Source organism: Narcine bancroftii, chromosome 4 (genome assembly GCF_036971445.1).
Source record: "Narcine bancroftii isolate sNarBan1 chromosome 4, sNarBan1.hap1, whole genome shotgun sequence".
Classification (NCBI taxonomy): Eukaryota; Metazoa; Chordata; class Chondrichthyes; order Torpediniformes; family Narcinidae; genus Narcine; species Narcine bancroftii.
The window spans coordinates 152,999,140-153,070,908 of record NC_091472.1 but is presented as its reverse complement, the minus strand read 5'-3'; positions in this window follow the sequence as shown (position 1 = coordinate 153,070,908).

Here is a 71,769-nt window from a genome sequence, read left to right as displayed (position 1 = left end):
AAGGCCGGAATCAGATGCTGGGAATCAGAGGCCTGGAATCAGAGGCGGGGAATCAGAGGCAGGGAATCAGATGCGGGGAATCAGAGGCGGGGAATCAGAGCTGGGGAATCAGAGGCGGGGATTCAGAGTTGGGGAATCAGAGGCGGGGAATCAGAGGCGGGGAAACAGAGGCGGGGAATCAGATATGGGGAATCAGAGGTGGGGAATCAGAGGTTGGGAATCAGAAGCAGGGAATCAGAGGCGGGGAATCAGAGGCGGGGAATCAGAGGCAGGGAATCCGATGTGCTGAATCAGAGATGGGGAATCAGAGGCAGGGAATCAGAGGCGGGGAATCAGAGGCGGAGAATCAGAGGCCGGGAATCAGATATGGGGAAACAGAGGCGGGGAATCAGAGGCGGGGAAACAGAGGCGGGGAATCAGATATGGGTAATCAGAGGTGGGGAATCAGAGGTTGGGAATCAGAGGCAGGGAATCAGAGGCTGGGAATCAGATGCAGGGAATCAGATGCGGGAAATCAGAGGCGGGGAATCAGAGCTGGGGAATCAGAGGTGGGGAATCAGAGTTGAGGAATCAGAGTCGGGGACTTAGATATGGGGAAACAGAGGCGGGTAATCAGAGGCGGGGAAACAGACGCGGGGAATCAGAGGCGGGGATTCAGAGCTGGGGAATCAGAGGCGGGGAATCAGAGTTGGGGAATCAGAGGCGGGGAATCAGATATGGGGAATCAGAGGCGGGGAATCAGAGGCGGGGAAACAGAGGCAGGGAATCAGATATGGGGAATCAGAGGTGGGGTATCAGGGGCAGGGAATCAGTGGCAGGGAATCAGAGGCGGGGAATCAGAGGCGGGGAATCAGAGGCAGGGAATCAGACACGGGGAATCAGATATGGGGAAACAGAGGCGGGGAATCAGAGGCGGGCAAACAGAGGCGGGGAATTAGATATGGGGAATCAGAGGTGGGGAATCAGAGGTGGTGAATCAGAGATGGGGAATCACAGGCGGGGAATCAGAGGCAGGGAATAGAACGCGGGGAATCAGAGCTGGGGAATCAGAGGCGGGGAATCATAGTTGGGAATCAGAGGCGGGGAATCAGATATGGGGAAACAGAGGCGGGGAATCAAAGGCGGGGAAACAGAGGCGGAGAATCAGATATGGGGAATCGGATGCGGGGAATCAGAGGCGGGGAATCAGAGCTGGGGAATCAGAGGCGGGGTATCAGAGTTGGGGCATCTGAGGTGGGGAATTAGATATGGGGAAACAGAGGCGGGGAATCAGAGACGGGGAAACAGAGGCGAGGAATCAGATATGGGGAATCAGAGGTGGGGAATCAGAGGCAGGGAATCAGATGTGCGGAATCAGAGATGGGGAATCAGAGGCAGGGAATCAGAATCTGAAGCGGGGAATCAGAGGCCGGGAATCAGAGGCCGGGATTCAGATGCCGGGAATAAGAGGCCGGGAATCAGAGGTGGGGAATCAGAGTCCGGGAATCAGAGATTGGGATTCAGAGGCGGGGAATGATATATGGGGAATCAGAGGCGGGGAATCAGAGGCGGGGTAACAGAGGTGGGGAATCAGATATGGGGAATCAGAGGTGGCGAATCAAAGGCGGTGAATCAGAGATGGGGAATCAGAGGCGGGGAATCAGAGGCAGGGAATCAAACACGGGGAATCAGAGGCGGGGAATCAGAGCTGGGGAATCAGAGGCGGGGAATCAGAGTTGGGGAATCAGAGGCGGGGAATCAGATATGGGGAAACAGGGGCGGGGAATCAGAGGCAGGGAAACAGAGGCGGGGAATCAGATATGGGGAATCAGGGGTGGGGAATCAGAGGTTGGGAATCAGAGGCAGGGAATCAGAGGCGTGGAAACAGAGGCGGGGATTCAGATATGGGGAATCAGAGGTGGGGAATCAGGGGCGTGGAATCAGAGGCAGGGAATTAGATGTGGTGAATCAGAGATGGGGAATCAGAGGCAGGGAATCAGAATCAGAAGCGGGGTATCAGTGGCCGGGAATCAGAGGAAGGTAATCAGAGGCAGGGGATCAAACACGGGGAATCAGAGGCTGGGAATCAGAGCTGGGGAATCAGAGGCGGGGAATCAGAGCTGGGGAATCACAGGCGGGGAATCAGAGATGGGGAATCAAGGGGGGAATCAGAGGCAGGGAATCAGATGCGGGGAATCAGAGGCGGGGAATCATAGCTGGCGAATCAGAGGCGGGGAATCAGAGGTGGGCAATCAGAGGATGGGAATCAGATATGGGGAATCAGAGGCAGGGAATCAGAGCTGGGGAATCACAGGCGGGGAATCAGAGTTGGGGAGTCAGAGGCGGGAAATCAGATATGGGGAAACAGAGGCGGGGAATCAGAGGCGGGGAAACATAGGCGGGGAATCAGATATGGGGAATCAGACGTGGGGAATCAGAGGTTGGGAATCAGAAGCAGGGAATCGGAGATGGGGAATCAGAGGCAGGGAATCAGAGGCGGGGAATCAGAGGCGGGGAATCAAAGGCCGGGAATCAGATATGGGGAAACTGAGGCGGGGAATCCGAGGCGGGGAAACAGAGGCGGGGAATCAGATATGGGGAATCAGAGGTGGGGAATCAGAGGTTGGGATTCAGAGGCAGGGAATCAGAGGCTTGGAATCAGATGCATGGAATCAGATGCGGGGAATCAGAGGCGGGGAATCAGAGCTGGGGAATCAGAGGTGGGGAATCAGATTTGGGGAATCAGAGGTGGGGACTTAGATATTGGGAAACAGAGGCGGGGAATCAGAGGCGGGGAATGAGATGTGCGGAATCAGAGATGGGGAATCAGATGCAGGGAATCAGAATCAGAAGCAGGGAATCAGAGGCCGGGAATCAGAGGCCGGATTCAGATGATGGGAATCAGAGGCCTGGAATCAGAGGCGGGGATTCAGAGCTGGGGAATCAGAAGCGGGGAATCAGAGTTGGGGAATCAGAGGCGGGGAATCAGATATGGGGAATCAGAGGCAGGGAATCAGAGGCGGGGAATCAGAGGCAGGGAATCAGACGCGGGGAATCTGAGGCGGGGAATCAGAGCTGGGGAGTCAGAGGTGGGGAATCAGAGTTGGGGAATCAGAGGCAGGGAATTGGATGTGCGGAATCAGAGATGGGGAATCAGAGGTGGGGAATCAGAGGCGGTGAATCAGAGATGGGGAATCAGAGGCGGGGAATCAGAGGCAGGAAATCAGACACGGGGATTCAGAGGCTGGGAATCAGACGGGGGGAATCAAAGGCGGGGAATCAGAGCTGGGGAATCTGAGGCAGGGAATCAGAGTTGGGGATTCAGAGGCGGGGAATCAGATATGGGGAAACAGAGGCGGGGAATCAGAGGCGGGCAAACAGAGGCGGGGAATTAGATATGGGGAATCAGAGGTAGGGAATCAGAGGTGGTGAATCAGTGATGGGGAATCACAGGCGGGGAATAAGAGGCAGGGAATAGAACGCGGGGAATCAGAGGCAGGGAATCAGAGCTGGGGAATCAGAGGCGGGGAATCATAGTTGGGAATCAGAGGCGGGAATCAGATATGGGGAAACAGAGGCGGGGAATCAGAGGCGGGGAAACAGAGGCGGGGAATCAGATATGGGGAATCGGATGCAGGGAATCAGAGGCGGGGAATCAGAGCTGGGGAATCAGAGGCGGGGAATCAGAGTTGGGGCATCAGAGGTGGGGAATTAGATATAGGGAAACAGAGGCGGGGAATCAGAGGCGGGGAAACAGAGGCGGGGAATCAGATATGGGGAATCAGAGGTGGGGAATCAGAGGCAGGGAATCAGAGATGGGGATTCAGAGGCGGGGAATGAGATATGGAGAATCAGAGGCGGGGAATCAGAGGTGGGGAAACAGAGGTGGGGAATCAGATATGGGGAATCAGAGGTGGCGAATCAAAGGCGGTGAATAAGAGATGGGGAATCAGAGGCGGGGAATCAGAGGCGGGGAATCAGAGTTGGGGAATCAGAGGCAGGGAATCAGATATGGGGAATCAGAGGCGGGGAATCAGAGCTGGGGAATCAGAGGTGGGGAATCAGAGTTGGGGAATCAGAGTCGGGGACTTAGATATGGGGAAACAGAGGCGGGTAATCAGAGGCGGGGAAACAGACGCGGGGAATCAGAGGCAGGGAATCAGATGTGCGGAATCAGAGATGGGGAATCAGAGGCAGGGAATCAGAATCTGAAGCGGGGAATCAGAGGCCGGGAATCAGAGGCCGGGATTCAGATGCCGGGAATAAGAGGCCGGGAATCAGAGGTGGGGAATCAGAGTCCGGGAATCAGATATTGGGATTCAGAGGTGGGGAATGATATATGGGGAATCAGAGGCGGGGAATCAGAGGCGGGGTAACAGAGGTGGGGAATCAGATATGGGGAATCAGAGGTGGCGAATCAAAGGCGGTGAATCAGAGATGGGGAATCAGAGGCGGGGAATCAGAGGCAGGGAATCAAACACGGGGAATCAGAGGCGGGGAATCAGAGCTGGGGAATCAGAGGCGGGGAATCAGAGTTGGGGAATCAGAGGCGGGGAATCAGATATGGGGAAACAGGGGCGGGGAATCAGAGGCAGGGAAACAGAGGCGGGGAATCAGATATGGGGAATCAGGGGTGGGGAATCAGAGGTTGGGAATCAGAGGCAGGGAATCAGAGGCGTGGAAACAGAGGCGGGGATTCAGATATGGGGAATCAGAGGTGGGGAATCAGGGGCGTGGAATCAGAGGCAGGGAATTAGATGTGGTGAATCAGAGATGGGGAATCAGAGGCAGGGAATCAGAATCAGAAGCGGGGTATCAGTGGCCGGGAATCAGAGGAAGGTAATCAGAGGCAGGGGATCAAACACGGGGAATCAGAGGCTGGGAATCAGAGCTGGGGAATCAGAGGCGGGGAATCAGAGCTGGGGAATCACAGGCGGGGAATCAGAGATGGGGAATCAAGGGGGGAATCAGAGGCAGGGAATCAGATGCGGGGAATCAGAGGCGGGGAATCATAGCTGGCGAATCAGAGGCGGGGAATCAGAGGTGGGCAATCAGAGGATGGGAATCAGATATGGGGAATCAGAGGCAGGGAATCAGAGCTGGGGAATCACAGGCGGGGAATCAGAGTTTGGGAGTCAGAGGCGGGGAATCAGATATGGGGAAACAGAGGCGGGGAATCAGAGGCGGGGAAACAGAGGCGGGGAATCAGATATGGGGAATCAGAGGTGGGGAATCAGAGGTTGGGAATCAGAGGCAGGGAATCGGAGATGGGGAATCAGAGGCAGGGAATCAGAGGCGGTGAATCAGAGGCGGGGAATCAGAGGCCGGGAATCAGATATGGGGAAACTGAGGCGGGGAATCCGAGGCGGGGAAACAGAGGCGGGGAATCAGATATGGGGAATCAGAGGTGGGGAATCAGAGGTTGGGATTCAGAGGCAGGGAATCAGAGGCTTGGAATCAGATGCATGGAATCAGATGCGGGGAATCAGAGGCGGGGAATCAGAGCTGGGGAATCAGAGGTGGGGAATCAGATTTGGGGAATCAGAGGTGGGGACTTAGATATTGGGAAACAGAGGCGGGGAATCAGAGGCGGGGAAACAGAGGCGGGGAATCAGATATGGGGATTCAGAGGTGGGGAATCAGAGGCAGGGAATCAGATGTGCGGAATCAGAGATGGGGAATCAGATGCAGGGAATCAGAATCAGAAGCAGGGAATCAGAGGCCGGGAATCAGAGGCCGGAATCAGATGATGGGAATCAGAGGCCTGGAATCAGAGGCGGGGATTCAGAGCTGGGGAATCAGAAGCGGGGAATCAGAGTTGGGGAATCAGAGGCGGGGAATCAGATATGGGGAATCAGAGGCAGGGAATCAGAGGCGGGGAATCAGAGGCAGGGAATCAGACGCGGGGAATCTGAGGCGGGGAATCAGAGCTGGGGAATCAGAGGTGGGGAATCAGAGTTGGGGAATCAGAGGCAGGGAATTGGATGTGCGGAATCAGAGATGGGGAATCAGAGGTGGGGAATCAGAGGCGGTGAATCAGAGATGGGGAATCAGAGGCGGGGAATCAGAGGCAGGAAATCAGACACGGGGATTCAGAGGCTGGGAATCAGACGGGGGGAATCAAAGGCGGGGAATCAGAGCTGGGGAATCTGAGGCAGGGAATCAGAGTTGGGGATTCAGAGGCGGGGAATCAGATATGGGGAAACAGAGGCGGGGAATCAGAGGCGGGCAAACAGAGGCGGGGAATTAGATATGGGGAATCAGAGGTAGGGAATCAGAGGTGGTGAATCAGTGATGGGGAATCACAGGCGGGGAATCAGAGGCAGGGAATAGAACGCGGGGAATCAGAGGCAGGGAATCAGAGCTGGGGAATCAGAGGCGGGGAATCATAGTTGGGAATCAGAGGCGGGAATCAGATATGGGGAAACAGAGGCGGGGAATCAGAGGCGGGGAATCAGAGGCGGGGAATCAGAGTTGGGGCATCAGAGGTGGGGAATTAGATATAGGGAAACAGAGGCGGGGAATCAGAGGTGGGGAAACAGAGGCGGGGAATCAGATATGGGGAATCAGAGGTGGGGAATCAGAGGCAGGGAATCAGATGTGCGGAATCAGAGATGGGGAATCAGAGGCAGGGAATCAGAAGCGGGGAATCAGAGGCCGGGAATCAGAGGCCGGGAATCAGATGCTGGGAATAAGAGGCCGGGAATCAGAGGAGGGGAATCAGAGTCCAGGAATCAGAGATGGGGATTCAGAGGCGGGGAATGAGATATGGAGAATCAGAGGCGGGGAATCAGAGGTGGGGAAACAGAGGTGGGGAATCAGATATGGGGAATCAGAGGTGGCGAATCAAAGGCGGTGAATAAGAGATGGGGAATCAGAGGCGGGGAATCAGAGGCGGGGAATCAGAGTTGGGGAATCAGAGGCAGGGAATCAGATATGGGGAATCAGAGGCGGGGAATCAGAGGCCGGGAATCAGATATGGGGAAACAGAGGCGGGGAGTCCGAGGCGGGGATACAGAGGCGGGGAATCAGATATGGGGAATCAGAGGTGGGGAATCAGAGGTTGGGAATCAGAGGCAGGGAATCAGATGTGCGGAATCAGAGATGGGGAATCAGAGGCAGGGAATCAGAATCAGAAGCAGGGAATCAGAGGCCGGGAATCAGAGGCCGGAATCAGATGCTGGGAATCAGAGGCCTGGAATCAGAGGCGGGGAATAAGAGGCATGGAACCAGATGCGGGGAATCAGAGGTGGGGAATCAGAGCTGGGGAATCAGAGGCGGGGTATTAGAGTTGGGGAATCAGAGGCGGGGAATCAGATATGGGGAAACAGAGGTGGGGAATCAGAGGCGGGGAAACAGAGGCTGGGAATCAGATATGGGGAATCAGAGGTGGGGCATCAGAGGTTGTGAATCACAGATGGGGAATCAGAGGCGGGGAATCAGAGGCAGGGAATCAGACGCGGGGAATCAGAGGCGGGGATTCAGAGCTGGGGAATCAGAAGCGGGGAATCAGAGTTGGGGAATCAGAGGCGGGGAATCAGATATGGGGAATCAGAGGCAGGGAATTGGATGTGCGGAATCAGAGAGGGGGAATCAGAGGTGGGGAATCAGAGGCGGTGAATCAGAGATGGGGAATCAGAGGCGGGGAATCAGAGGCAGGAAATCAGACACGGGGATTCAGAGGCTGGGAATCAGATGGGGGGAATCAAAGGTGGGGAATCAGAGCTGGGGAATCTGAGGCAGGGAATCAGAGTTGGGGATTCAGAGGCGGGGAATCAGATATGGGGAAACAGAGGCGGGGAATCAGAGGCGGGCAAACAGAGGCGGGGAATTAGATATGGGGAATCAGAGGTAGGGAATCAGAGGTGGTGAATCAGTGATGGGGAATCACAGGCGGGGAATCAGAGGCAGGGAATAGAACGCGGGGAATCAGAGGCAGGGAATCAGAGCTGGGGAATCAGAGGAGGGGATTCATAGTTGGGAATCAGAGGCGGGAATCAGATATGGGGAAACAGAGGCGGGGAATCAGAGGCGGTGAAACAGAGGCGGGGAATCAGATATGGGGAATCGGATGCAGGGAATCAGAGGCGGGGAATCAGAGCTGGGGAATGAGAGGCGGGGAATCAGAGTTGGGGCATCAGAGGTGGGGAATTAGATATAGGGAAACAGAGGCGGGGAATCAGAGGCGGGGAAACAGAGGCGGGGAATCAGATATGGGGAATCAGAGGTGGGGAATCAGAGGCAGGGAATCAGATGTGCGGAATCAGAGATGGGGAATAAGAGGCAGGGAATCAGAATCAGAAGCGGGGAATCAGAGGCCGGGAATCAGAGGCCGGGAATCAGATGCTGGGAATAAGAGGCCGGGAATCAGAGGTGGGGAATCAGATATGGGGAATCAGAGGTGGCGAATCAAAGGCGGTGAATCAGAGATGGGGAATCAGAGGCGGGGAATCAGAGGCGGGGAATCAGATATGGGGAATCAGAGGCGGGGAATCAGAGGTGGGGAAACAGAGGCGGGGAATCAAATATAGGGAATCAGAGGTGGGGAATCAGAGGTTGTGAATCAGAGATGGGGAATCAAGGCGGGGAATCAGAGGCAGGGAATCAGACGCGGGGAATCAGAGGCGGGGATTCAGAGCTGGGGAATCAGAGGCGGGGAATCAGAGTTGGGGAATCAGAGGCGGGGTATTAGAGTTGGGGAATCAGAGGCGGGGAATCAGATATGGGGAAACAGAGGTGGGGAATCAGAGGCGGGGAAACAGAGGCTGGGAATCAGATATGGGGAATCAGAGGTGGGGCATCAGAGGTTGTGAATCACAGATGGGGAATCAGAGGCGGGGAATCAGAGGCAGGGAATCAGACGCGGGGAATCAGAGGCGGGGATTCAGAGCTGGGGAATCAGAAGCGGGGAATCAGAGTTGGGGAATCAGAGGCGGGGAATCAGATATGGGGAATCAGAGGCAGGGAATTGGATGTGCGGAATCAGAGAGGGGGAATCAGAGGTGGGGAATCAGAGGCGGTGAATCAGAGATGGGGAATCAGAGGCGGGGAATCAGAGGCAGGAAATCAGACACGGGGATTCAGAGGCTGGGAATCAGACGGGGGGGAATCAAAGGCGGGGAATCAGAGCTGGGGAATCTGAGGCAGGGAATCAGAGTTGGGGATTCAGAGGCTGGGAATCAGATATGGGGAAACAGAGGCGGGGAATCAGAGGCGGGCAAACAGAGGCGGGGAATTAGATATGGGGAATCAGAGGTAGGGAATCAGAGGTGGTGAATCAGTGATGGGGAATCACAGGCGGGGAATCAGAGGCAGGGAATAGAACGCGGGGAATCAGAGGCAGGGAATCAGAGCTGGGGAATCAGAGGAGGGGATTCATAGTTGGGAATCAGAGGCGGGAATCAGATATGGGGAAACAGAGGCGGGGAATCAGAGGCGGTGAAACAGAGGCGGGGAATCAGATATGGGGAATCGGATGCAGGGAATCAGAGGCGGGGAATCAGAGCTGGGGAATGAGAGGCGGGGAATCAGAGTTGGGGCATCAGAGGTGGGGAATTAGATATAGGGAAACAGAGGCGGGGAATCAGAGGCGGGGAAACAGAGGCGGGGAATCAGATATGGGGAATCAGAGGTGGGGAATCAGAGGCAGGGAATCAGATGTGCGGAATCAGAGATGGGGAATAAGAGGCAGGGAATCAGAATCAGAAGCGGGGAATCAGAGGCCGGGAATCAGAGGCCGGGAATCAGATGCTGGGAATAAGAGGCCGGGAATCAGAGGTGGGGAATCAGATATGGGGAATCAGAGGTGGCGAATCAAAGGCGGTGAATCAGAGATGGGGAATCAGAGGCGGGGAATCAGAGGCAGGGAATCAGATGCGGGGAATCAGAGGCGGGGAATCAGAGCTGGCGAATCAGAGGCTGGGAATCAGAGGTGGGCAATCAGAGGCGGGGAATCAGATATGGGGAATCAGAGGCGGGGAATCAGAGGCGGGGAAACAGAGGCGGGGAATCAAATATAGGGAATCAGAGGTGGGGAATCAGAGGTTGTGAATCAGAGATGGGGAATCAAGGCGGGGAATCAGAGGCAGGGAATCAGACGCGGGGAATCAGAGGCGGGGATTCAGAGCTGGGGAATCAGAGGCGGGGAATCAGAGTTGGGGAATCAGAGGCAGGGAATCAGATATGGGGAATCAGAGGCGGGGAATCAGAGGCGGGGAAACAGAGGCCGGGAATCAGATGTGGGGAATCAGAGGTGGGGAATCAGGGGCAGGGAATCAGTGGCAGGGAATCAGAGGCGGGGAATCAGAGGCGGGGAATCAAAGGCAGGGAATCAGACACGGGGAATCAGAGGCGGGGAATCAGAGATGGGGAATCAGAGGCGGGGAATCAGAGGCAGGGAATCGGATGCCGGGAATCAGAGTCGGGGAATCAGAGCTGGGGAATCAGAGGCGGGGAATCAGAGTTGGGGAATCAGAGGCGGGGAAACAGACGCGGGGAATCAGAGGCGGGGATTCAGAGCTGGGGAATCAGAGGCGGGGAATCAGAGTTGGGGAATCAGAGGCGGGGAATCAGATATGGGGAATCAGAGGCGGGGAATCAGAGGCGGGGAAACAGAGGCAGGGAATCAGATATGGGGAATCAGAGGTGGGGTATCAGGGGCAGGGAATCAGTGGCAGGGAATCAGAGGCGGGGAATCAGAGGCGGGGAATCAGAGGCAGGGAATCAGACAAGGGGAATCAGATATGGGGAAACAGAGGCGGGGAATCAGAGCTGGGGAATCAGAGGCGGGAAATCAGAGTTGGGGAATCAGAGGCGGGGAATCAGATATGGGGAAACAGGGGCGGGGAATCAGAGGCAGGGAAACAGAGGCGGGGAATCAGATATGGGGAATCAGGGGTGGGGAATCAGAGGTTGGGAATCAGAGGCAGGGAATCAGAGGCGTGGAAACAGAGGCGGGGATTCAGATATGGGGAATCAGAGATGGGGAATCAGGGGCGTGGAATCAGAGGCAGGGAATTAGATGTGGTGAATCAGAGATGGGGAATCAGAGGCAGGGAATCAGAATCACAAGCGGGGTATCAGTGGCCGGGAATCAGAGGAAGGTAATCAGAGGCAGGGGATCAAACATGGGGAATCAGAGGCTGGGAATCAGAGCTGGGGAATCAGAGGCGGGGAATCAGAGCTGGGGAATCACAGGCGGGGAATCAGAGATGGGGAATCAAGGGGGGAATCAGAGGCAGGGAATCAGATGCGGGGAATCAGAGGCGGGGAATCATAGCTGGCGAATCAGAGGCGGGGAATCAGAGGTGGGCAATCAGAGGATGGGAATCAGATATGGGGAATCAGAGGCAGGGAATCAGAGCTGGGGAATCACAGGCGGGGAATCAGAGTTGGGGAGTCAGAGGCGGGGAATCAGATATGGGGAAACAGAGGCGGGGAATCAGAGGCGGGGAAACATAGGCGGGGAATCAGATATGGGGAATCAGACGTGGGGAATCAGAGGTTGGGAATCAGAAGCAGGGAATCGGAGATGGGGAATCAGAGGCAGGGAATCAGAGGCGGGGAATCAGAGGCGGGGAATCAGAGGCCGGGAATCAGATATGGGGAAACTGAGGCGGGGAATCCGAGGCGGGGAAACAGAGGCGGGGAATCAGATATGGGGAATCAGAGGTGGGGAATCAGAGGTTGGGATTCAGAGGCAGGGAATCAGAGGCTTGGAATCAGATGCAGGGAATCAGAATCAGAAGCAGGGAATCAGAGGCCGGGAATCAGAGGCCGGATTCAGATGATGGGAATCAGAGGCCTGGAATCAGAGGCGGGGATTCAGAGCTGGGGAATCAGAAGCGGGGAATCAGAGTTGGGGAATCAGAGGCGGGGAATCAGATATGGGGAATCAGAGGCAGGGAATCAGAGGCGGGGAATCAGAGGCAGGGAATCAGACGTGGGGAATCTGAGGCGGGGAATCAGAGCTGGGGAGTCAGAGGTGGGGAATCAGAGTTGGGGAATCAGAGGCAGGGAATTGGATGTGCGGAATCAGAGATGGGGAATCAGAGGTGGGGAATCAGAGGCGGTGAATCAGAGATGGGGAATCAGAGGCGGGGAATCAGAGGCAGGAAATCAGACACGGGGATTCAGAGGCTGGGAATCAGACGGGGGGAATCAAAGGCGGGGAATCAGAGCTGTTGAATCTGAGGCAGGGAATCAGAGTTGGGGATTCAGAGGCGGGGAATCAGATATGGGGAAACAGAGGCGGGGAATCAGAGGCGGGCAAACAGAGGCGGGGAATTAGATATGGGGAATCAGAGGTAGGGAATCAGAGGTGGTGAATCAGTGATGGGGAATCACAGGCGGGGAATAAGAGGCAGGGAATAGAACGCGGGGAATCAGAGGCAGGGAATCAGAGCTGGGGAATCAGAGGCGGGGAATCATAGTTGGGAATCAGAGGCGGGAATCAGATATGGGGAAACAGAGGCGGGGAATCAGAGGCGGGGAAACAGAGGCGGGGAATCAGATATGGGGAATCGGATGCAGGGAATCAGAGGCGGGGAATCAGAGCTGGGGAATCAGAGGCGGGGAATCAGAGTTGGGGCATCAGAGGTGGGGAATTAGATATAGGGAAACAGAGGCGGGGAATCAGAGGCGGGGAAACAGAGGCGGGGAATCAGATATGGGGAATCAGAGGTGGGGAATCAGAGGCAGGGAATCAGAGATGGGGATTCAGAGGCGGGGAATGAGATATGGAGAATCAGAGGCGGGGAATCAGAGGTGGGGAAACAGAGGTGGGGAATCAGATATGGGGAATCAGAGGTGGCGAATCAAAGGCGGTGAATAAGAGATGGGGAATCAGAGGCGGGGAATCAGAGGCGGGGAATCAGAGTTGGGGAATCAGAGGCAGGGAATCAGATATGGGGAATCAGAGGCGGGGAATCAGAGCTGGGGAATCAGAGGTGGGGAATCAGAGTTGGGGAATCAGAGTCGGGGACTTAGATATGGGGAAACAGAGGCGGGTAATCAGAGGCGGGGAAACAGACGCGGGGAATCAGAGGCAGGGAATCAGATGTGCGGAATCAGAGATGGGGAATCAGAGGCAGGGAATCAGAATCTGAAGCGGGGAATCAGAGGCCGGGAATCAGAGGCCGGGATTCAGATGCCGGGAATAAGAGGCCGGGAATCAGAGGTGGGGAATCAGAGTCCGGGAATCAGAGATTGGGATTCAGAGGCGGGGAATGATATATGGGGAATCAGAGGCGGGGAATCAGAGGCGGGGTAACAGAGGTGGGGAATCAGATATGGGGAATCAGAGGTGGCGAATCAAAGGCGGTGAATCAGAGATGGGGAATCAGAGGCGGGGAATCAGAGGCAGGGAATCAAACACGGGGAATCAGAGGCGGGGAATCAGAGCTGGGGAATCAGAGGCGGGGAATCAGACTTGGGGAATCAGAGGCGGGGAATCAGATATGGGGAAACAGGGGCGGGGAATCAGAGGCAGGGAAACAGAGGCGGGGAATCAGATATGGGGAATCAGGGGTGGGGAATCAGAGGTTGGGAATCAGAGGCAGGGAATCAGAGGCGTGGAAACAGAGGCGGGGATTCAGATATGGGGAATCAGAGGTGGGGAATCAGGGGCGTGGAATCAGAGGCAGGGAATTAGATGTGGTGAATCAGAGATGGGGAATCAGAGGCAGGGAATCAGAATCAGAAGCGGGGTATCAGTGGCCGGGAATCAGAGGAAGGTAATCAGAGGCAGGGGATCAAACACGGGGAATCAGAGGCTGGGAATCAGAGCTGGGGAATCAGAGGCGGGGAATCAGAGCTGGGGAATCACAGGCGGGGAATCAGAGATGGGGAATCAAGGGGGGAATCAGAGGCAGGGAATCAGATGCGGGGAATCAGAGGCGGGGAATCATAGCTGGCGAATCAGAGGCGGGGAATCAGAGGTGGGCAATCAGAGGATGGGAATCAGATATGGGGAATCAGAGGCAGGGAATCAGAGCTGGGGAATCACAGGCGGGGAATCAGAGTTTGGGAGTCAGAGGCGGGGAATCAGATATGGGGAAACAGAGGCGGGGAATCAGAGGCGGGGAAACAGAGGCGGGGAATCAGATATGGGGAATCAGAGGTGGGGAATCAGAGGTTGGGAATCAGAGGCAGGGAATCGGAGATGGGGTATCAGAGGCAGGGAATCAGAGGCGGTGAATCAGAGGCGGGGAATCAGAGGCCGGGAATCAGATATGGGGAAACTGAGGCGGGGAATCCGAGGCGGGGAAACAGAGGCGGGGAATCAGATATGGGGAATCAGAGGTGGGGAATCAGAGGTTGGGATTCAGAGGCAGGGAATCAGAGGCTTGGAATCAGATGCATGGAATCAGATGCGGGGAATCAGAGGCGGGGAATCAGAGCTGGGGAATCAGAGGTGGGGAATCAGATTTGGGGAATCAGAGGTGGGGACTTAGATATTGGGAAACAGAGGCGGGGAATCAGAGGCGGGGAAACAGAGGCGGGGAATCAGATATGGGGATTCAGAGGTGGGGAATCAGAGGCAGGGAATCAGATGTGCGGAATCAGAGATGGGGAATCAGATGCAGGGAATCAGAATCAGAAGCAGGGAATCAGAGGCCGGGAATCAGAGGCCGGAATCAGATGATGGGAATCAGAGGCCTGGAATCAGAGGCGGGGATTCAGAGCTGGGGAATCAGAAGCGGGGAATCAGAGTTGGGGAATCAGAGGCGGGGAATCAGATATGGGGAATCAGAGGCAGGGAATCAGAGGCGGGGAATCAGAGGCAGGGAATCAGACGCGGGGAATCTGAGGCGGGGAATCAGAGCTGGGGAATCAGAGGTGGGGAATCAGAGTTGGGGAATCAGAGGCAGGGAATTGGATGTGCGGAATCAGAGATGGGGAATCAGAGGTGGGGAATCAGAGGCGGTGAATCAGAGATGGGGAATCAGAGGCGGGGAATCAGAGGCAGGAAATCAGACACGGGGATTCAGAGGCTGGGAATCAGACGGGGGGAATCAAAGGCGGGGAATCAGAGCTGGGGAATCTGAGGCAGGGAATCAGAGTTGGGGATTCAGAGGCGGGGAATCAGATATGGGGAAACAGAGGCGGGGAATCAGAGGCGGGCAAACAGAGGCGGGGAATTAGATATGGGGAATCAGAGGTAGGGAATCAGAGGTGGTGAATCAGTGATGGGGAATCACAGGCGGGGAATCAGAGGCAGGGAATAGAACGCGGGGAATCAGAGGCAGGGAATCAGAGCTGGGGAATCAGAGGCGGGGAATCATAGTTGGGAATCAGAGGCGGGAATCAGATATGGGGAAACAGAGGCGGGGAATCAGAGGCGGGGAATCAGAGGCGGGGAATCAGAGTTGGGGCATCAGAGGTGGGGAATTAGATATAGGGAAACAGAGGCGGGGAATCAGAGGCGGGGAAACAGAGGCGGGGAATCAGATATGGGGAATCAGAGGTGGGGAATCAGAGGCAGGGAATCAGATGTGCGGAATCAGAGATGGGGAATCAGAGGCAGGGAATCAGAAGCGGGGAATCAGAGGCCGGGAATCAGAGGCCGGGAATCAGATGCTGGGAATAAGAGGCCGGGAATCAGAGGAGGGGAATCAGAGTCCGGGAATCAGAGATGGGGATTCAGAGGCGGGGAATGAGATATGGAGAATCAGAGGCGGGGAATCAGAGGTGGGGAAACAGAGGTGGGGAATCAGATATGGGGAATCAGAGGTGGCGAATCAAAGGCGGTGAATAAGAGATGGGGAATCAGAGGCGGGGAATCAGAGGCGGGGAATCAGAGTTGGGGAATCAGAGGCAGGGAATCAGATATGGGGAATCAGAGGCGGGGAATCAGAGGCCGGGAATCAGATATGGGGAAACAGAGGCGGGGAGTCCGAGGCGGGGATACAGAGGCGGGGAATCAGATATGGGGAATCAGAGGTGGGGAATCAGAGGTTGGGAATCAGAGGCAGGGAATCAGATGTGCGGAATCAGAGATGGGGAATCAGAGGCAGGGAATCAGAATCAGAAGCAGGGAATCAGAGGCCGGGAATCAGAGGCCGGAATCAGATGCTGGGAATCAGAGGCCTGGAATCAGAGGCGGGGAATAAGAGGCATGGAATCAGATGCGGGGAATCAGAGGTGGGGAATCAGAGCTGGGGAATCAGAGGCGGGGTATTAGAGTTGGGGAATCAGAGGCGGGGAATCAGATATGGGGAAACAGAGGTGGGGAATCAGAGGCGGGGAAACAGAGGCTGGGAATCAGATATGGGGAATCAGACGTGGGGCATCAGAGGTTGTGAATCACAGATGGGGAATCAGAGGCGGGGAATCAGAGGCAGGGAATCAGACGCGGGGAATCAGAGGCGGGGATTCAGAGCTGGGGAATCAGAAGCGGGGAATCAGAGTTGGGGAATCAGAGGCGGGGAATCAGATATGGGGAATCAGAGGCAGGGAATTGGATGTGCGGAATCAGAGAGGGGGAATCAGAGGTGGGGAATCAGAGGCGGTGAATCAGAGATGGGGAATCAGAGGCGGGGAATCAGAGGCAGGAAATCAGACACGGGGATTCAGAGGCTGGGAATCAGATGGGGGGAATCAAAGGTGGGGAATCAGAGCTGGGGAATCTGAGGCAGGGAATCAGAGTTGGGGATTCAGAGGCGGGGAATCAGATATGGGGAAACAGAGGCGGGGAATCAGAGGCGGGCAAACAGAGGCGGGGAATTAGATATGGGGAATCAGAGGTAGGGAATCAGAGGTGGTGAATCAGTGATGGGGAATCACAGGCGGGGAATCAGAGGCAGGGAATAGAACGCGGGGAATCAGAGGCAGGGAATCAGAGCTGGGGAATCAGAGGAGGGGATTCATAGTTGGGAATCAGAGGCGGGAATCAGATATGGGGAAACAGAGGCGGGGAATCAGAGGCGGTGAAACAGAGGCGGGGAATCAGATATGGGGAATCGGATGCAGGGAATCAGAGGCGGGGAATCAGAGCTGGGGAATGAGAGGCGGGGAATCAGAGTTGGGGCATCAGAGGTGGGGAATTAGATATAGGGAAACAGAGGCGGGGAATCAGAGGCGGGGAAACAGAGGCGGGGAATCAGATATGGGGAATCAGAGGTGGGGAATCAGAGGCAGGGAATCAGATGTGCGGAATCAGAGATGGGGAATAAGAGGCAGGGAATCAGAATCAGAAGCGGGGAATCAGAGGCCGGGAATCAGAGGCCGGGAATCAGATGCTGGGAATAAGAGGCCGGGAATCAGAGGTGGGGAATCAGATATGGGGAATCAGAGGTGGCGAATCAAAGGCGGTGAATCAGAGATGGGGAATCAGAGGCGGGGAATCAGAGGCGGGGAATCAGATATGGCGAATCAGAGGCGGGGAATCAGAGGTGGGGAAACAGAGGCGGGGAATCAAATATAGGGAATCAGAGGTGGGGAATCAGAGGTTGTGAATCAGAGATGGGGAATCAAGGCGGGGAATCAGAGGCAGGGAATCAGACGCGGGGAATCAGAGGCGGGGATTCAGAGCTGGGGAATCAGAGGCGGGGAATCAGAGTTGGGGAATCAGAGGCGGGGTATTAGAGTTGGGGAATCAGAGGCGGGGAATCAGATATGGGGAAACAGAGGTGGGGAATCAGAGGCGGGGAAACAGAGGCTGGGAATCAGATATGGGGAATCAGAGGTGGGGCATCAGAGGTTGTGAATCACAGATGGGGAATCAGAGGCGGGGAATCAGAGGCAGGGAATCAGACGCGGGGAATCAGAGGCGGGGATTCAGAGCTGGGGAATCAGAAGCGGGGAATCAGAGTTGGGGAATCAGAGGCGGGGAATCAGATATGGGGAATCAGAGGCAGGGAATTGGATGTGCGGAATCAGAGAGGGGGAATCAGAGGTGGGGAATCAGAGGCGGTGAATCAGAGATGGGGAATCAGAGGCGGGGAATCAGAGGCAGGAAATCAGACACGGGGATTCAGAGGCTGGGAATCAGACGGGGGGGAATCAAAGGCGGGGAATCAGAGCTGGGGAATCTGAGGCAGGGAATCAGAGTTGGGGATTCAGAGGCTGGGAATCAGATATGGGGAAACAGAGGCGGGGAATCAGAGGCGGGCAAACAGAGGCGGGGAATTAGATATGGGGAATCAGAGGTAGGGAATCAGAGGTGGTGAATCAGTGATGGGGAATCACAGGCGGGGAATCAGAGGCAGGGAATAGAACGCGGGGAATCAGAGGCAGGGAATCAGAGCTGGGGAATCAGAGGAGGGGATTCATAGTTGGGAATCAGAGGCGGGAATCAGATATGGGGAAACAGAGGCGGGGAATCAGAGGCGGTGAAACAGAGGCGGGGAATCAGATATGGGGAATCGGATGCAGGGAATCAGAGGCGGGGAATCAGAGCTGGGGAATGAGAGGCGGGGAATCAGAGTTGGGGCATCAGAGGTGGGGAATTAGATATAGGGAAACAGAGGCGGGGAATCAGAGGCGGGGAAACAGAGGCGGGGAATCAGATATGGGGAATCAGAGGTGGGGAATCAGAGGCAGGGAATCAGATGTGCGGAATCAGAGATGGGGAATAAGAGGCAGGGAATCAGAATCAGAAGCGGGGAATCAGAGGCCGGGAATCAGAGGCCGGGAATCAGATGCTGGGAATAAGAGGCCGGGAATCAGAGGTGGGGAATCAGATATGGGGAATCAGAGGTGGCGAATCAAAGGCGGTGAATCAGAGATGGGAAATCAGAGGCGGGGAATCAGAGGCAGGGAATCAGATGCGGGGAATCAGAGGCGGGGAATCAGAGCTGGCGAATCAGAGGCTGGGAATCAGAGGTGGGCAATCAGAGGCGGGGAATCAGATATGGGGAATCAGAGGCGGGGAATCAGAGGCGGGGAAACAGAGGCGGGGAATCAAATATAGGGAATCAGAGGTGGGGAATCAGAGGTTGTGAATCAGAGATGGGGAATCAAGGCGGGGAATCAGAGGCAGGGAATCAGACGCGGGGAATCAGAGGCGGGGATTCAGAGCTGGGGAATCAGAGGCGGGGAATCAGAGTTGGGGAATCAGAGGCAGGGAATCAGATATGGGGAATCAGAGGCGGGGAATCAGAGGCGGGGAAACAGAGGCCGGGAATCAGATGTGGGGAATCAGAGGTGGGGAATCAGGGGCAGGGAATCAGTGGCAGGGAATCAGAGGCGGGGAATCAGAGGCGGGGAATCAAAGGCAGGGAATCAGACACGGGGAATCAGAGGCGGGGAATCAGAGATGGGGAATCAGAGGCGGGGAATCAGAGGCAGGGAATCGGATGCCGGGAATCAGAGTCAGGGAATCAGAGCTGGGGAATCAGAGGCGGGGAATCAGAGTTGGGGAATCAGAGGCGGGGAAACAGACGCGGGGAATCAGAGGCGGGGATTCAGAGCTGGGGAATCAGAGGCGGGGAATCAGAGTTGGGGAATCAGAGGCGGGGAATCAGATATGGGGAATCAGAGGCGGGGAATCAGAGGCGGGGAAACAGAGGCAGGGAATCAGATATGGGGAATCAGAGGTGGGGTATCAGGGGCAGGGAATCAGTGGCAGGGAATCAGAGGCGGGGAATCAGAGGCGGGGAATCAGAGGCAGGGAATCAGACACGGGGAATCAGATATGGGGAAACAGAGGCGGGGAATCAGAGGCGGGCAAACAGAGGCGGGGAATTAGATATGGGGAATCAGAGGTGGGGAATCAGAGGTGGTGAATCAGAGATGGGGAATCACAGGCGGGGAATCAGAGGCAGGGAATAGAACGCGGGGAATCAGAGGCGGGGAATCAGAGCTGGGGAATCAGAGGCGGGGAATCATAGTTGGGAATCAGAGGCGGGGAATCAGATATGGGGAAACAGAGGCGGGGAATCAAAGGCGGGGAAACAGAGGCGGGGAATCAGATATGGGGAATCGGATGCGGGGAATCAGAGGCGGGGAATCAGAGCTGGGGAATCAGAGGCGGGGTATCAGAGTTGGGGCATCTGAGGTGGGGAATTAGATATGGGGAAACAGAGGCGGGGAATCAGAGGCGGGGAAACAGAGGCGAGGAATCAGATATGGGGAATCAGAGGTGGGGAATCAGAGGCAGGGAATCAGATGTGCGGAATCAGAGATGGGGAATCAGAGGCAGGGAATCAGAATCAGAAGCGGGGAATCAGAGGCCGGGAATCAGAGGCCGGGATTCAGATGCCGGGAATAAGAGGCCGGGAATCAGAGGTGGGGAATCAGAGTCCGGGAATCAGAGATTGGGATTCAGAGGCGGGGAATGATATATGGGGAATCAGAGGCGGGGAATCAGAGGCGGGGTAACAGAGGTGGGGAATCAGATATGGGGAATCAGAGGTGGCGAATCAAAGGCGGTGAATCAGAGATGGGGAATCAGAGGCGGGGAATCAGAGGCAGGGAATCAAACACGGGGAATCAGAGGCGGGGAATCAGAGCTGGGGAATCAGAGGCGGGGAATCAGAGTTGGGGAATCAGAGGCGGGGAATCAGATATGGGGAAACAGGGGCGGGGAATCAGAGGCAGGGAAACAGAGGCGGGGAATCAGATATGGGGAATCAGGGGTGGGGAATCAGAGGTTGGGAATCAGAGGCAGGGAATCAGAGGCGTGGAAACAGAGGCGGGGATTCAGATATGGGGAATCAGAGGTGGGGAATCAGGGGCGTGGAATCAGAGGCAGGGAATTAGATGTGGTGAATCAGAGATGGGGAATCAGAGGCAGGGAATCAGAATCAGAAGCGGGGTATCAGTGGCCGGGAATCAGAGGAAGGTAATCAGAGCAGGGGATCAAACACGGGGAATCAGAGGCTGGGAATCAGAGCTGGGGAATCAGAGGCGGGGAATCAGAGCTGGGGAATCACAGGCGGGGAATCAGAGATGGGGAATCAAGGGGGGAATCAGAGGCAGGGAATCAGATGCGGGGAATCAGAGGCGGGGAATCATAGCTGGCCAATCAGAGGCGGGGAATCAGAGGTGGGCAATCAGAGGATGGGAATCAGATATGGGGAATCAGAGGCAGGGAATCAGAGCTGGGGAATCACAGGCGGGGAATCAGAGTTGGGGAGTCAGAGGCGGGGAATCAGATATGGGGAAACAGAGGCGGGGAATCAGAGGCGGGGAAACAGAGGCGGGGAATCAGATATGGGGAATCAGAGGTGGGGAATCAGAGGTTGGGAATCAGAGGCAGGGAATCGGAGATGGGGAATCAGAGGCAGGGAATCAGAGGCGGGGAATCAGAGGCGGGGAATCAGAGGCCGGGAATCAGATATGGGGAAACTGAGGCGGGGAATCCGAGGCGGGGAAACAGAGGCGGGGAATCAGATATGGGGAATCAGAGGTGGGGAATCAGAGGTTGGGATTCAGAGGCAGGGAATCAGAGGCTTGGAATCAGATGCATGGAATCAGATGCGGGGAATCAGAGGCGGGGAATCAGAGCTGGGGAATCAGAGGTGGGGAATCAGATTTGGGGAATCAGAGGTGGGGACTTAGATATTGGGAAACAGAGGCGGGGAATCAGAGGCGGGGAAACAGAGGCGGGGAATCAGATATGGGGATTAAGAGGTGGGGAATCAGAGGCAGGGAATCAGATGTGCGGAATCAGAGATGGGGAATCAGATGCAGGGAATCAGAATCAGAAGCAGGGAATCAGAGGCCGGGAATCAGAGGCCGGAATCAGATGATGGGAATCAGAGGCCTGGAATCAGAGGCGGGGATTCAGAGCTGGGGAATCAGAAGCGGGGAATCAGAGTTGGGGAATCAGAGGCGGGGAATCAGATATGGGGAATCAGAGGCAGGGAATCAGAGGCGGGGAATCAGAGGCAGGGAATCAGACGCGGGGAATCTGAGGCGGGGAATCAGAGCTGGGGAATCAGAGGTGGGGAATCAGAGTTGGGGAATCAGAGGCAGGGAATTGGATGTCCGGAATCAGAGATGGGGAATCAGAGGTGGGGAATCAGAGGCGGTGAATCAGAGATGGGGAATCAGAGGTGGGGAATCAGAGGCAGGAAATCAGACACGGGGATTCAGAGGCTGGGAATCAGACGGGGGGAATCAAAGGCGGGGAATCAGAGCTGGGGAATCTGAGGCAGGGAATCAGAGTTGGGGATTCAGAGGCGGGGAATCAGATATGGGGAAATAGAGGCGGGGAATCAGAGGCGGGCAAACAGAGGCGGGGAATTAGATATGGGGAATCAGAGGTAGGGAATCAGAGGTGGTGAATCAGTGATGGGGAATCACAGGCGGGGAATCAGAGGCAGGGAATAGAACGCGGGGAATCAGAGGCAGGGAATCAGAGCTGGGGAATCAGAGGCGGGGAATCATAGTTTGGAATCAGAGGCGGGAATCAGATATGGGGAAACAGAGGCGGGGAATCAGAGGCGGGGAAACAGAGGCGGGGAATCAGATATGGGGAATCGGATGCAGGGAATCAGAGGCGGGGAATCAGAGCTGGGGAATCAGAGGCGGGGAATCAGAGTTGGGGCATCAGAGGTGGGAAATTAGATATAGGGAAACAGAGGCGGGGAATCAGAGGCGGGGAAACAGAGGCGGGGAATCAGATATGGGGAATCAGAGGTGGGGAATCAGAGGCAGGGAATCAGATGTGCGGAATCAGAGATGGGGAATCAGAGGCAGGGAATCAGAAGCGGGGAATCAGAGGCCGGGAATCAGAGGCCGGGAATCAGATGCTGGGAATAAGAGGCCGGGAATCAGAGGAGGGGAATCAGAGTCCGGGAATCAGAGATGGGGATTCAGAGGCGGGGAATGAGATATGGAGAATCAGAGGCGGGGAATCAGAGGTGGGGAAACAGAGGTGGGGAATCAGATATGGGGAATCAGAGGTGGCGAATCAAAGGCGGTGAATCAGAGATGGGGAATCAGAGGCGGGGAATCAGAGGCGGGGAATCAGATTTGGGGAATCAGAGGCAGGGAATCAGATATGGGGAATCAGAGGCGGGGAATCAGAGGCCGGTAATCAGATATGGGGAAACAGAGGCGGGGAATCCGAGGCGGGGATACAGAGGCGGGGAATCAGATATGGGGAATCAGAGGTGGGGAATCAGAGGTTGGGAATCAGAGGCAGGGAATCAGAGGCGGGGAATCAGATATGGGGAATCAGAGGTGGGGAATCAGAGGCAGGGAAACAGATGTGCGGAATCAGAGATGGGGAATCAGAGGCAGGGAATCAGAATCAGAAGCAGGGAATCAGACGCCGGGAATCAGAGGCCGGAATCAGATGCTGGGAATCAGAGGCCTGGAATCAGAGGCGGGGAATAAGAGGCAGGGAATCAGATGCGGGGAATCAGAGGTGGGGAATCAGAGCTGGGGAATCAGAGGCGGGGTATTAGAGTTGGGGAATCAGAGGCGGGGAATCAGATATGGGGAAACAGAGGTGGGGAATCAGAGGCGGGGAAACAGAGGCTGGGAATCAGATATGGGGAATCAGAGGTGGAGCATCAGAGGTTGTGAATCACAGATGGGGAATCAGAGGCGGGGAATCAGAGGCAGGGAATCAGACGCGGGGAATCAGAGGCGGGGATTCAGAGCTGGGGAATCAGAAGCGGGGAATCAGAGTTGGGGAATCAGAGGCGGGGAATCAGATATGGGGAATCAGAGGCAGGGAATTGGATGTGCGGAATCAGAGAGGGGGAATCAGAGGTGGGGAATCAGAGGCGGTGAATCAGAGATGGGGAATCAGAGGCGGGGAATCAGAGGCAGGAAATCAGACACGGGGATTCAGAGGCTGGGAATCAGACGGGGGGAATCAAAGGCGGGGAATCAGAGCTGGGGAATCTGAGGCAGGGAATCAGAGTTGGGGATTCAGAGGCGGGGAATCAGATATGGGGAAACAGAGGAGGGGAATCAGAGGCGGGCAAACAGAGGCGGGGAATTAGATATGGGGAATCAGAGGTAGGGAATCAGAGGTGGTGAATCAGTGATGGGGAATCACAGGCGGGGAATCAGAGGCAGGGAATAGAACGCGGGGAATCAGAGGCAGGGAATCAGAGCTGGGGAATCAGAGGAGGGGATTCATAGTTGGGAATCAGAGGCGGGAATCAGATATGGGGAAACAGAGGCGGGGAATCAGAGGCGGTGAAACAGAGGCGGGGAATCAGATATGGGGAATCGGATGCAGGGAATCAGAGGCGGGGAATCAGAGCTGGGGAATGAGAGGCGGGGAATCAGAGTTGGGGCATCAGAGGTGGGGAATTAGATATAGGGAAACAGAGGCGGGGAATCAGAGGCGGGGAAACAGAGGCGGGGAATCAGATATGGGGAATCAGAGGTGGGGAATCAGAGGCAGGGAATCAGATGTGCGGAATCAGAGATGGGGAATAAGATTCAGGGAATCAGAATCAGAAGCGGGGAATCAGAGGCCGGGAATCAGAGGCCGGGAATCAGATGCTGGGAATAAGAGGCCGGGAATCAGAGGTGGGGAATCAGATATGGGGAATCAGAGGTGGCGAATCAAAGGCGGTGAATCAGAGATGGGGAATCAGAGGCGGGGAATCAGAGGCAGGGAATCAGATGCGGGGAATCAGAGGCGGGGAATCAGAGCTGGCGAATCAGAGGCTGGGAATCAGAGGTGGGCAATCAGAGGCGGGGAATCAGATATGGGGAATCAGAGGCGGGGAATCAGAGGCGGGGAAACAGAGGCGGGGAATCAAATATAGGGAATCAGAGGTGGGGAATCAGAGGTTGTGAATCAGAGATGGGGAATCAAGGCGGGGAATCAGAGGCAGGGAATCAGACGCGGGGAATCAGAGGCGGGGATTCAGAGCTGGGGAATCAGAGGCGGGGAATCAGAGTTGGGGAATCAGAGGCAGGGAATCAGATATGGGGAATCAGAGGCGGGGAATCAGAGGCGGGGAAACAGAGGCCGGGAATCAGATGTGGGGAATCAGAGGTGGGGAATCAGGGGCAGGGAATCAGTGGCAGGGAATCAGAGGCGGGGAATCAGAGGCGGGGAATCAAAGGCAGGGAATCAGACACGGGGAATCAGAGGCGGGGAATCAGAGATGGGGAATCAGAGGCGGGGAATCAGAGGCAGGGAATCGGATGCCGGGAATCAGAGTCGGGGAATCAGAGCTGGGGAATCAGAGGCGGGGAATCAGAGTTGGGGAATCAGAGGCGGGGAATCAGATATGGGGAAATAGAGGCGGGGAATCAGATATGGGGAATCAGAGGTGTGGAATCAGAGGTTGGGAATCAGAGGCAGGGAATCAGAGTCGGGGAAACAGAGGCGGGGAATCAGATATGGGGAATCAGAGGTGGCGAATCAAAGGCGGTGAAACAGAGATGGGGAATCAGGGCAGGGAATCAGAGGCAGGGAATCAAACACGGGGAATCAGAGCTGAGGAATCAGAGGCGGGGAATCAGAGTTGGGAATCAGAGGCGGGGTATCAGAGGCGGGGAAACAGAGGCGGGGAATCAGATATGGGGAATCAGAGGTGGGGAATCCGAGGTTGGGAATCAGAGGCAGGGAATCAGAGGCGGAAAATCAGAGGCGGGGAATCAGAGGAAGGGAATCAGATGTGCGGAATCGGAGATGGGGAATCAGAGGCAGGGAATCAGAGGCGGGGAATCAGAGGCCGGGAATCAGAGGCCGGGAATCAGATATGGGGAAACAGAGGCGGGGAATCCGAGGCGGGGAAACAGAGGCGGGGAATCAGATATGGGGAATCAGAGGTGGGGAATCAGAGGTTGGGAATCAGAGGCAGGGAATCAGAGGCTTGGAATCAGATGCAGGGAATCAGATGCGGGGAATCAGAGGCGGGGAATCAGAGGCCGGGAATCAGATATGGGGAAACAGAGGCGGGGAGTCCGAGGCGGGGATACAGAGGCGGGGAATCAGATATGGGGAATCAGAGGTGGGGAATCAGAGGCAGGGAATCAGAATCAGAAGCAGGGAATCAGAGGCCGGGAATCAGAGGCCGGAATCAGATGCTGGGAATCAGAGGCCTGGAATCAGAGGCGGGGAATAAGAGGCATGGAATCAGATGCGGGGAATCAGAGGTGGGGAATCAGAGCTGGGGAATCAGAGGCGGGGTATTAGAGTTGGGGAATCAGAGGCGGGGAATCAGATATGGGGAAACAGAGGTGGGGAATCAGAGGCGGGGAAACAGAGGCTGGGAATCAGATATGGGGAATCAGAGGTGGGGCATCAGAGGTTGTGAATCACAGATGGGGAATCAGAGGCGGGGAATCAGAGGCAGGGAATCAGACGCGGGGAATCAGAGGCGGGGATTCAGAGCTGGGGAATCAGAAGCGGGGAATCAGAGTTGGGGAATCAGAGGCGGGGAATCAGATATGGGGAATCAGAGGCAGGGAATTGGATGTGCGGAATCAGAGAGGGGGAATCAGAGGTGGGGAATCAGAGGCGGTGAATCAGAGATGGGGAATCAGAGGCGGGGAATCAGAGGCAGGAAATCAGACACGGGGATTCAGAGGCTGGGAATCAGACGGGGGGAATCAAAGGCGGGGAATCAGAGCTGGGGAATCTGAGGCAGGGAATCAGAGTTGGGGATTCAGAGGCGGGGAATCAGATATGGGGAAACAGAGGCGGGGAATCAGAGGCGGGCAAACAGAGGCGGGGAATTAGATATGGGGAATCAGAGGTAGGGAATCAGAGGTGGTGAATCAGTGATGGGGAATCACAGGCGGGGAATCAGAGGCAGGGAATAGAACGCGGGGAATCAGAGGCAGGGAATCAGAGCTGGGGAATCAGAGGAGGGGATTCATAGTTGGGAATCAGAGGCGGGAATCAGATATGGGGAAACAGAGGCGGGGAATCAGAGGCGGTGAAACAGAGGCGGGGAATCAGATATGGGGAATCGGATGCAGGGAATCAGAGGCGGGGAATCAGAGCTGGGGAATGAGAGGCGGGGAATCAGAGTTGGGGCATCAGAGGTGGGGCATTAGATATAGGGAAACAGAGGCGGGGATTCAGAGGCGGGGAAACAGAGGCGGGGAATCAGATATGGGGAATCAGAGGTGGGGAATCAGAGGCAGGGAATCAGATGTGCGGAATCAGAGATGGGGAATAAGAGGCAGGGAATCAGAATCAGAAGCGGGGAATCAGAGGCCGGGAATCAGAGGCCGGGAATCAGATGCTGGGAATAAGAGGCCGGGAATCAGAGGTGGAGAATCAGATATGGGGAATCAGAGGTGGCGAATCAAAGGCGGTGAATCAGAGATGGGGAATCAGAGGCGGGGAATCAGAGGCAGGGAATCAGATGCGGGGAATCAGAGGCGGGGAATCAGAGCTGGCGAATCAGAGGCTGGGAATCAGAGGTGGGCAATCAGAGGCGGGGAATCAGATATGGGGAATCAGAGGCGGGGAATCAGAGGCGGGGAAACAGAGGCGGGGAATCAAATATAGGGAATCAGAGGTGGGGAATCAGAGGTTGTGAATCAGAGATGGGGAATCAAGGCGGGGAATCAGAGGCAGGGAATCAGACGCGGGGAATCAGAGGCGGGGATTCAGAGCTGGGGAATCAGAGGCGGGGAATCAGAGTTGGGGAATCAGAGGCGGGGTATTAGAGTTGGGGAATCAGAGGCGGGGAATCAGATATGGGGAAACAGAGGTGGGGAATCAGAGGCGGGGAAACAGAGGCTGGGAATCAGATATGGGGAATCAGAGGTGGGGCATCAGAGGTTGTGAATCACAGATGGGGAATCAGAGGCGGGGAATCAGAGGCAGGGAATCAGACGCGGGGAATCAGAGGCGGGGATTCAGAGCTGGGGAATCAGAAGCGGGGAATCAGAGTTGGGGAATCAGAGGCGGGGAATCAGATATGGGGAATCAGAGGCAGGGAATTTGATGTGCAGAATCAGAGAGGGGGAATCAGAGGTGGGGAATCAGAGGCGGTGAATCAGAGATGGGGAATCAGAGGCGGGGAATCAGAGGCAGGAAATCAGACACGGGGATTCAGAGGCTGGGAATCAGACGGGGGGGAATCAAAGGCGGGGAATCAGAGCTGGGGAATCTGAGGCAGGAAATCAGAGTTGGGGATTCAGAGGCGGGGAATCAGATATGGGGAAACAGAGGCGGGGAATCAGAGGCGGGCAAACAGAGGCGGGGAATTAGATATGGGGAATCAGAGGTAGGGAGTCAGAGGTGGTGAATCAGTGATGGGGAATCACAGGCGGGGAATCAGAGGCAGGGAATAGAACGCGGGGAATCAGAGGCAGGGAATCAGAGCTGGGGAATCAGAGGAGGGGATTCATAGTTGGGAATCAGAGGCGGGAATCAGATATGGGGAAACAGAGGCGGGGAATCAGAGGCGGTGAAACAGAGGCGGGGAATCAGATATGGGGAATCGGATGCAGGGAATCAGAGGCGGGGAATCAGAGCTGGGGAATGAGAGGCGGGGAATCAGAGTTGGGGCATCAGAGGTGGGGCATTAGATATAGGGAAACAGAGGCGGGGATTCAGAGGCGGGGAAACAGAGGCGGGGAATCAGATATGGGGAATCAGAGGTGGGGAATCAGAGGCAGGGAATCAGATGTGCGGAATCAGAGATGGGGAATAAGAGGCAGGGAATCAGAATCAGAAGCGGGGAATCAGAGGCCGGGAATCAGAGGCCGGGAATCAGATGCTGGGAATAAGAGGCCGGGAATCAGAGGTGGAGAATCAGATATGGGGAATCAGAGGTGGCGAATCAAAGGCGGTGAATCAGAGATGGGGAATCAGAGGCGGGGAATCAGAGGCAGGGAATCAGATGCGGGGAATCAGAGGCGGGGAATCAGAGCTGGCGAATCAGAGGCTGGGAATCAGAGGTGGGCAATCAGAGGCGGGGAATCAGATATGGGGAATCAGAGGCGGGGAATCAGAGGCGGGGAAACAGAGGCGGGGAATCAAATATAGGGAATCAGAGGTGGGGAATCAGAGGTTGTGAATCAGAGATGGGGAATCAAGGCGGGGAATCAGAGGCAGGGAATCAGACGCGGGGAATCAGAGGCGGGGATTCAGAGCTGGGGAATCAGAGGCGGGGAATCAGAGTTGGGGAATCAGAGGCGGGGTATTAGAGTTGGGGAATCAGAGGCGGGGAATCAGATATGGGGAAACAGAGGTGGGGAATCAGAGGCGGGGAAACAGAGGCTGGGAATCAGATATGGGGAATCAGAGGTGGGGCATCAGAGGTTGTGAATCACAGATGGGGAATCAGAGGCGGGGAATCAGAGGCAGGGAATCAGACGCGGGGAATCAGAGGCGGGGATTCAGAGCTGGGGAATCAGAAGCGGGGAATCAGAGTTGGGGAATCAGAGGCGGGGAATCAGATATGGGGAATCAGAGGCAGGGAATTTGATGTGCGGAATCAGAGAGGGGGAATCAGAGGTGGGGAATCAGAGGCGGTGAATCAGAGATGGGGAATCAGAGGCGGGGAATCAGAGGCAGGAAATCAGACACGGGGATTCAGAGGCTGGGAATCAGACGGGGGGGAATCAAAGGCGGGGAATCAGAGCTGGGGAATCTGAGGCAGGAAATCAGAGTTGGGGATTCAGAGGCGGGGAATCAGATATGGGGAAACAGAGGCGGGGAATCAGAGGCGGGCAAACAGAGGCGGGGAATTAGATATGGGGAATCAGAGGTAGGGAGTCAGAGGTGGTGAATCAGTGATGGGGAATCACAGGCGGGGAATCAGAGGCAGGGAATAGAACGCGGGGAATCAGAGGCAGGGAATCAGAGCTGGGGAATCAGAGGAGGGGATTCATAGTTGGGAATCAGAGGCGGGAATCAGATATGGGGAAACAGAGGCGGGGAATCAGAGGCGGTGAAACAGAGGCGGGGAATCAGATATGGGGAATCGGATGCAGGGAATCAGAGGCGGGGAATCAGAGCTGGGGAATGAGAGGTGGGGAATCAGAGTTGGGGCATCAGAGGTGGGGAATTAGATATAGGGAAACAGAGGCGGGGAATCAGAGGCGGGGAAACAGAGGCGGGGAATCAGATATGGGGAATCAGAGGTGGGGAATCAGAGGCAGGGAATCAGATGTGCGGAATCAGAGATGGGGAATAAGAGGCAGGGAATCAGAATCAGAAGCGGGGAATCAGAGGCCGGGAATCAGAGGCCGGGAATCAGATGCTGGGAATAAGAGGCCGGGAATCAGAGGTGGGGAATCAGATATGGGGAATCAGAGGTGGCGAATCAAAGGCGGTGAATCAGAGATGGGGAATCAGAGGCGGGGAATCAGAGGCAGGGAATCAGATGCGGGGAATCAGAGGCGGGGAATCAGAGCTGGCGAATCAGAGGCTGGGAATCAGAGGTGGGCAATCAGAGGCGGGGAATCAGATATGGGGAATCAGAGGCGGGGAATCAGAGGCGGGGAAACAGAGGCGGGGAATCAAATATAGGGAATCAGAGGTGGGGAATCAGAGGTTGTGAATCAGAGATGGGGAATCAAGGCGGGGAATCAGAGGCAGGGAATCAGACGCGGGGAATCAGAGGCGGGGATTCAGAGCTGGGGAATCAGAGGCGGGGAATCAGAGTTACGGAATCAGAGGCAGGGAATCAGATATGGGGAATCAGAGGCGGGGAATCAGAGGCGGGGAAACAGAGGCCGGGAATCAGATGTGGGGAATCAGAGGTGGGGAATCAGGGGCAGGGAATCAGTGGCAGGGAATCAGAGGCGGGGAATCAGAGGCGGGGAATCAAAGGCAGGGAATCAGACACGGGGAATCAGAGGCCGGGAATCAGAGATGGGGAATCAGAGGCGGGGAATCAGAGGCAGGGAATCGGATGCCGGGAATCAGAGTCGGGGAATCAGAGCTGGGGAATCAGAGGCGGGGAATCAGAGTTGGGGAATCAGAGGCGGGGAAACAGACGCGGGGAATCAGAGGCGGGGATTCAGAGCTGGGGAATCAGAGGCGGGGAATCAGAGTTGGGGAATCAGAGGCGGGGAATCAGATATGGGGAATCAGAGGCGGGGAATCAGAGGCGGGGAAACAGAGGCAGGGAATCAGATATGGGGAATCAGAGGTGGGGTATCAGGGGCAGGGAATCAGTGGCAGGGAATCAGAGGCGGGGAATCAGAGGCGGGGAATCAGAGGCAGGGAATCAGACACGGGGAATCAGATATGGGGAAACAGAGGCGGGGAATCAGAGGCGGGCAAACAGAGGCGGGGAATTAGATATGGGGAATCAGAGGTGGGGAATCAGAGGTGGTGAATCAGAGATGGGGAATCACAGGCGGGGAATCAGAGGCAGGGAATAGAACGCGGGGAATCAGAGGCGGGGAATCAGAGCTGGGGAATCAGAGGCGGGGAATCATAGTTGGGAATCAGAGGCGGGGAATCAGATATGGGGAAACAGAGGCGGGGAATCAAAGGCGGGGAAACAGAGGCGGGGAATCAGATATGGGGAATCGGATGCGGGGAATCAGAGGCGGGGAATCAGAGCTGGGGAATCAGAGGCGGGGTATCAGAGTTGGGGCATCTGAGGTGGGGAATTAGATATGGGGAAACAGAGGCGGGGAATCAGAGGCGGGGAAACAGAGGCGAGGAATCAGATATGGGGAATCAGAGGTGGGGAATCAGAGGCAGGGAATCAGATGTGCGGAATCAGAGATGGGGAATCAGAGGCAGGGAATCAGAATCAGAAGCGGGGAATCAGAGGCCGGGAATCAGAGGCCGGGATTCAGATGCCGGGAATAAGAGGCCGGGAATCAGAGGTGCGGAATCAGAGTCCGGGAATCAGAGATTGGGATTCAGAGGCGGGGAATGATATATGGGGAATCAGAGGCGGGGAATCAGAGGCGGGGTAACAGAGGTGGGGAATCAGATATGGGGAATCAGAGGTGGCGAATCAAAGGCGGTGAATCAGAGATGGGGAATCAGAGGCGGGGAATCAGAGGCAGGGAATCAAACACGGGGAATCAGAGGCGGGGAATCAGAGCTGGGGAATCAGAGGCGGGGAATCAGGGTTGGGGAATCAGAGGCGGGGAATCAGATATGGGGAAACAGGGGCGGGGAATCAGAGGCAGGGAAACAGAGGCGGGGAATCAGATATGGGGAATCAGTGGTGGGGAATCAGAGGTTGGGAATCAGAGGCAGGGAATCAGAGGCGTGGAAACAGAGGCGGGGATTCAGATATGGGGAATCAGAGGTGGGAAATCAGGGGCGTGGAATCAGAGGCAGGGAATTAGATGTGGTGAATCAGAGATGGGGAATCAGAGGCAGGGAATCAGAGGCAGGGAATCAGACGCGGGGAATCAGAGGCGGGGATTCAGAGCTGGGGAATCAGAGGCGGGGAATCAGAGTTGGGGAATCAGAGGCAGGGAATCAGATATGGGGAATCAGAGGCGGGGAATCAGAGGCGGGGAAACAGAGGCCGGGAATCAGATGTGGGGAATCAGAGGTGGGGAATCAGGGGCAGGGAATCAGTGGCAGGGAATCAGAGGCGGGGAATCAGAGGCGGGGAATCAAAGGCAGGGAATCAGACACGGGGAATCAGAGGCGGGGAATCAGAGATGGGGAATCAGAGGCGGGGAATCAGAGGCAGGGAATCGGATGCCGGGAATCAGAGTCGGGGAATCAGAGCTGGGGAATCAGAGGCGGGGAATCAGAGTTGGGGAATCAGAGGCGGGGAATCAGATATGGGGAAATAGAGGCGGGGAATCAGATATGGGGAATCAGAGGTGTGGAATCAGAGGTTGGGAATCAGAGGCAGGGAATCAGAGTCGGGGAAACAGAGGCGGGGAATCAGATATGGGGAATCAGAGGTGGCGAATCAAAGGCGGTGAAACAGAGATGGGGAATCAGGGCAGGGAATCAGAGGCAGGGAATCAAACACGGGGAATCAGAGCTGAGGAATCAGAGGCGGGGAATCAGAGTTGGGAATCAGAGGCGGGGTATCAGAGGCGGGGAAACAGAGGCGGGGAATCAGATATGGGGAATCAGAGGTGGGGAATCCGAGGTTGGGAATCAGAGGCAGGGAATCAGAGGCGGAAAATCAGAGGCGGGGAATCAGAGGAAGGGAATCAGATGTGCGGAATCGGAGATGGGGAATCAGAGGCAGGGAATCAGAGGCGGGGAATCAGAGGCCGGGAATCAGAGGCCGGGAATCAGATATGGGGAAACAGAGGCGGGGAATCCGAGGCGGGGAAACAGAGGCGGGGAATCAGATATGGGGAATCAGAGGTGGGGAATCAGAGGTTGGGAATCAGAGGCAGGGAATCAGAGGCTTGGAATCAGATGCATTGAATCAGATGCGGGGAATCAGAGGCGGGGAATCAGAGCTGGGGAATCAGAGGTGGGGAATCAGATTTGGGGAATCAGAGGCGGGGACTTAGATATTGGGAAACAGAGGCGGGGAATCAGACGCGGGGAAACCCAGGTGGGGAATCAGATATGGGGAATCAGAGGTGGGGAATCAGAGGCAAGGAATCAGATGTGCGGAATCAGAGATGGGGAATCAGAGGCAGGGAATCAGAATCAGAAGCAGGGAATCAGAGGCCGGGAATCAAAGGCTGGAATCAGATGCTGGGAATCAGAGGCCTGGAATCAGAGGCGGGGAATCAGAGGCAGGGAATCAGATGCGGGGAATCAGAGGCGGGGAATCAGAGCTGGGGAATCAGAGGCGGGGATTCAGAGTTGGGGAATCAGAGGCGGGGAATCAGAGGCGGGGAAACAGAGGCGGGGAATCAGATATGGGGAATCAGAGGTGGGGAATCAGAGGTTGGGAATCAGAAGCAGGGAATCAGAGGCGGGGAATCAGAGGCGGGGAATCAGAGGCAGGGAATCCGATGTGCGGAATCGGAGATGGGGAATCAGAGGCAGGGAATCAGCGGCGGGGAATCAGAGGCGGAGAATCAGAGGCCGGGAATCAGATATGGGGAAACAGAGGCGGGGAATCAGAGGCGGGGAAACAGAGGCGGGGAATCAGATATGGGGAATCAGAGATGGGGAATCAGAGGTTGGGAATCAGAGGCAGGGAATCAGAGGCTGGGAATCAGATGCAGGGAATCAGATGCGGGAAATCAGAGGCGGGGAATCAGAGCTGGGGAATCAGAGGTGGGGAATCAGAGTTGGGGAATCAGAGTCGGGGACTTAGATATGGGGAAACAGAGGCGGGGAATCAGAGGCGGGGAAACTGATGCGGGGAATCAGAGGCGGGGATTCAGAGCTGGGGAATCAGAGGCGGGGAATCAGAGTTGGGGAATCAGAGGCGGGGAATCAGATATGGGGAATCAGAGGCGGGGAATCAGAGGCGGGGAAACAGAGGCAGGGAATCAGATATGGGGAATCAGAGGTGGGGTATCAGGGGCAGGGAATCAGTGGCAGGGAATCAGAGGCGGGGAATCAGAGGCGGGGAATCAGAGGCAGGGAATCAGACACGGGGAATCAGATATGGGGAAACAGAGGCGGGGAATCAGAGGCGGGCAAACAGAGGCGGGGAATTAGATATGGGGAATCAGAGGTGGGGAATCAGAGGTGGTGAATCAGAGATGGGGAATCACAGGCGTGGAATCAGAGGCAGGGAATAGAACGCGGGGAATCAGAGGCGGGGAATCAGAGCTGGGGAATCTGAGGCGGGGAATCATAGTTGGGAATCAGAGGCGGGGAATCAGATATGGGGAAACAGAGGCGGGGAATCAAAGGCGGGGAAACAGAGGCGGGGAATCATATATGGGGAATCGGATGCGGGGAATCAGAGGCGGGGAATCAGAGCTGGGGAATCAGAGGCGGGGTATCAGAGTTGGGGCATCTGAGGTGGGGAATTAGATATGGGGAAACAGAGGCGGGGAATCAGAGGCGGGGAAACAGAGGCGAGGAATCAGAGATGGGGAATCAGAGGCAGGGAATCAGAATCAGAAGCGGGGAATCAGAGGCCGGGAATCAGAGGCCGGGATTCAGATGCCGGGAATAAGAGGCCGGGAATCAGAGGTGGGGAATCAGAGTCCGGGAATCAGAGATGGGGATTCAGAGGCGGGGAATGATATATGGGGAATCAGAGGCGGGGAATCAGAGGCGGGGTAATAGAGGTGGGGAATCAGATATGGGGAATCAGAGGTGGCGAATCAAAGGCGGTGAATCAGAGATGGGGAATCAGAGGCGGGGAATCAGAGGCAGGGAATCAAACACGGGGAATCAGAGGCGGGGAATCAGAGCTGGGGAATCAGAGGCGGGGAATCAGAGTTGGGGAATCAGAGGCGGGGAATCAGATATGGGGAAACAGGGGCGGGGAATCAGAGGCAGGGAAACAGAGGCGGGGAATCAGATATGGGGAATCAGGGGTGGGGAATCAGGGGCGTGGAATCAGAGGCAGGGAATTAGATGTGGTGAATCAGAGATGGGGAATCAGAGGCAGGGAATCAGAAACAGAAGCGGGGTATCAGTGGCCGGGAATCAGGGGAAGGTAATCAGAGGCAGGGGATCAAACACGGGGAATCAGAGGCTGGGAATCAGAGCTGGGGAATCAGAGGCGGGGAATCAGAGCTGGGGAATCACAGGCGGGGAATCAGAGATGGGGAATCAAGGGGGGAATCAGAGGCAGGGAATCAGATGCGGGGAATCAGAGGCGGGGAATCATAGCTGGCGAATCAGAGGCGGGGAATCAGAGGTGGGCAATCAGAGGATGGGAATCAGATATGGGGAATCAGAGGCGGGGAATCAGAGCTGGGGAATCACAGGCGGGGAATCAGAGTTGGGGAATCAGAGGCGGGGAATCAGATATGGGGAAACAGAGGCGGGGAATCAGAGGCGGTGAAACAGAGGCGGGGAATCAGATATTGGGAATCAGAGGTGGGGAATCAGAGGTTGGGAATCAGAGGCCTGGAATCAGAGGCGGGGAATCAGAGGCAGGGAATCAGATGCGGGGAATCAGAGGAGGGGAATCAGAGCTGGGGAATCAGAGGCGGGGTATTAGAGTTGGGGAATCAGAGGCGGGGAATCAGACGCGGGGAATCAGAGGGGGGGAATCATAGCTGGCGAATCAGAGGCGGGGAATCAGAGGTGGGCAATCAGAGGCCGGGAATCAGAGGTGGTGAATCAGAGATGGGGAATGAGAGGCGGGGAATCAGTGGCAGGGAATCAGATATGGGGAATCAGAGGCGGGGAATCAGAGGCATGGAATCAGACACGGGGAATCAGACACGGGGAATCAGAGGTGGGGAATCAGAGATGGGGAATCAGAGGCGGTGAATCAGAGATGGGGAATCAGAGGCGGGGAATCAGAGGCAGGAAATCAGACACGGGGATTCAGAGGCTGGGAATCAGACGGGGGGAATCAAAGGCGGGGAATCAGAGCTGCGGAATCAGAGGCAGGGAATCAGAGGCGGGGAATCAGATATGGGGAATCAGAGGCTGGTATTCAGAGGAGGGGAATCAGAGGCAGGGAATCAGACACGGTGAATCAGAGGTGGGGAATCAGAGATGGGGAATCAGAGGCGGGGAATCAGAGTTGGGGAATCAGAGGCAGGGAATCGGATGTGCGGAATCAGAGATGGGGAATCAGAGGTGGGGAATCAGAGGCGGTGAATCAGAGATGGGGAATCAGAGGCGGGGAATCAGAGGCAGGAAATCAGACACGGGGATTCAGAGGCTGGGAATCAGACGGGGGGAATCAAAGGCGGGGAATCAGAGCTGGGGAATCAGAGGCAGGGAATCAGAGTTGGGGATTCAGAGACGGGGAATCAGATATGGGGAAACAGAGGCGGGGAATCAGAGGCGGGCAAACAGAGGCGGGGAATTAGATATGGGGAATCAGATGTGGGGAATCAGAGGTGGTGAATCAGTGATGGGGAATCACAGGCGGGGAATCAGAGGCAGGGAATAGAACGCTGGGAATCAGAGGCAGGGAATCAGAGCTGGGGAATCAGAGGCGGGGAATCATAGTTGGGAATCAGAGGCGGGGAATCAGATATGGGGAAACAGAGGCGGGGAATCAGAGGCGGGGAAACAGAGGCGGGGAATCAGATATGGGGAATCGGATGCGGGGAATCAGAGGCGGGGAATCAGAGCTGGGGAATCAGAGGCGGGGAATCAGAGTTGGGGCATCAGAGGTGGGGAATTAGATATAGGGAAACAGAGGCGGGGAATCAGAGGCGGGGAAACAGAGGCGGGGAATCAGATATGGGGAATCAGAGGTGGGGAATCAGAGGCAGGGAATCAGATGTGCGGAATCAGAGATGGGGAATCAGAGGCAGGGAATCAGAATCAGAAGCGGGGAATCAGAGGCCGGGAATCAGAGGCCGGGAATCAGATGCTGGGAATAAGAGGCCGGGAATCAGAGGTGGGGAATCAGAGTCCGGGAATCAGAGGCCGGGAATCAGATATGGGGAAACAGAGGCGTGGAATCCGAGGCGGGGAAACAGAGGCGGGGAATCAGATATGGGGAATCAGAGGTGGGGAATCAGAGGTTGGGAATCAGAGGCAGGGAATCAGAGGCTTGGAATCAGATGCAGGGAATCAGATGCGGGGAATCAGAGGCGGGGAATCAGAGCTGGGGAATCAGAGGTGGGGAATCAGATTTGGGGAATCAGAGGCGGGGACTTAGATATTGGGAAACAGAGGCGGGGAATCAGAGGCGGGGAAACCCAGGTGGGGAATCAGATATGGGGAATCAGAGGTGGGGAATCAGAGGCAAGGAATCAGATGTGCGGAATCAGAGATGGGGAATCAGAGGCAGGGAATCAGAATCAGAAGCAGGGAATCAGAGGCCGGCAATCAAAGGCCGGAATCAGATGCTGGGAATCAGAGGCCTGGAATCAGAGGCGGGGAATCAGAGGCAGGGAATCAGATGCGGGGAATCAGAGGCGGGGAATCAGAGCTGGGGAATCAGAGGCGGGGATTCAGAGTTGGGGAATCAGAGGCGGGGAATCAGAGGCGGGGAAACAGAGGCGGGGACAGATATGGGGAATCGGATGCAGGGAATCAGAGGCGGGGAATCAGAGCTGGGGAATGAGAGGCGGGGAATCAGAGTTGGGGCATCAGAGGTGGGGAATTAGATATAGGGAAACAGAGGCGGGGAATCAGAGGCGGGGAAACAGAGGCGGGGAATCAGATATGGGGAATCAGAGGTGGGGAATCAGAGGCAGGGAATCAGATGTGCGGAATCAGAGATGGGGAATAAGAGGAAGGGAATCAGAATCAGAAGCGGGGAATCAGAGGCCGGGAATCAGAGGCCGGGAATCAGATGCTGGGAATAAGACGCCGGGAATCAGAGGTGGGGAATCAGATATGGGGAATCAGAGGTGGCGAATCAAAGGCGGTGAATCAGAGATGGGGAATCAGAGGCGGGGAATCAGAGGCAGGGAATCAGATGCGGGGAATCAGAGGCGGGGAATCAGAGCTGGCGAATCAGAGGCTGGGAATCAGAGGTGGGCAATCAGAGGCGGGGAATCAGATATGGGGAATCAGAGGCGGGGAATCAGAGGCGGGGAAACAGAGGCGGGGAATCAAATATAGGGAATCAGAGCTGGGGAATCAGAGGCGGGGAATCAGAGTTGGGGAATCAGAGGCAGGGAATCAGATATGGGGAATCAGAGGCGGGGAATCAGAGGCGGGGAAACAGAGGCCGGGAATCAGATGTGGGGAATCAGAGGTGGGGAATCAGGGGCAGGGAATCAGTGGCAGGGAATCAGAGGCGGGGAATCAGAGGCGGGGAATCAAAGGCAGGGAATCAGACACGGGGAATCAGAGGCGGGGAATCAGAGATGGGGAATCAGAGGCGGGGAATCAGAGGCAGGGAATCGGATGCCGGGAATCAGAGTCGGGGAATCAGAGCTGGGGAATCAGAGGCGGGGAATCAGAGTTGGGGAATCAGAGGCGGGGAAACAGACGCGGGGAATCAGAGGCGGGGATTCAGAGCTGGGGAATCAGAGGCGGGTAATCAGAGTTGGGGAATCAGAGGCGGGGAATCAGATATGGGGAATCAGAGGCGGGGAATCAGAGGCGGGGAAACAGAGGCAGGGAATCAGATATGGGGAATCAGAGGTGGGGTATCAGGGGCAGGGAATCAGTGGCAGGGAATCAGAGGCGGGGAATCAGAGGCGGGGATTCAGAGGCAGGGAATCAGACACGGGGAATCAGATATGGGGAAACAGAGGCGGGGAATCAGAGGCGGGCAAACAGAGGCGGGGAATTAGATATGGGGAATCAGAGGTGGGGAATCAGAGGTGGTGAATCAGAGATGGGGAATCACAGGCAGGGAATCAGAGGCAGGGAATAGAACGCGGGGAATCAGAGGCGGGGAATCAGAGCTGGGGAATCAGAGGCGGGGAATCATAGTTGGGAATCAGAGGCGGGGAATCAGATATGGGGAAACAGAGGCGGGGAATCAAAGGCGGGGAAACAGAGGCGGGGAATCAGATATGGGGAATCGGATGCGGGGAATCAGAGGCGGGGAATCAGAGCTGGGGAATCAGAGGCGGGGTATCAGAGTTGGGGCATCTGAGGTGGGGAATTAGATATGGGGAAACAGAGGCGGGGAATCAGAGGCGGGGAAACAGAGGCGAGGAATCAGATATGGGGAATCAGAGGTGGGGAATCAGAGGCAGGGAATCAGATGTGCGGAATCAGAGATGGGGAATCAGAGGCAGGGAATCAGAATCAGAAGCGGGGAATCAGAGGCCGGGAATCAGAGGCCGGGATTCAGATGCCGGGAATAAGAGGCCGGGAATCAGAGGTGGGGAATCAGAGTCCGGGAATCAGAGATTGGGATTCAGAGGCGGGGAATGATATATGGGGAATCAGAGGCGGGGAATCAGAGGCGGGGTAACAGAGGTGGGGAATCAGATATGGGGAATCAGAGGTGGCGAATCAAAGGCGGTGAATCAGAGATGGGGAATCAGAGGCGGGGAATCAGAGGCAGGGAATCAAACACGGGGAATCAGAGGCGGGGAATCAGAGCTGGGGAATCAGAGGCGGGGAATCAGAGTTGGGGAATCAGAGGCGGGGAATCAGATATGGGGAAACAGGGGCGGGGAATCAGAGGCAGGGAAACAGAGGTGGGGAATCAGATATGGGGAATCAGGGGTGGGGAATCAGAGGTTGGGAATCAGAGGCAGGGAATCAGAGGCGTGGAAACAGAGGTGGGGATTCAGATATGGGGAATCAGAGGTGGGGAATCAGCGGCGTGGAATCAGAGGCAGGGAATTAGATGTGGTGAATCAGAGATGGGGAATCAGAGGCAGGGAATCAGAATCAGAAGCGGGGTATCAGTGGCCGGGAATCAGAGGAAGGTAATCAGAGGCAGGGGATCAAACACGGGGAATCAGAGGCTGGGAATCAGAGCTGGGGAATCAGAGGCGGGGAATCAGAGCTGGGGAATCACAGGCGGGGAATCAGAGATGGGGAATCAAGGGGGGAATCAGAGGCAGGGAATCAGATGCGGGGAATCAGAGGCGGGGAATCATAGCTGGCGAATCAGAGGCGGGGAATCAGAGGTGGGCAATCAGAGGATGGGAATCAGATATGGGGAATCAGAGGCAGGGAATAGAGCTGGGGAATCACAGGCGGGGAATCAGAGTTGGGGAGTCAGAGGCGGGGAATCAGATATGGGGAAACAGAGGCGGGGAATCAGAGGCGGGGAAACAGAGGCGGGGAATCAGATATGGGGAATCAGAGGTGGGGAATCAGAGGTTGGGAATCAGAGGCAGGGAATCGGAGATGGGGAATCAGAGGCAGGGAATCAGAGGCGGGGAATCAGAGGCGGGGAATCAGAGGCCGGGAATCAGATATGGGGAAACTGAGGCGGGGAATCCGAGGCGGGGAAACAGAGGCGGGGAATCAGATATGGGGAATCAGAGGTGGGGAATCAGAGGTTGGGATTCAGAGGCAGGGAATCAGAGGCTTGGAATCAGATGCATGGAATCAGATGCGGGGAATCAGAGGCGGGGAATCAGAGCTGTGGAATCAGAGGTGGGGAATCAGATTTGGGGAATCAGAGGTGGGGACGTAGATATTGGGAAACAGAGGCGGGGAATCAGAGGCGGGGAAACAGAGGCGGGGAATCAGATATGGGGATTCAGAGGTGGGGAATCAGAGGCAGGGAATCAGATGTGCGGAATCAGAGATGGGGAATCAGATGCAGGGAATCAGAATCAGAAGCAGGGAATCAGAGGCCTGGAATCAGAGGCCGGAATCAGATGATGGGAATCAGAGGCCTGGAATCAGAGGCGGGGATTCAGAGCTGGGGAATCAGAAGCGGGGAATCAGAGTTGGGGTATCAGAGGCGGGGAATCAGATATGGGGAATCAGAGGCAGGGAATCAGAGGCGGGGAATCAGAGGCAGGGAATCAGACGCGGGGAATCTGAGGCGGGGAATCAGAGCTGGGGAATCAGAGGTGGGGAATCAGAGTTGGGGAATCAGAGGCAGGGAATTGGATGTCCGGAATCAGAGATGGGGAATCAGAGGTGGGGAATCAGAGGCGGTGAATCAGAGATGGGGAATCAGAGGCGGGGAATCAGAGGCAGGAAATCAGACACGGGGATTCAGTGGCTGGGAATCAGACGGGGGGAATCAAAGGCGGGGAATCAGAGCTGGGGAATCTGAGGCAGGGAATCAGAGTTGGGGATTCAGAGGCGGGGAATCAGATATGGGGAAACAGAGGCGGGGAATCAGAGGCGGGCAAACAGAGGCGGGGAATTAGATATGGGGAATCAGAGGTAGGGAATCAGAGGTGGTGAATCAGTGATGGGGAATCACAGGCGGGGAATCAGAGGCAGGGAATAGAACGCGGGGAATCAGAGGCAGGGAATCAGAGCTGGGGAATCAGAGGCGGGGAATCATAGTTTGGAATCAGAGGCGGGAATCAGATATGGGGAAACAGAGGCGGGGAATCAGAGGCGGGGAAACAGAGGCGGGGAATCAGATATGGGGAATCGGATGCAGGGAATCAGAGGCGGGAAATCAGAGCTGGAGAATCAGAGGCGGGGAATCAGAGTTGGGGCATCAGAGGTGGGGAATTAGATATAGGGAAACAGAGGCGGGGAATCAGAGGCGGGGAAACAGAGGCGGGGAATCAGATATGGGGAATCAGAGGTGGGTAATCAGAGGCAGGGAATCAGATGTGCGGAATCAGAGATGGGGAATCAGAGGCAGGGAATCAGAAGCGGGGAATCAGAGGCCGGGAATCAGAGGCCGGGAATCAGATGCTGGGAATAAGAGGCCGGGAATCAGAGGAGGGGAATCAGAGTCCGGGAATCAGAGATGGGGATTCAGAGGCGGGGAATGAGATATGGAGAATCAGAGGCGGGGAATCAGAGGTGGGGAAACAGAGGTGGGGAATCAGATATTGGGAATCAGAGGTGGCGAATCAAAGGCGGTGAATCAGAGATGGGGAATCAGAGGCGGGGAATCAGAGGCGGGGAATCAGAGTTGGGGAATCAGAGGCAGGGAATCAGATATGGGGAATCAGAGGCGGGGAATCAGAGGCCGGGAATCAGATATGGGGAAACAGAGGCGGGGAATCCGAGGCGGGGATACAGAGGCGGGGAATCAGATATGGGGAATCAGAGGTGGGGAATCAGAGGTTGGGAATCAGAGGCAGGGAATCAGAGGCGGGGAATTAGATATGGGGAATCAGAGGTGGGGAATCAGAGGCAGGGAATCAGATGTGCGGAATCAGAGATGGGGAATCAGAGGCAGGGAATCAGAATCAGAAGCAGGGAATCAGAGGCCGGGAATCAGAGGCCGGAATCAGATGCTGGGAATCAGAGGCCTGGAATCAGAGGCGGGGAATAAGAGGCAGGGAATCAGATGGGGGGAATCAGAGGTGGGGAATCAGAGCTGGGGAATCAGAGGCGGGGTATTAGAGTTGGGGAATCAGAGGCGGGGAATCAGATATGGGGAAACAGAGGTGGGGAATCAGAGGCGGGGAAACAGAGGCTGGGAATCAGATATGGGGAATCAGAGGTGGGGCATCAGAGGTTGTGAATCACAGATGGGGAATCAGAGGCGGGGAATCAGAGGCAGGGAATCAGACGCGGGGAATCAGAGGCGGGGATTCAGAGCTGGGGTATCAGAAGCGGGGAATCAGAGTTGGGGAATCAGAGGCGGGGAATCAGATATGGGGAATCAGAGGCAGGGAATTGGATGTGCGGAATCAGAGAGGGGGAATCAGAGGTGGGGAATCAGAGGCGGTGAATCAGAGATGGGGAATCAGAGGCGGGGAATCAGAGGCAGGAAATCAGACACGGGGATTCAGAGGCTGGGAATCAGACGGGGGGAATCAAAGGCGGGGAATCAGAGCTGGGGAATCTGAGGCAGGGAATCAGAGTTGGGGATTCAGAGGCGGGGAATCAGATATGGGGAAACAGAGGCGGGGAATCAGAGGCGGGCAAACAGAGGCGGGGAATTAGATATGGGGAATCAGAGGTAGGGAATCAGAGGTGGTGAATCAGTGATGGGGAATCACAGGCGGGGAATCAGAGGCAGGGAATAGAACGCAGGGAATCAGAGGCAGGGAATCAGAGCTGGGGAATCAGAGGCGGGGAATCATAGTTGGGAATCAGAGGCGGGGAATCAGATATGAGGAAACAGAGGCGGGGAATCAGAGGCGGGGAAACAGAGGCGGGGAATCAGATATGGGGAATCGGATGCGGGGAATCAGAGGCGGGGAATCAGAGCTGGGGAATCAGAGGCGGGGAATCAGAGTTGGGGCATCAGAGGTGGGGAATTAGATATAGGGAAACAGAGGCGGGGAATCAGAGGCGGGGAAACAGAGGCGGGGAATCAGATATGGGGAATCAGAGGTGGGGAATCAGAGGCAGGGAATCAGATGTGCGGAATCAGAGATGGGGAATCAGAGGCAGGGTATCAGAATCAGAAGCGGGGAATCAGAGGCCGGGAATCAGAGGCCGGGAATCAGATGCTGGGAATAAGAGGCCGGGAATCAGAGGTGGGGAATCAGAGTCCGGGAATCAGAGGCCGGGAATCAGATATGGGGAAACAGAGGCGGGGAATCCGCGGCGGGGAAACAGAGGCGGGGAATCAGATATGGGGAATCAGAGGTGGGGAATCAGAGGTTGGGAATCAGAGGCAGGGAATCAGAGGCTTGGAATCAGATGCAGGGAATCAGATGCGGGGAATCAGAGGCGGGGAATCAGAGCTGGGGAATCAGAGGTGGGGAATCAGATTTGGGGAACCAGAGGCGGGGACTTAGATATTGGGAAACAGAGGCGGGGAATCAGAGGCGGGGAAACCCAGGTGGGGAATCAGATATGGGGAATCAGAGGTGGGGAATCAGAGGCAAGGAATCAGATGTGCGGAATCAGAGATGGGGAATCAGAGGCAGGGAATCAGAATCAGAAGCAGGGAATCAGAGGCCGGGAATCAAAGGCCGGAATCAGATGCTGGGAATCAGAGGCCTGGAATCAGAGGCGGGGAATCAGAGGCAGGGAATCAGATGCGGGGAATCAGAGGCGGGGAATCAGAGCTGGGGAATCAGAGGCGGGGATTCAGAGTTGGGGAATCAGAGGCGGGGAATCAGAGGCGGGGAAACAGAGGCGGGGACAGATATGGGGAATCGGATGCAGGGAATCAGAGGCGGGGAATCAGAGCTGGGGAATGAGAGGCGGGGAATCAGAGTTGGGGCATCAGAGGTGGGGAATTAGATATAGGGAAACAGAGGCGGGGAATCAGAGGCGGGGAAACAGAGGCGGGGAATCAGATATGGGGAATCAGAGGTGGGGAATCAGAGGCAGGGAATCAGATGTGCGGAATCAGAGATGGGGAATAAGAGGCAGGGAATCAGAATCAGAAGCGGGGAATCAGAGGCCGGGAATCAGAGGCCGGGAATCAGATGCTGGGAATAAGAGGCCGGGAATCAGAGGTGGGGAATCAGATATGGGGAATCAGAGGTGGCGAATCAAAGGCGGTGAATCAGAGATGGGGAATCAGAGGCGGGGAATCAGAGGCAGGGAATCAGATGCGGGGAATCAGAGGCGGGGAATCAGAGCTGGCGAATCAGAGGCTGGGAATCAGAGGTGGGCAATCAGAGGCAGGGAATCAGATGTGCGGAATCAGAGATGGGGAATCAGAGGCAGGGAATCAGATGTGCGGAATCAGAGATGGGGAATCAGAGGCAGGGAATCAGAGCTGGGGAATCAGAGGAGGGGATTCATAGTTGGGAATCAGAGGCGGGAATCAGATATGGGGAAACAGAGGCGGGGAATCAGAGGCGGTGAAACAGAGGCGGGGAATCAGATATGGGGAATCGGATGCAGGGAATCAGAGGCGGGGAATCAGAGCTGGGGAATGAGAGGCGGGGAATCAGAGTTGGGGCATCAGAGGCGGGGAATCAGATATGGGGAATCAGAGGTGGGGAATCAGAGGCAGGGAATCAGATGTGCGGAATCAGAGATGGGGAATAAGAGGCAGGGAATCAGAATCAGAAGCGGGGAATCAGAGGCCGGGAATCAGAGGCCGGGAATCAGATGCTGGGAATAAGAGGCCGGGAATCAGAGGTGGGGAATCAGATATGGGGAATCAGAGGTGGCGAAACAAAGGCGGTGAATCAGAGATGGGGAATCAGAGGCGGGGAATCAGAGGCAGGGAATCAGATGCGGGGAATCAGAGGCGGGGAATCAGAGCTGGCGAATCAGAGGCTGGGAATCAGAGGTGGGCAATCAGAGGCGGGGAATCAGATATGGGGAATCAGAGGCGGGGAATCAGAGGCGGGGAAACAGAGGCGGGGAATCATATATAGGGAATCAGAGGTGGGGAATCAGAGGTTGTGAATCAGAGATGGGGAATCAAGGCGGGGAATCAGAGGCAGGGAATCAGACGCGGGGAATCAGAGGCGGGGATTCAGAGCTGGGGAATCAGAGGCGGGGAATCAGAGTTGGGGAATCAGAGGCAGGGAATCAGATATGGGGAATCAGAGGCGGGGAATCAGAGGCGGGGAAACAGAGGCCGGGAATCAGATGTGGGGAATCAGAGGTGGGGAATCAGGGGCAGGGAATCAGTGGCAGGGAATCAGAGGCGGGGAATCAGAGGCGGGGAATCAAAGGCAGGGAATCAGACACGGGGAATCAGAGGCGGGGAATCAGAGATTGGGAATCAGAGGCGGGGAATCAGAGGCAGGGAATCGGATGCCGGGAATCAGAGTCGGGGAATCAGAGCTGGGGAATCAGAGGCGGGGAATCAGAGTTGGGGAATCAGAGGCGGGGAATCAGATATGGGGAAATAGAGGCGGGGAATCAGATATGGGGAATCAGAGGTGTGGAATCAGAGGTTGGGAATCAGAGGCAGGGAATCAGAGTCGGGGAAACAGAGGCGGGGAATCAGATATGGGGAATCAGAGGTGGCGAATCAAAGGCGGTGAAACAGAGATGGGGAATCAGGGCAGGGAATCAGAGGCAGGGAATCAAACACGGGGAATCAGAGCTGAGGAATCAGAGGCGAAGAATCAGAGTTGGGAATCAGAGGCGGGGTATCAGAGGCGGGGAAACAGAGGCGGGGAATCAGATATGGGGAATCAGAGGTGGGGAATCCGAGGTTGGGAATCAGAGGCAGGGAATCAGAGGTGGAAAATCAGAGGCGGGGAATCAGAGGAAGGGAATCAGATGTGCGGAATCGGAGATGGGGAATCAGAGGCAGGGAATCAGAGGCGGGGAATCAGAGGCCGGGAATCAGAGGCCGGGAATCAGATATGGGGAAACAGAGGCGGGGAATCCGAGGCGGGGAAACAGAGGCGGGGAATCAGATATGGGGAATCAGAGGTGGGGAATCAGAGGTTGGGAATCAGAGGCAGGGAATCAGAGGCCGGGAATCAAAGGCCGGAATCAGATGCTGGGAATCAGAGGCCTGGAATCAGAGGCGGTGTATCAGAGGCAGGGAATCAGATGCGGGGAATCAGAGGCGGGGAATCAGAGCTGGGGAATCAGAGGCGGGGATTCAGAGTTGGGGAATCAGAGGCGGGGAATCAGAGGCGGGGAAACAGAGGGGCATCTGAGGTGGGGAATTAGATATTGGGAAACAGAGGCGGGGAATCAGAGGCGGGGAAACCCAGGTGGGGAATCAGATATGGGGAATCAGAGGTGGGGAATCAGAGGCAAGGAATCAGATGTGCGGAATCAGAGATGGGGAATCAGAGGCAGGGAATCAGAATCAGAAGCAGGGAATCAGAGGCCGGGAATCAAAGGCCGGAATCAGATGCTGGGAATCAGAGGCCTGGAATCAGAGGCGGTGTATCAGAGGCAGGGAATCAGATGCGGGGAATCAGAGGCGGGGAATCAGAGCTGGGGAATCAGAGGCGGGGATTCAGAGTTGGGGAATCAGAGGCGGGGAATCAGAGGCGGGGAAACAGAGGCGGGGAATCAGATATGGGGAATCAGAGGTGGGGAATCAGAGGTTGGGAATCAGAAGCAGGGAATCAGAGGCGGGGAATCAGAGGCGGGGAATCAGAGGCAGGGAATCCGATGTGCGGAATCGGAGATGGGGAATCAGAGGCAGGGAATCAGCGGCGGGGAATCAGAGGCGGAGAATCAGAGGCCGGGAATCAGATATGGGGAAACAGAGGCGGGGAATCAGAGGCGGGGAAACAGAGGCGGGGAATCAGATATGGGGAATCAGAGGTGGGGAATCAGAGGTTGGGAATCAGAGGCAGGGAATCAGAGGCTGGGAATCAGATGCAGGGAATCAGATGCGGGAAATCAGAGGCGGAGAATCAGAGCTGGGGAATCAGAGGTGGGGAATCAGAGTTGGGGAATCAGAGTCGGGGACTTAGATATGGGGAAACAGAGGCGGGGAATCAGAGGCGGGGAAACTGATGCGGGGAATCAGAGGCGGGGATTCAGAGCTGGGGAATCAGAGGCGGGGAATCAGAGTTGGGGAATCAGAGGCGGGGAATCAGATATGGGGAATCAGAGGCGGGGAATCAGAGGCGGGGAAACAGAGGCAGGGAATCAGATATGGGGAATCAGAGGTGGGGTATCAGGGGCAGGGAATCAGTGGCAGGGAATCAGAGGCAGGGAATCAGAGGCGGGGAATCAGAGGCAGGGAATCAGACACGGGGAATCAGATATGGGGAAACAGAGGCGGGGAATCAGAGGCGGGCAAACAGAGGCGGGGAATTAGATATGGGGAATCAGAGGTGGGGAATCAGAGGTGGTGAATCAGAGATGGGGAATCACAGGCGTGGAATCAGAGGCAGGGAATAGAACGCGGGGAATCAGAGGCGGGGAATCAGAGCTGGGGAATCTGAGGCGGGGAATCATAGTTGGGAATCAGAGGCGGGGAATCAGATATGGGGAAACAGAGGCGGGGAATCAAAGGCGGGGAAACAGAGGCGGGGAATCAGATATGGGGAATCGGATGCGGGGAATCAGAGGCGGGGAATCAGAGGTGGGGAATCAGAGGCGGGGAATCAGAGGTGGGGAATCAGAGGCAGGGAATCAGATGTGCGGAATCAGAGATGGGGAATCAGAGGCAGGGAATCAGAATCAGAAGCGGGGAATCAGAGGCCGGGAATCAGAGGCCGGGATTCAGATGCCGGGAATAAGAGGCCGGGAATCAGAGGTGGGGAATCAGAGTCCGGGAATCAGAGATGGGGATTCAGAGGCGGGGAATGATATATGGGGAATCAGAGGCGGGGAATCAGAGGCGGGGTAATAGAGGTGGGGAATCAGATATGGGGAATCAGAGGTGGCGAATCAAAGGCGGTGAATCAGAGATGGGGAATCAGAGGCGGGGAATCAGAGGCAGGGAATCAAACACGGGGAATCAGAGGCGGGGAATCAGAGCTGGGGAATCAGAGGCGGGGAATCAGAGTTGGGGAATCAGAGGCGGGGAATCAGATATGGGGAAACAGGGGCGGGGAATCAGAGGCAGGGAAACAGAGGCGGGGAATCAGATATGGGGAATCAGGGGTGGGGAATCAGGGGCGTGGAATCAGAGGCAGGGAATTAGATGTGGTGAATCAGAGATGGGGAATCAGAGGCAGGGAATCAGAAACAGAAGCGGGGTATCAGTGGCCGGGAATCAGGGGAAGGTAATCAGAGGCAGGGGATCAAACACGGGGAATCAGAGGCTGGGAATCAGAGCTGGGGAATCAGAGGCGGGGAATCAGAGCTGGGGAATCACAGGCGGGGAATCAGAGATGGGGAATCAAGGGGGGAATCAGAGGCAGGGAATCAGATGCGGGGAATCAGAGGCGGGGAATCATAGCTGGCGAATCAGAGGCGGGGAATCAGAGTGGGCAATCAGAGGATGGGAATCAGATATGGGGAATCAGAGGCGGGGAATCAGAGCTGGGGAATCACAGGCGGGGAATCAGAGTTGGGGAATCAGAGGCGGGGAATCAGATATGGGGAAACAGAGGCGGGGAATCAGAGGCGGTGAAACAGAGGCGGGGAATCAGATATTGGGAATCAGAGGTGGGGAATCAGAGGCCTGGAATCAGAGGCGGGGAATCAGAGGCAGGGAATCAGATGCGGGGAATCAGAGGAGGGGAATCAGAGCTGGGGAATCAGAGGCGGGGTATTAGAGTTGGGGAATCAGAGGCGGGGAATCAGACGCGGGGAATCAGAGGGGGGGAATCATAGCTGGCGAATCAGAGGCGGGGAATCAGAGGTGGGCAATCAGAGGCCGGGAATCAGAGGTGGTGAATCAGAGATGGGGAATGAGAGGCGGGGAATCAGTGGCAGGGAATCAGATATGGGGAATCAGAGGCGTGGAATCAGAGGCATGGAATCAGACACGGGGAATCAGATACGGGGAATCAGAGGTGGGGAATCAGAGATGGGGAATCAGAGGCGGTGAATCAGAGATGGGGAATCAGAGGCGGGGAATCAGAGGCAGGAAATCAGACACGGGGATTCAGAGGCTGGGAATCAGACGGGGGGAATCAAAGGCGGGGAATCAGAGCTGGGGAATCAGAGGCAGGGAATCAGAGGCGGGGAATCAGATATGGGGAATCAGAGGCTGGTATTCAGAGGAGGGGAATCAGAGGCAGGGAATCAGACACGGGGAATCAGAGGTGGGGAATCAGAGATGGGGAATCAGAGGCGGGGAATCAGAGTTGGGGAATCAGAGGCAGGGAATCGGATGTGCGGAATCAGAGATGGGGAATCAGAGGTGGGGAATCAGAGGCGGTGAATCAGAGATGGGGAATCAGAGGCGGGGAATCAGAGGCAGGAAATCAGACACGGGGATTCAGAGGCTGGGAATGAGACGGGGGGAATCAAAGGCGGGGAATCAGAGCTGGGGAATCAGAGGCAGGGAATCAGAGTTGGGGATTCAGAGACGGGGAATCAGATATGGGGAAACAGAGGCGGGGAATCAGAGGCGGGCAAACAGAGGCGGGGAATTAGATATGGGGAATCAGATGTGGGGAATCAGAGGTGGTGAATCAGTGATGGGGAATCACAGGCGGGGAATCAGAGGCAGGGAATAGAACGCAGGGAATCAGAGGCAGGGAATCAGAGCTGGGGAATCAGAGGCGGGGAATCATAGTTGGGAATCAGAGGCGGGGAATCAGATATGGGGAAACAGAGGCGGGGAATCAGAGGCGGGGAAACAGAGGCGGGGAATCAGATATGGGGAATCGGATGCGGGGAATCAGAGGCGGGGAATCAGAGCTGGGGAATCAGAGGCGGGGAATCAGAGTTGGGGCATCAGAGGTGGGGAATTAGATATAGGGAAACAGAGGCGGGGAATCAGAGGCGGGGAAACAGAGGCGGGGAATCAGATATGGGGAATCAGAGGTGGGGAATCAGAGGCAGGGAATCAGATGTGCGGAATCAGAGATGGGGAATCAGAGGCAGGGAATCAGAATCAGAAGCGGGGAATCGGAGGCCGGGAATCAGAGGCCGGGAATCAGATGCTGGGAATAAGAGGCCGGGAATCAGAGGTGGGGAATCAGAGTCCGGGAATCAGAGGCCGGGAATCAGATATGGGGAAACAGAGGCGGGGAATCCGAGGCGGGGAAACAGAGGCGGGGAATCAGATATGGGGAATCAGAGGTGGGGAATCAGAGGTTGGGAATCAGAGGCAGGGAATCAGAGGCTTGGAATCAGATGCAGGGAATCAGATGCGGGGAATCAGAGGCGGGGAATCAGAGCTGGGGAATCAGAGGTGGGGAATCAGATTTGGGGAATCAGAGGCGGGGACTTAGATATTGGGAAACAGAGGCGGGGAATCAGAGGCGGAGAAACCCAGGTGGGGAATCAGATATGGGGAATCAGAGGTGGGGAATCAGAGGCAAGGAATCAGATGTGCGGAATCAGAGATGGGGAATCAGAGGCAGGGAATCAGAATCAGAAGCAGGGAATCAGAGGCCGGGAATCAAAGGCCGGAATCAGATGCTGGGAATCAGAGGCCTGGAATCAGAGGCGGGGAATCAGAGGCAGGGAATCAGATGCGGGGAATCAGAGGCGGGGAATCAGAGCTGGGGAATCAGAGGCGGGGATTCAGAGTTGGGGAATCAGAGGCGGGGAATCAGAGGCGGGGAAACAGAGGCGGGGACAGATATGGGGAATCGGATGCAGGGAATCAGAGGCGGGGAATCAGAGCTGGGGAATGAGAGGCGGGGAATCAGAGTTGGGGCATCAGAGGTGGGGAATTAGATATAGGGAAACAGAGGCGGGGAATCAGAGGCGGGGAAACAGAGGCGGGGAATCAGATATGGGGAATCAGAGGTGGGGAATCAGAGGCAGGGAATCAGATGTGCGGAATCAGAGATGGGGAATAAGAGGCAGGGAATCAGAATCAGAAGCGGGGAATCAGAGGCCGGGAATCAGAGGCCGGGAATCAGATGCGGGGAATCAGAGGCGGGGAATCATAGCTGGCGAATCAGAGGCGGGGAATCAGAGGTGGGCAATCAGAGGATGGGAATCAGATATGGGGAATCAGAGGCGGGGAATCAGAGCTGGGGAATCACAGGCGGGGAATCAGAGTTGGGGAATCAGAGGCGGGGAATCAGATATGGGGAAACAGAGGCGGGGAATCAGAGGCGGTGAAACAGAGGCGGGGAATCAGATATTGGGAATCAGAGGTGGGGAATCAGAGGCCTGGAATCAGAGGCGGGGAATCAGAGGCAGGGAATCAGATGCGGGGAATCAGAGGAGGGGAATCAGAGCTGGGGAATCAGAGGCGGGGTATTAGAGTTGGGGAATCAGAGGCGGGGAATCAGACGCGGGGAATCAGAGGGGGGGAATCATAGCTGGCGAATCAGAGGCGGGGAATCAGAGGTGGGCAATCAGAGGCCGGGAATCAGAGGTGGTGAATCAGAGATGGGGAATGAGAGGCGGGGAATCAGTGGCAGGGAATCAGATATGGGGAATCAGAGGCGTGGAATCAGAGGCATGGAATCAGACACGGGGAATCAGATACGGGGAATCAGAGGTGGGGAATCAGAGATGGGGAATCAGAGGCGGTGAATCAGAGATGGGGAATCAGAGGCGGGGAATCAGAGGCAGGAAATCAGACACGGGGATTCAGAGGCTGGGAATCAGACGGGGGGAATCAAAGGCGGGGAATCAGAGCTGGGGAATCAGAGGCAGGGAATCAGAGGCGGGGAATCAGATATGGGGAATCAGAGGCTGGTATTCAGAGGAGGGGAATCAGAGGCAGGGAATCAGACACGGGGAATCAGAGGTGGGGAATCAGAGATGGGGAATCAGAGGCGGGGAATCAGAGTTGGGGAATCAGAGGCAGGGAATCGGATGTGCGGAATCAGAGATGGGGAATCAGAGGTGGGGAATCAGAGGCGGTGAATCAGAGATGGGGAATCAGAGGCGGGGAATCAGAGGCAGGAAATCAGACACGGGGATTCAGAGGCTGGGAATCAGACGGGGGGAATCAAAGGCGGGGAATCAGAGCTGGGGAATCAGAGGCAGGGAATCAGAGTTGGGGATTCAGAGACGGGGAATCAGATATGGGGAAACAGAGGCGGGGAATCAGAGGCGGGCAAACAGAGGCGGGGAATTAGATATGGGGAATCAGATGTGGGGAATCAGAGGTGGTGAATCAGTGATGGGGAATCACAGGCGGGGAATCAGAGGCAGGGAATAGAACGCAGGGAATCAGAGGCAGGGAATCAGAGCTGGGGAATCAGAGGCGGGGAATCATAGTTGGGAATCAGAGGCGGGGAATCAGATATGGGGAAACAGAGGCGGGGAATCAGAGGCGGGGAAACAGAGGCGGGGAATCAGATATGGGGAATCGGATGCGGGGAATCAGAGGCGGGGAATCAGAGCTGGGGAATCAGAGGCGGGGAATCAGAGTTGGGGCATCAGAGGTGGGGAATTAGATATAGGGAAACAGAGGCGGGGAATCAGAGGCGGGGAAACAGAGGCGGGGAATCAGATATGGGGAATCAGAGGTGGGGAATCAGAGGCAGGGAATCAGATGTGCGGAATCAGAGATGGGGAATCAGAGGCAGGGAATCAGAATCAGAAGCGGGGAATCAGAGGCCGGGAATCAGAGGCCGGGAATCAGATGCTGGGAATAAGAGGCCGGGAATCAGAGGTGGGGAATCAGAGTCCGGGAATCAGAGGCCGGGAATCAGATATGGGGAAACAGAGGCGGGGAATCCGAGGCGGGGAAACAGAGGCGGGGAATCAGATATGGGGAATCAGAGGTGGGGAATCAGAGGTTGGGAATCAGAGGCAGGGAATCAGAGGCTTGGAATCAGATGCAGGGAATCAGATGCGGGGAATCAGAGGCGGGGAATCAGAGCTGGGGAATCAGAGGTGGGGAATCAGATTTGGGGAATCAGAGGCGGGGACTTAGATATTGGGAAACAGAGGCGGGGAATCAGAGGCGGGGAAACCCAGGTGGGGAATCAGATATGGGGAATCAGAGGTGGGGAATCAGAGGCAAGGAATCAGATGTGCGGAATCAGAGATGGGGAATCAGAGGCAGGGAATCAGAATCAGAAGCAGGGAATCAGAGGCCGGGAATCAAAGGCCGGAATCAGATGCTGGGAATCAGAGGCCTGGAATCAGAGGCGGGGAATCAGAGGCAGGGAATCAGATGCGGGGAATCAGAGGCGGGGAATCAGAGCTGGGGAATCAGAGGCGGGGATTCAGAGTTGGGGAATCAGAGGCGGGGAATCAGAGGCGGGGAAACAGAGGCGGGGACAGATATGGGGAATCGGATGCAGGGAATCAGAGGCGGGGAATCAGAGCTGGGGAATGAGAGGCGGGGAATCAGAGTTGGGGCATCAGAGGTGGGGAATTAGATATAGGGAAACAGAGGCGGGGAATCAGAGGCGGGGAAACAGAGGCGGGGAATCAGATATGGGGAATCAGAGGTGGGGAATCAGAGGCAGGGAATCAGATGTGCGGAATCAGAGATGGGGAATAAGAGGCAGGGAATCAGAATCAGAAGCGGGGAATCAGAGGCCGGGAATCAGAGGCCGGGAATCAGATGCTGGGAATAAGAGGCCGGGAATCAGAGGTGGGGAATCAGATATGGGGAATCAGAGGTGGCGAATCAAAGGCGGTGAATCAGAGATGGGGAATCAGAGGCGGGGAATCAGAGGCAGGGAATCAGATGCGGGGAATCAGAGGCGGGGAATCAGAGCTGGCGAATAAGAGGCTGGGAATCAGAGGTGGGCAATCAGAGGCGGGGAATCAGATATGGGGAATCAGAGGCGGGGAATCAGAGGCGGGGAAACAGAGGCGGGGAATCAAATATAGGGAATCAGAGGTGGGGAATCAGAGGTTGTGAATCAGAGATGGGGAATCAAGGCGGGGAATCAGAGGCAGGGAATCAGACGCGGGGAATCAGAGGCGGGGATTCAGAGCTGGGGAATCAGAGGCGGGGAATCAGAGTTGGGGAATCAGAGGCAGGGAATCAGATATGGGGAATCAGAGGCGGGGAATCAGAGGCGGGGAAACAGAGGCCGGGAATCAGATGTGGGGAATCAGAGGTGGGGAATCAGGGGCAGGGAATCAGTGGCAGGGAATCAGAGGCGGGGAATCAGAGGCGGGGAATCAAAGGCAGGGAATCAGACACGGGGAATCAGAGGCGGGGAATCAGAGATGGGGAATCAGAGGCGGGGAATCAGAGGCAGGGAATCGGATGCCGGGAATCAGAGTCGGGGAATCAGAGCTGGGGAATCAGAGGCGGGGAATCAGAGTTGGGGAATCAGAGGCGGGGAAACAGACGCGGGGAATCAGAGGCGGGGATTCAGAGCTGGGGAATCAGAGGCGGGGAATCAGAGTTGGGGAATCAGAGGCGGGGAATCAGATATGGGGAATCAGAGGCGGGGAATCAGAGGCGGGGAAACAGAGGCAGGGAATCAGATATGGGGAATCAGAGGTGGGGTATCAGGGGCAGGGAATCAGTGGCAGGGAATCAGAGGCGGGGAATCAGAGGCGGGGAATCAGAGGCAGGGAATCAGACACGGGGAATCAGATATGGGGAAACAGAGGCGGGGAATCAGAGGCGGGCAAACAGAGGCGGGGAATTAGATATGGGGAATCAGAGGTGGGGAATCAGAGGTGGTGAATCAGAGATGGGGAATCACAGGCGGGGAATCAGAGGCAGGGAATAGAACGCGGGGAATCAGAGGCGGGGAATCAGAGCTGGGGAATCAGAGGCGGGGAATCATAGTTGGGAATCAGAGGCGGGGAATCAGATATGGGGAAACAGAGGCGGGGAATCAAAGGCGGGGAAACAGAGGCGGGGAATCAGATATGGGGAATCGGATGCGGGGAATCAGAGGCGGGGAATCAGAGCTGGGGAATCAGAGGCGGGGTATCAGAGTTGGGGCATCTGAGGTGGGGAATTAGATATGGGGAAACAGAGGCGGGGAATCAGAGGCGGGGAAACAGAGGCGAGGAATCAGATATGGGGAATCAGAGGTGGGGAATCAGAGGCAGGGAATCAGATGTGCGGAATCAGAGATGGGGAATCAGAGGCAGGGAATCAGAATCAGAAGCGGGGAATCAGAGGCCGGGAATCAGAGGCCGGGATTCAGATGCCGGGAATAAGAGGCCGGGAATCAGAGGTGGGGAATCAGAGTCCGGGAATCAGAGATTGGGATTCAGAGGCGGGGAATGATATATGGGGAATCAGAGGCGGGGAATCAGAGGCGGGGTAACAGAGGTGGGGAATCAGATATGGGGAATCAGAGGTGGCGAATCAAAGGCGGTGAATCAGAGATGGGGAATCAGAAGCGGGGAATCAGAGGCAGGGAATCAAACACGGGGAATCAGAGGCGGGGAATCAGAGCTGGGGAATCAGAGGCGGGGAATCAGAGTTGGGGAATCAGAGGCGGGGAATCAGATATGGGGAAACAGGGGCGGGGAATCAGAGGCAGGGAAACAGAGGCGGGGAATCAGATATGGGGAATCAGGGGTGGGGAATCAGAGGTTGGGAATCAGAGGCAGGGAATCAGAGGCGTGGAAACAGAGGCGGGGATTCAGATATGGGGAATCAGAGGTGGGGAATCAGCGGCGTGGAATCAGAGGCAGGGAATTAGATGTGGTGAATCAGAGATGGGGAATCAGAGGCAGGGAATCAGAATCAGAAGCGGGGTATCAGTGGCCGGGAATCAGAGGAAGGTAATCAGAGGCAGGGGATCAAACACGGGGAATCAGAGGCTGGGAATCAGAGCTGGGGAATCAGAGGCGGGGAATCAGAGCTGGGGAATCACAGGCGGGGAATCAGAGATGGGGAATCAAGGGGGGAATCAGAGGCAGGGAATCAGATGCGGGGAATCAGAGGCGGGGAATCATAGCTGGCGAATCAGAGGCGGGGAATCAGAGGTGGGCAATCAGAGGATGGGAATCAGATATGGGGAATCAGAGGCAGGGAATAGAGCTGGGGAATCACAGGCGGGGAATCAGAGTTGGGGAGTCAGAGGCGGGGAATCAGATATGGGGAAACAGAGGCGGGGAATCAGAGGCGGGGAAACAGAGGCGGGGAATCAGATATGGGGAATCAGAGGTGGGGAATCAGAGGTTGGGAATCAGAGGCAGGGAATCGGAGATGGGGAATCAGAGGCAGGGAATCAGAGGCGGGGAATCAGAGGCGGGGAATCAGAGGCCGGGAATCAGATATGGGGAAACTGAGGCGGGGAATCCGAGGCGGGGAAACAGAGGCGGGGAATCAGATATGGGGAATCAGAGGTGGGGAATCAGAGGTTGGGATTCAGAGGCAGGGAATCAGAGGCTTGGAATCAGATGCATGGAATCAGATGCGGGGAATCAGAGGCGGGGAATCAGAGCTGGGGAATCAGAGGTGGGGAATCAGATTTGGGGAATCAGAGGTGGGGACTTAGATATTGGGAAACAGAGGCGGGGAATCAGAGGCGGGGAAACAGAGGCGGGGAATCAGAGGCGGGCAAACAGAGGCGGGGAATTAGATATGGGGAATCAGAGGTAGGGAATCAGAGGTGGTGAATCAGTGATGGGGAATCACAGGCGGGGAATCAGAGGCAGGGAATAGAACGCAGGGAATCAGAGGCAGGGAATCAGAGCTGGGGAATCAGAGGCGGGGAATCATAGTTGGGAATCAGAGGCGGGGAATCAGATATGGGGAAACAGAGGCGGGGAATCAGAGGCGGGGAAACAGAGGCGGGGAATCAGATATGGGGAATCGGATGCGGGGAATCAGAGGCGGGGAATCAGAGCTAGGGAATCAGAGGCGGGGAATCAGAGTTGGGGCATCAGAGGTGGGGAATTAGATATAGGGAAACAGAGGCGGGGAATCAGAGGCGGGGAAACAGAGGCGGGGAATCAGATATGGGGAATCAGAGGTGGGGAATCAGAGGCAGGGAATCAGATGTGCGGAATCAGAGATGGGGAATCAGAGGCAGGGTATCAGAATCAGAAGCGGGGAATCAGAGGCCGGGAATCAGAGGCCGGGAATCAGATGCTGGGAATAAGAGGCCGGGAATCAGAGGTGGGGAATCAGAGTCCGGGAATCAGAGGCCGGGAATCAGATATGGGGAAACAGAGGCGGGGAATCCGAGGCGGGGAAACAGAGGCGGGGAATCAGATATGGGGAATCAGAGGTGGGGAATCAGAGGTTGGGAATCAGAGGCAGGGAATCAGAGGCTTGGAATCAGATGCAGGGAATCAGATGCGGGGAATCAGAGGCGGGGAATCAGAGCTGGGGAATCAGAGGTGGGGAATCAGATTTGGGGAATCAGAGGCGGGGACTTAGATATTGGGAAACAGAGGCGGGGAATCAGAGGCGGGGAAACCCAGGTGGGGAATCAGATATGGGGAATCAGAGGTGGGGAATCAGAGGCAAGGAATCAGATGTGCGGAATCAGAGATGGGGAATCAGAGGCAGGGAATCAGAATCAGAAGCAGGGAATCAGAGGCCGGGAATCAAAGGCCGGAATCAGATGCTGGGAATCAGAGGCCTGGAATCAGAGGCGGGGAATCAGAGGCAGGGAATCTGATGCGGGGAATCAGAGGCGGGGAATCAGAGCTGGGGAATCAGAGGCGGGGATTCAGAGTTGGGGAATCAGAGGCGGGGAATCAGAGGCGGGGAAACAGAGGCGGGGACAGATATGGGGAATCGGATGCAGGGAATCAGAGGCGGGGAATCAGAGCTGGGGAATGAGAGGCGGGGAATCAGAGTTGGGGCATCAGAGGTGGGGAATTAGATATAGGGAAACAGAGGCGGGGAATCAGAGGCGGGGAAACAGAGGCGGGGAATCAGATATGGGGAATCAGAGGTGGGGAATCAGAGGCAGGGAATCAGATGTGCGGAATCAGAGATGGGGAATAAGAGGCAGGGAATCAGAATCAGAAGCGGGGAATCAGAGGCCGGGAATCAGAGGCCGGGAATCAGATGCTGGGAATAAGAGGCCGGGAATCAGAGGTGGGGAATCAGATATGGGGAATCAGAGGTGGCGAATCAAAGGCGGTGAATCAGAGATGGGGAATCAGAGGCGGGGAATCAGAGGCAGGGAATCAGATGCGGGGAATCAGAGGCGGGGAATCAGAGCTGGCGAATCAGAGGCTGGGAATCAGAGGTGGGCAATCAGAGGCAGGGAATCAGATGTGCGGAATCAGAGATGGGGAATCAGAGGCAGGGAATCAGATGTGCGGAATCAGAGATGGGGAATCAGAGGCAGGGAATCAGAGCTGGGGAATCAGAGGAGGGGATTCATAGTTGGGAATCAGAGGCGGGAATCAGATATGGGGAAACAGAGGCGGGGAATCAGAGGCGGTGAAACAGAGGCGGGGAATCAGATATGGGGAATCGGATGCAGGGAATCAGAGGCGGGGAATCAGAGCTGGGGAATGAGAGGCGGGGAATCAGAGTTGGGGCATCAGAGGTGGGGAATTAGATATAGGGAAACAGAGGCGGGGAATCAGAGGCGGGGAAACAGAGGCGGGGAATCAGATATGGGGAATCAGAGGTGGGGAATCAGAGGCAGGGAATCAGATGTGCGGAATCAGAGATGGGGAATAAGAGGCAGGGAATCAGAATCAGAAGCGGGGAATCAGAGGCCGGGAATCAGAGGCCGGGAATCAGATGCTGGGAATAAGAGGCCGGGAATCAGAGGTGGGGAATCAGATATGGGGAATCAGAGGTGGCGAATCAAAGGCGGTGAATCAGAGATGGGGAATCAGAGGCGGGGAATCAGAGGCAGGGAATCAGATGCGGGGAATCAGAGGCGGGGAATCAGAGCTGGCGAATCAGAGGCTGGGAATCAGAGGTGGGCAATCAGAGGCGGGGAATCAGATATGGGGAATCAGAGGCGGGGAATCAGAGGCGGGGAAACAGAGGCGGGGAATCAAATATAGGGAATCAGAGGTGGGGAATCAGAGGTTGTGAATCAGAGATGGGGAATCAAGGCGGGGAATCAGAGGCAGGGAATCAGACGCGGGGAATCAGAGGCGGGGATTCAGAGCTGGGGAATCAGAGGCGGGGAATCAGAGTTGGGGAATCAGAGGCAGGGAATCAGATATGGGGAATCAGAGGCGGGGAATCAGAGGCGGGGAAACAGAGGCCGGGAATCAGATGTGGGGAATCAGAGGTGGGGAATCAGGGGCAGGGAATAAGTGGCAGGGAATCAGAGGCGGGGAATCAGAGGCGGGGAATCAAAGGCAGGGAATCAGACACGGGGAATCAGAGGCGGGGAATCAGAGATGGGGAATCAGAGGCGGGGAATCAGAGGCAGGGAATCGGATGCCGGGAATCAGAGTCGGGGAATCAGAGCTGGGGAATCAGAGGCGGGGAATCAGAGTTGGGGAATCAGAGGCGGGGAATCAGATATGGGGAAATAGAGGCGGGGAATCAGATATGGGGAATCAGAGGTGTGGAATCAGAGGTTGGGAATCAGAGGCAGGGAATCAGAGTCGGGGAAACAGAGGCGGGGAATCAGATATGGGGAATCAGAGGTGGCGAATCAAAGGCGGTGAAACAGAGATGGGGAATCAGGGCAGGGAATCAGAGGCAGGGAATCAAACACGGGGAATCAGAGCTGAGGAATCAGAGGCGGGGAATCAGAGTTGGGAATCAGAGGCGGGGTATCAGAGGCGGGGAAACAGAGGCGGGGAATCAGATATGGGGAATCAGAGGTGGGGAATCCGAGGTTGGGAATCAGAGGCAGGGAATCAGAGGTGGAAAATCAGAGGCGGGGAATCAGAGGAAGGGAATCAGATGTGCGGAATCGGAGATGGGGAATCAGAGGCAGGGAATCAGAGGCGGGGAATCAGAGGCCGGGAATCAGAGGCCGGGAATCAGATATGGGGAAACAGAGGCGGGGAATCCGAGGCGGGGAAACAGAGGCGGGGAATCAGATATGGGGAATCAGAGGTGGGGAATCAGAGGTTGGGAATCAGAGGCAGGGAATCAGAGGCTTGGAATCAGATGCATTGAATCAGATGCGGGGAATCAGAGGCGGGGAATCAGAGCTGGGGAATCAGAGGTGGGGAATCAGATTTGGGTAATCAGAGGCGGGGACTTAGATATTGGGAAACAGAGGCGGGGAATCAGAGGCGGGGAATCCCAGGTGGGGAATCAGATATGGGGAATCAGAGGTGGGGAATCAGAGGCAAGGAATCAGATGTGCGGAATCAGAGATGGGGAATCAGAGGCAGGGAATCAGAATCAGAAGCAGGGAATCAGAGGCCGGGAATCAAAGGCCGGAATCAGATGCTGGGAATCAGAGGCCTGGAATCAGAGGCGGTGTATCAGAGGCAGGGAATCAGATGCGGGGAATCAGAGGCGGGGAATCAGAGCTGGGGAATCAGAGGCGGGGATTCAGAGTTGGGGAATCAGAGGCGGGGAATCAGAGGCGGGGAAACAGAGGCGGGGAATCAGATATGGGGAATCAGAGGTGGGGAATCAGAGGTTGGGAATCAGAAGCAGGGAATCAGAGGCGGGGAATCAGAGGCGGGGAATCAGAGGCAGGGAATCCGATGTGCGGAATCGGAGATGGGGAATCAGAGGCAGGGAATCAGCGGCGGGGAATCAGAGGCGGAGAATCAGAGGCCGGGAATCAGATATGGGGAATCAGAGGTGGGGAATCAGAGGTTGGGAATCAGAGGCAGGGAATCAGAGGCTGGGAATCAGATGCAGGGAATCAGATGCGGGAAATCAGAGGCGGAGAATCAGAGCTGGGGAATCAGAGGTGGGGAATCAGAGTTGGGGAATCAGAGTCGGGGACTTAGATATGGGGAAACAGAGGCGGGGAATCAGAGGCGGGGAAACTGATGCGGGGAATCAGAGGCGGGGATTCAGAGCTGGGGAATCAGAGGCGGGGAATCAGAGTTGGGGAATCAGAGGCGGGGAATCAGATATGGGGAATCAGAGGCGGGGAATCAGAGGCGGGGAAACAGAGGCAGGGAATCAGATATGGGGAATCAGAGGTGGGGTATCAGGGGCAGGGAATCAGTGGCAGGGAATCAGAGGCGGGGAATCAGAGGCGGGGAATCAGAGGCAGGGAATCAGACACGGGGAATCAGATATGGGGAAACAGAGGCGGGGAATCAGAGGCGGGCAAACAGAGGCGGGGAATTAGATATGGGGAATCAGAGGTGGGGAATCAGAGGTGGTGAATCAGAGATGGGGAATCACAGGCGTGGAATCAGAGGCAGGGAATAGAACGCGGGGAATCAGAGGCGGGGAATCAGAGCTGGGGAATCTGAGGCGGGGAATCAAAGTTGGGAATCAGAGGCGGGGAATCAGATATGGGGAAACAGAGGCGGGGAATCAAAGGCGGGGAAACAGAGGCGGGGAATCAGATATGGGGAATCGGATGCGGGGAATCAGAGGCGGGGAATCAGAGCTGGGGAATCAGAGGCGGGGTATCAGAGTTGGGGCATCTGAGGTGGGGAATTAGATATGGGGAAACAGAGGCGGGGAATCAGAGGCGGGGAAACAGAGGCGAGGAATCAGATATGGGGAATCAGAGGTGGGGAATCAGAGGCAGGGAATCAGATGTGCGGAATCAGAGATGGGGAATCAGAGGCAGGGAATCAGAATCAGAAGCGGGGAATCAGAGGCCGGGAATCAGAGGCCGGGATTCAGATGCCGGGAATAAGAGGCCGGGAATCAGAGGTGGGGAATCAGAGTCCGGGAATCAGAGATGGGGATTCAGAGGCGGGGAATGATATATGGGGAATCAGAGGCGGGGAATCAGAGGCGGGGTAATAGAGGTGGGGAATCAGATATGGGGAATCAGAGGTGGCGAATCAAAGGCGGTGAATCAGAGATGGGGAATCAGAGGCGGGGAATCAGAGGCAGGGAATCAAACACGGGGAATCAGAGGCGGGGAATCAGAGCTGGGGAATCAGAGGCGGGGAATCAGAGTTGGGGAATCAGAGGCGGGGAATCAGATATGGGGAAACAGGGGCGGGGAATCAGAGGCAGGGAAACAGAGGCGGGGAATCAGATATGGGGAATCAGGGGTGGGGAATCAGGGGCGTGGAATCAGAGGCAGGGAATTAGATGTGGTGAATCAGAGATGGGGAATCAGAGGCAGGGAATCAGAAACAGAAGCGGGGTATCAGTGGCCGGGAATCAGGGGAAGGTAATCAGAGGCAGGGGATCAAACACGGGGAATCAGAGGCTGGGAATCAGAGCTGGGGAATCAGAGGCGGGGAATCAGAGCTGGGGAATCACAGGCGGGGAATCAGAGATGGGGAATCAAGGGGGGAATCAGAGGCAGGGAATCAGATGCGGGGAATCAGAGGCGGGGAATCATAGCTGGCGAATCAGAGGCGGGGAATCAGAGGTGGGCAATCAGAGGATGGGAATCATATATGGGGAATCAGAGGCGGGGAATCAGAGCTGGGGAATCACAGGCGGGGAATCAGAGTTGGGGAATCAGAGGCGGGGAATCAGATATGGGGAAACAGAGGCGGGGAATCAGAGGCGGTGAAACAGAGGCGGGGAATCAGATATTGGGAATCAGAGGTGGGGAATCAGTGGCCTGGAATCAGAGGCGGGGAATCAGAGGCAGGGAATCAGATGCGGGGAATCAGAGGAGGGGAATCAGAGCTGGGGAATCAGAGGCGGGGTATTAGAGTTGGGGAATCAGAGGCGGGGAATCAGACGCGGGGAATCAGAGGGGGGGAATCATAGCTGGCGAATCAGAGGCGGGGAATCAGAGGTGGGCAATCAGAGGCCGGGAATCAGAGGTGGTGAATCAGAGATGGGGAATGAGAGGCGGGGAATCAGTGGCAGGGAATCAGATATGGGGAATCAGAGGCGTGGAATCAGAGGCATGGAATCAGACACGGGGAATCAGATACGGGGAATCAGAGGTGGGGAATCAGAGATGGGGAATCAGAGGCGGTGAATCAGAGATGGGGAATCAGAGGCGGGGAATCAGAGGCAGGAAATCAGACACGGGGATTCAGAGGCTGGGAATCAGACGGGGGGAATCAAAGGCGGGGAATCAGAGCTGGGGAATCAGAGGCAGGGAATCAGAGGCGGGGAATCAGATATGGGGAATCAGAGGCTGGTATTCAGAGGAGGGGAATCAGAGGCAGGGAATCAGACACGGGGAATCAGAGGTGGGGAATCAGAGATGGGGAATCAGAGGCGGGGAATCAGAGTTGGGGAATCAGAGGCAGGGAATCGGATGTGCGGAATCAGAGATGGGGAATCAGAGGTGGGGAATCAGAGGCGGTGAATCAGAGATGGGGAATCAGAGGCGGGGAATCAGAGGCAGGAAATCAGACACGGGGATTCAGAGGCTGGGAATCAGACGGGGGGAATCAAAGGCGGGGAATCAGAGCTGGGGAATCAGAGGCAGGGAATCAGAGTTGGGGATTCAGAGACGGGGAATCAGATATGGGGAAACAGAGGCGGGGAATCAGAGGCGGGCAAACAGAGGCGGGGAATTAGATATGGGGAATCAGATGTGGGGAATCAGAGGTGGTGAATCAGTGATGGGGAATCACAGGCGGGGAATCAGAGGCAGGGAATAGAACGCAGGGAATCAGAGGCAGGGAATCAGAGCTGGGGAATCAGAGGCGGGGAATCATAGTTGGGAATCAGAGGCGGGGAATCAGATATGGGGAAACAGAGGCGGGGAATCAGAGGCGGGGAAACAGAGGCGGGGAATCAGATATGGGGAATAGGATGCGGGGAATCAGAGGCGGGGAATCAGAGCTGGGGAATCAGAGGCGGGGAATCAGAGTTGGGGCATCAGAGGTGGGGAATCAGAGGCAGGGAATCAGATGTGCGGAATCAGAGATGGGGAATCAGAGGCAGGGAATCAGAATCAGAAGCGGGGAATCAGAGGCCGGGAATCAGAGGCCGGGAATCAGATGCTGGGAATAAGAGGCCGGGAATCAGAGGTGGGGAATCAGAGTCCGGGAATCAGAGGCCGGGAATCAGATATGGGGAAACAGAGGCGGGGAATCCGAGGCGGGGAAACAGAGGCGGGGAATCAGATATGGGGAATCAGAGGTGGGGAATCAGAGGTTGGGAATCAGAGGCAGGGAATCAGAGGCTTGGAATCAGATGCAGGGAATCAGATGCGGGGAATCAGAGGCGGGGAATCAGAGCTGGGGAATCAGAGGTGGGGAATCAGATTTGGGGAATCAGAGGCGGGGACTTAGATATTGGGAAACAGAGGCGGGGAATCAGAGGCGGGGAAACCCAGGTGGGGAATCAGATATGGGGAATCAGAGGTGGGGAATCAGAGGCAGGGAATCAGATGCGGGGAATCAGAGGCGGGGAATCAGAGCTGGGGAATCAGAGGCGGGGATTCAGAGTTGGGGAATCAGAGGCGGGGAATCAGAGGCGGGGAAACAGAGGCGGGGACAGATATGGGGAATCGGATGCAGGGAATCAGAGGCGGGGAATCAGAGCTGGGGAATGAGAGGCGGGGAATCAGAGTTGGGGCATCAGAGGTGGGGAATTAGATATAGGGAAACAGAGGCGGGGAATCAGAGGCGGGGAAACAGAGGCGGGGAATCAGATATGGGGAATCAGAGGTGGGGAATCAGAGGCAGGGAATCAGATGTGCGGAATCAGAGATGGGGAATAAGAGGCAGGGAATCAGAATCAGAAGCGGGGAATCAGAGGCCGGGAATCAGAGGCCGGGAATCAGATGCTGGGAATAAGAGGCCGGGAATCAGAGGTGGGGAATCAGATATGGGGAATCAGAGGTGGCGAATCAAAGGCGGTGAATCAGAGATGGGGAATCAGAGGCGGGGAATCAGAGGCAGGGAATCAGATGCGGGGAATCAGAGGCGGGGAATCAGAGCTGGCGAATCAGAGGCTGGGAATCAGAGGTGGGCAATCAGAGGCGGGGAATCAGATATGGGGAATCAGAGGCGGGGAATCAGAGGCGGGGAAACAGAGGCGGGGAATCAAATATAGGGAATCAGAGGTGGGGAATCAGAGGTTGTGAATCAGAGATGGGGAATCAAGGCGGGGAATCAGAGGCAGGGAATCAGACGCGGGGAATCAGAGGCGGGGATTCAGAGCTGGGGAATCAGAGGCGGGGAATCAGAGTTGGGGAATCAGAGGCAGGGAATCAGATATGGGGAATCAGAGGCGGGGAATCAGAGGCGGGGAAACAGAGGCCGGGAATCAGATGTGGGGAATCAGAGGTGGGGAATCAGGGGCAGGGAATCAGTGGCAGGGAATCAGAGGCGGGGAATCAGAGTCGGGGAATCAAAGGCAGGGAATCAGACACGGGGAATCAGAGGCGGGGAATCAGAGATGGGGAATCAGAGGCGGGGAATCAGAGGCAGGGAATCGGATGCCGGGAATCAGAGTCGGGGAATCAGAGCTGGGGAATCAGAGGCGGGGAATCAGAGCTGGGGAATCAGAGGCGGGGATTCAGAGTTGGGGAATCAGATATGGGGAAACAGAGGCGGGGAATCAGAGGTGGGGAAACAGAGGCGGGGAATCAGATATGGGGAATCAGAGGTGGGGAATCAGGGCCAGGGAATCAGTGGCAGGGAATCAGAGGCGGGGAATCACAGGCGGGGAATCAGAGGCAGGAAATCAGACACTGGGAATCACAGGCGGGGAATCAGAGATGGGGAATCAGAGGCAGGGAATCAGACGTGGGGAATCAGAGGCGGGGATTCAGAGCTGGGGAATCAGAGTCGGGGAATCAGAGTTGGGGAATCAGAGGCAGGGAATCAGATATGGGGAATCAGAGGCGGGGAATCAGAGGCGGGGAAACAGAGGCGGGGAATCAGATATGGGGAATCAGAGGTGGGGAATCAGGGGCAGGGAATCAGTGGCAGGGAATCAGAGGCGGGGAATCACAGGCGGGGAATCAGAGGCAGGGAATCAGACACGGGGAATCAGAGGCGGGGAATCAGAGATGGGGAATCAGAGGCGGGGAATCAGAGGCAGTGAATCGGACGCCGGGAATCAGAGGCGGGGTATCAGAGCTGGGGAATCAGAGGCGGGGAATCAGAGTTGGGGAATCAGAGGCGGGGAATCAGATATGGGGAAATAGAGGCGGGGAATCAGATATGGGGAATCAGAGGTGTGGAATCAGAGGTTGGGAATCAGAGGCAGGGAATCAGAGGCGGGGAAACAGAGGCGGGGAATCAGATATGGGGAATCAGAGGTGGCGAATCAAAGGCGGTGAAACAGAGGTGGGGAATCAGGGCAGGGAATCAGAGGCAGGGAATCAGAGCTAAGGGAAACAGAGGCGGGGAATCAGATATGGGGAATCAGAGGTGGGGAATCAGGGGCGGGGAATCAGTGGCAGGGAATCAGAGCTGGGGAATCAGAGGTGGGGAATCAGAGCTGGGGAAACAGAGGCGGGGAATCAGATATGGGGAATCAGAGGTGGGGAATCAGGGGCGGGGAATCAGTGGCAGGGAATCAGAGGCCGGGAATAAAAGGCGGGGAATCAGAGCTGGGGAATCAGAGGCGGGGAATCAGAGTTGGGGAATCAGAGGAGGGGAATCAGATATGGGGAAACAGAGGCCGGGAATCAGATGCAGGGAAACTGAGGCGGGGAATCAGATATGGGGAATCAGAGGTGGGGAATTAGAGGTTGCGAATCAGAGGCGGGGAATCAGAGGCGGGGAATCAGAGGCAGGGAATCGGATGTGCGGAATCAGAGATGGGTAATCAGAGGTGGGGATTCAGAGGTGGTGAATCAGAGAAGGGGAATCAGAGGCTGGGAATCAGAGGCAGGGAATCTGACGCAGGGAATCAGAGGCGGGGAATCATAGCTTGCGAATTAGAGGAGGGGAATCAGAGTTGGGGAATCAGAGGCGGGGAATCAGATATGGGGAAACATAGGCGGGGAATCAGAGGCGGGGAAACAGAGGCGGGGAATCAGATATGGGGAATCAGAGGTGGGGAATCAGGGGCAGGGAATCAGTGGCAGGGAATCAGACGCGGGGAATCAGAGGCGGGGAATCAGAGGCAGGTAATCAGACACGGGGAATCAGAGGCGGGGAATCAGAGATGGGGAATCAGAGCTGGGGAATCAGAGGCAGGGAATAGGATGCCGGAAATCAGAGGCGGGAAATCAGAGCTGGGGAATCAGAGGCGGGGAATCAGAGTTTGGGAATCAGAGGCGGTGAATAAGATATGGGGAAATAGAGGCGGGGAATCAGATATGGGGAATCAGAGGCGGGGAATCAGATATGGGGAATCAGAGGCTGGGAATCAGAGGGGGGGAAACAGAGGCGGGGAATAAGATATGGGGAATCAGAGGTGGGGAATCAGGGGCGGGTAATCAGTGGCAGGGAATCAGAGGCGGGGAATCAGAGGCGGGGATTCAGAGGCAGGGAATCAGACACGGGGAATCAGAGGTGGGGAATCAGAGATGGGGAATCAGAGGCAGGGAATCAGACGCGGGGAATCAGAGGCGGGGAATCAGACATGGGGAATCGGATGCGTTGAATCAGAGGTGGGGAATCAGAGCTGGGGAATCAGAGGCGGGGAATCAGATTTGGGGCATCAGAGGTGGGGAATTAGATATGGGGAAACAGAGGCGGGGAATTAGAGGCCGGAAATCAGAGGCCGGGAATCAGATGCTGGGAATAAGAGGCCGGGAATCAGAGGTGGGGATTCAGAGGCGTGGAATGAGATATGGAGAATCAGAGGCGGGGAATCAGAGGCGGGGAAACAGAGATGGGGAATCAGATATGGGGAATCAGAGGTGGCGAATCAAAGGTGGTGAATCAGGGATGGGGAAACAGAGGCGGGGAATCAGAGGCGGGGAAACAGAGGCAGGGAATCCGATATGGGGAATCAGAGGCGGGGAATCAGAGGTGGGGAATCATAGGCAGGGAATCGGATGTGCGGAATCAGAGATGGGGAATCAGAGGCCGGGAATCAGAGGTGGTGAATCAGAGATTTGGGAATCAGAGGCGGTGAAACAGAGGTGCGCAATCAGAGGCGGGGAATCAGATATGGGGAATCAGAGGCGGGGAATCAGAGGCGGGGAAACAGAGGCGGGGAATCAGATATGGGGAATCAGAGGTGGGGCATCAGAGGTTGTGAATCACAGATGGGGAATCAGAGGCGGGGAATCAGAGGCAGGGAATCAGACACGGGGAATCAGAGGCTGGGAATCAGAGATGGGGAATCAGAGGCGGGGAATCAGAGGCAGGGAATCGGATGCCGGGAATCAGAGGCGGGAAATCAGAGCTGGGGAATCAGAGGCGGGGAATCAGAGTTGGGGAATCAGAGGCGGCGAAGCAGATATGGGGAAATAGAGGCGGGGAATCAGATATGGGGAATCAGAGGCGTGGAATCAGATATGGGGAATCAGAGGCTGGGAATCAGAGGGGGGGAAACAGAGGCGGGGAATAAGATATAGGGAATCAGAGGTGGGGAATCAGGGGCGGGGAATGAGTGGCAGGGAATCAGAGGCGGGGAATCAGATGCGGGGAATCAGAGGCAGGGAATTAGACACGGGGAATCAGAGGTGGGGAATCAGAGATGGGGAATCAGAGGCGGGGAATCACAGGCAGGGAATCAGACGCGGGGAATCAGAGGCGGGGTATCAGAGCTGGGGAATCAGAGGTGGGGAATCAGAGTCGGGGAATCAGAGGCAGGGAATCGGATGTGCGGAATCAGAGATGGGGAATCAGAGGTGCGGAATCAGAGGCAGTGAATCAGAGATGGGGAATCAGAGGCGGGGAATCAGAGGCAGGGAATAGAATGCGGGGAATCAGAGGCAGGGAATCAGAGCTGGGGAATCAGAGGCGGGGAATCAGATATGGGGACACAGAGGCGAGGAATCAGAGGCGGGGAAACAGAGGCGGGTAATCAGACATGGGGAATCGGATGCGGGGAATCAGAGGTGGGGAATCAGAGCTGGGGAATCAGAGGCGGGGAATCAGAGTTGGGGCATCAGAGGTGGGGAATTAGATATGGGGAAACAGAGGCGGGGAATCAGAGGCGGGGAATCAGATGCGGGGAATCAGAGGCAGGGAATTAGACACGGGGAATCAGAGGTGGGGAATCAGAGATGGGGAATCAGAGGCGGGGAATCACAGGCAGGGAATCAGACGCGGGGAATCAGAGGCGGGGTATCAGAGCTGGGGAATCAGAGGTGGGGAAACAGAGGCGGGGAATCAGAGGCGGGCAAACAGAGGTGGGGAATTAGATATGGGGAATCAGAGGTGGGGAATCAGAGGTGGTGAATCAGAGATGGGGAATCACAGGCGGGGAATCAGAGACAGGGAATAGAACGCGGGGAATCAGAGGCAGGGTATCAGAGCTGGGGAATCAGAGGCGGGGAATCAGATATGGGGAAACAGAGGCGGGGAATCAGAGGCGGGGAAACAGAGGCGGGTAATCAGACATGGGGAATCGGATGCGGGGAATCAGAGGCGGGGAATCAGAGCTGGGGAATCAGAGGCGGGGAATCAGAGTTGGGGCATCAGAGGTGGGGAATTAGATATGGGGAAACAGAGGCGGGGAATCAGAGGCGGGGAAACAGAGGCGGGGAATCAGATATGGGGAATCAGAGATGGGGAATCAGAGGCAGGGAATCAGAATCAGAAGCGGGGAATCAGAGGCCGGGAATCAGAGGCCGGGAATCAGATGCTTGGAATAAGAGGCCGGGAATCAGAGGTGGGGCATCAGAATCCGGGAATCAGAGATGGGGATTCAGAGGCGGGGAATGTGATATGGAGAATCAGAGGCGGGGAATCAGAGGCGGGGAAACAGAGGTGGGGAATCAGATATGGGGAATCAGAGGTGGCGAATCAAAGGCGGTGAATCAGAGATGTGGAATCAGAGGCGGGGAATCAGAGGCAGGGAATCAGAGCTAAGGGAAACAGAGGCGGGGAATCAGAGGCGGGGAAACAGAGGCGGGGAATGAGATATGGGGAATCAGAGGTGGGGAATCAGGGGCAGGGAATCAGTGGCAGGGAATCAGAGGTGGGGAATTAGATATGGGGAATCAGAGGTGGGGAATCAGAGGTGGTGAATCAGAGATGGGGAATCACAGGCGGGGAATCAGAGACAGGGAATCAGAGATGGGGATTCAGAGGCGGGGAATGTGATATGGAGAATCAGAGGCGGGGAATCAGAGGCGGGGAAACAGAGGTGGGGAATCAGATATGGGGAATCAGAGGTGGCGAATCAAAGGCGGTGAATCAGAGATGTGGAATCAGAGGTGGGGAATCAGGGGCAGGGAATCAGTGGCAGGGAATCAGAGGCGGGGAATCACAGGCGGGGAATCAGAGGCAGGGAATCAGACACGGGGAATCAGAGGCGGGGAATCAGAGATGGGGAATCAGAGGCGGGGAATCAGAGGCAGGGAATCAGACGCGGGGAATCAGAGGCGGGGATTCATAGCTGGGGAATCAGAGTCGGGGAATCAGAGTTGGGGAATCAGAGGCAGGGAATCAGAGTTGGGGAATCAGAGGCAGGGAATCAGATATGGGGAATCAGAGGCGGGGAATCAGAGGCGGGGAAACAGAGGCCGGGAATCAGATGTGGGGAATCAGAGGTGGGGAATCAGGGGCAGGGAATCAGTGGCAGGGAATCAGAGGCGGGGAATCAGAGTCGGGGAATCAAAGGCAGGGAATCAGACACGGGGAATCAGAGGCGGGGAATCAGAGATGGGGAATCAGAGGCGGGGAATCAGAGGCAGGGAATCGGATGCCGGGAATCAGAGTCGGGGAATCAGAGCTGGGGAATCAGAGGCGGGGAATCAGAGCTGGGGAATCAGAGGCGGGGATTCAGAGTTGGGGAATCAGATATGGGGAAACAGAGGCGGGGAATCAGAGGTGGGGAAACAGAGGCGGGGAATCAGATATGGGGAATCAGAGGTGGGGAATCAGGGCCAGGGAATCAGTGGCAGGGAATCAGAGGCGGGGAATCACAGGCGGGGAATCAGAGGCAGGAAATCAGACACTGGGAATCACAGGCGGGGAATCAGAGATGGGGAATCAGAGGCAGGGAATCAGACGTGGGGAATCAGAGGCGGGGATTCAGAGCT